The sequence below is a fragment of the Heteronotia binoei genome, chromosome 15 (assembly GCF_032191835.1).
Source record: "Heteronotia binoei isolate CCM8104 ecotype False Entrance Well chromosome 15, APGP_CSIRO_Hbin_v1, whole genome shotgun sequence".
Lineage (NCBI taxonomy): Eukaryota > Metazoa > Chordata > Lepidosauria > Squamata > Gekkonidae > Heteronotia > Heteronotia binoei.
In genome coordinates, this window is record NC_083237.1 from 20,690,115 (window position 1) to 20,762,203 (window position 72,089).

The window sequence follows — 72,089 nt, forward strand, 5'->3', positions numbered from 1 at the left end:
GTTTTCATGACACCGCTATAGATGCCTTCAAGGGGATCAGTGTGCACTGTGGAGAACAGCAGGTATGGTGATACTGTGGATATTGCTGTTGCTGCTTCTGCCTCCACTAGTATGTCAGGCACATGCTGTTAAATGCAAGACATGGCATCCCCATGAGATTGCGCACAAGTATCTTCATCCAGGTGATCTCATTTTGGGCGGTCTTCTTTATCACACCTTCTTCACCTCCACACCAAAAAACTTCACCAGTGAACCTCCACGACCACAAGCTGAGCCTATTGTGTAAGAAATTATACTTTTTCACATACTATATTCTGTTTAGATTGTATTATGCAGAAAACCAATACTTGAAGAGGGTTCAGCAGCTGCAATAAATGGAGGAGTTTCCATTATGCTATCTTAAATGTACATCTCTGTGCAGAGTTATTCTGACTTAAAGCCACTGGTTTTCAATTTAAAGTATCTCCTTTCCCTTCAACTGAGTCCCTTCTGAAGTGCAGAGAGAGCTCCTTCACAACAGTTGAAGCTTGGCAATTCTATTTTGCACTGTATGTGCTAGAGTGACATGTTTAATGCAGGGAATCAAAATTACAGAAGGAATTTGAAATGTGGGAGCCAGAAGAATCAAACTAGGAGCAGGTATGATTGATTCTCCAGCAGAAATTGTTTTAAGATAAAACAGGATGACTTCCTGAAACAAATGTTGGTAAATATACATATATAGTCAAGGTTGAAAACATTATTAGGCACCATACAGGATATATTTTCAGTTTGATTATTTTCATTTCTACTCCAATTCCCATTCTCCATTAAACCTCAGCAACCATACAAGACATATTCATAGCATAAAGACTTGTCTCTGGTCAGTCTAACACATAAATACTTCATGGAAGGAAAGAGCTCGAAGATGGGTTAACATGCAATTGTTCTCCAAATTTCCAAAGGCCTTCTTCCAAATTTCCAAAGGCCTTCTTCAAAACCACCCTCTGTCAACTTGCATTTAAGACGGAACCCGGAAATGACACCTAGCCATCTTATACATATACTGAGTTATGGAACCTTAATTTGTAGCTGTTAATAATTTTAATTGTTTATTTAATTTAATTGAATGTATTTAAATATTTTAATTGTTTTTTACTGTAATGATTGGATTTTAGTGTAATCATGGTATAAACCATGTCATGTGAGCCGCCCTGAGCCCGCTTTGGCGGGGGAGGGCGGGATATAAGAATAAATTTATTATTATTATTTGAAAACAAAGATATTTGGGTCTTGTTCTTTCAAACCAGTTTCATTAGATTTTTTTCTTTATTACTTATATTAAGTGTCAGCTTATAGCCAGATATAAATTCAGTCTTGTCTCAACAGAGGTATGCAGCCATCCCCAGCTACAATTTGCTGGCAAACATAGCAGTAATTTTTCCTTAATTTTAATTCAAATGAGAAAGTTCAGTTGATTTGTATTTCTTAAGTGGTTCTGGGGATTCACATTATGCAGATAAGAATATTCTTAATAAAATTTTGTGAAACGTTTAAAAAGAATATTTTCATTTTGTTTGCATTTCTCTTGCTTACAGCTTTATCATTTGATGTCTTTACCCTGACCTATTGTAAATTTATACTTTATTGATATAGTATATTCAGCATCACATTCTGAAGAGAAATATGCTATTAGACATTAATACATCTTGCCGTGCGCAAACCATGTTGGTTCAGGGGTTGACTGACTTGTAAACTATCATACAAAATTATCATAAATATCGCAGGGAAATACACAAAATGGCAATAATTTTCCAAATCCACAATAAGATAGTAAAAAAAAATATTCCAAATGTCTTCACAGTACAATGACTCAGAACTACCAGCATGTTTTGGCCATGGTTTTTGCAGTAAAGGAGATCAATGAAAATCCCAAGCTCTTGCCCAATGTCACCTTGGGTTTCCGCATCTATGACAGCTACTTGAATGCAAGGTGGACCTATCAAGCCACACTGCAACTTCTTTCTCCCTGGAACAGGCTGGCCCCCAACTACAGGTGCAACATCAAAGACAACTTATTTGCGGTAATTGAAGGACTTGCTGCAACAACATCATATTTGATTCCGAGTGTTTTGAGCATGTACAAAATTCCTCAGGTAGGATATATGTGTGGAGTATGAACATTTCAAGGGATTCATACATTTTCCAAATGAGACTTTGTGCTGTGAAGAGAGGAAACAGTGTCTTTGATGTTGAAGGGTAGATCTTGCATTTTATGACAATAGAAAATGTAAGCAGCTAATAGATTTTCATTGTATTTCTTTACCCAACTGTAATGTCATAGTTGACTGTAACTTTATTATACTTCATGTCCGCTAATCTGTGAAAAAGAACATGATCTGTATCAGCTCTTTGATCCTGATAATACATAGTATAGATTAATTTTTTCAGTGTAATCTTTTCCATCCCCTTTCACATCTTCATAACTGCATTCCTCACTACTCTGGTAAAATTGCCCTGACCTGGAATGCCTAGGCAAGCCCAATCTCATCATATCTCAAAAATAAAGCAGGGGCCAACCCTCACAAGTACTTGGATGGGAAACCCTCCAAGGAATACCAGAGCCAGAATTCAGAGGCCAGCACTAGCAAGCCATCTCTCTAAACATCCAAGCACCACTTGGGGTGGCCAGAAGTCAATCATGACTTCTAGGTATACACACACACACTCTCAAACACAGACAATACTCACCATTTTTAAAAAAAACCTATTCAAATAAAAGTTTTGAGGAAATAATTTTGTTGGCCTGCTAAATTATATTGTTCTATTCAGTATCCACGTCAACCTTCCATGGAGACAAGTTGGTTTTTGTAAGAGGCGTCACAGAATGGCCCCAGTGACCCATAAGCTTTGTTCTGTTTTGGTTCTCTGAGATATCTAGACACTCAGTGGTCATCCACAGTCTCTGTCTTGTCATCTTCTAAGTTCACTCCACATATATGGGTTTCTTAACCATCTCAGTTTATAGAAGATCCTTCTTTTTATCCATAGTTAATATACTACTCACTGCTGTTTTGAGTGGGTGCTACTGTAAAAAGTCCTACTCTGAGCATTTGTGTGGATGTGGAACTATCTGGTGCTATTTATGGATCAAGTTTTATTCTTTTGTAAAAGATATAAACATTTAAGAACACAGCTGATTGATCCTCTAGTTCCTGATATTGACATGCCTGCAGCAAATTAGTTCCAATTTTTTGCTTGGTGGTTTTGACCCGGCTATTACACTTCCAGTAGTGAAATTTATGTTGGGCTTCTTTGAATATAAAGACATGAGGAAAATCTAAAGAATTTATGTATCTTCCAATAAATAAAGTCTAGAAAATAAAATGAAAAAAAAAGTCTACTTTACATTTCAGTGTGTTTGTTGTTGTTCAGTCGCACAGTTGAGTCCAACTCTTTGCGACCCCATGGACAAAGTCACATCAGGCCCTCCTGTCTTCCACCATCCTCCGAAGTCTGCTCAAATTTGTGTTTGTTACATCAGTAATGATGTCCAGCCATCTCATCTGTTGCCGTCCCCTTCTTCTTTTGTCTTCTGTCTTTCCCAGCATCAGGATCTTCTCCAATGAGTGCTCCCTTCTCATTTGGTGGCCAAACTATTTGAGCTTCAGCTTCAGCATCTGACCTTCCAGGGAACAGTCAGGGTTGATTTCCCTTAGGACTGACTGATTTGATCTTCTTGCAGTCCAGGAACTCTCAAGATTCTTCTCCAGCACCACACCTCAAAAGCATCTATTCTTCTGCGCTCGGCCTTCCTTATGGTCCAGCTCTCACAGCCATACATTACTTCTGGGAATACCATTGCTTTGACTATAGGGACTTTTGTTGGCAGGCTGATGTCTCTACATTTTGTTATACTGCCCAGGTTCACCATAGCTGTCCTCCCAAGGAGCAAACGTATTTTAATTTCATGGCTACAATAAATCTGCAGTGATCTTGGATCCCAGAAATGTGGAGTCTGTCACTACTTTCATGTCTTCCCCTTCTATTTGCAATGGTGTGATAGGGCCGGATGCCATGATCTTAGTTTTTTGAGGTTGAGTTTCAAGCCTACTTTTGAGTTCTCCTCTTTCACCCTCAACAAGAGGTTCTTTAGGTCCTCCTCACTTTCTGCCATTAGAGTGGTATCTGCATATCTGAGGTTGTTGATGTTTCCCCCTGCAATCTTAATTCCTGCTTCTGCTTCATCCAGGCCAGCATTCCGTATGACTTACTCTGCATATAAATTAAATAAGCAGGGTGACAATATACATTCTTGTCAAACTCCTTTTCCTATTCTAAACCAATCAGTTGTTCCATATCCCATTCTGACAGTTGCTTCTTAACCCTTATACAGGTTTCTCAGGAGACATGTGAGGCGGTCTGGTACTCCCATCTCTTTAAGGACTTGCCACAGTTTGTTGTGATCCACACAATCAAAGGCTTTAGCATTGTCAACAAAACAGAAATAGACATTTTTTTTATACTCCCGTGCTTTCTCCATAATCCAGCGAATGTTGGCAATTTGATCTCTAGTTCCTTTACCTCTCCGAAACCCAGCTTGAACTTCTGGTAGTTCCTGATCTACATACTGCTGAAGCCCAGCTTGTAGGATCTTTAACATGACTTTGCTGACATGTGAAATGAGTGCAATGGTGCGATAGTTTTGAACATTCCTTGGCATTACCCTTCTTTGGGATTGGAATATAAACTGACCTTTTCCAATCCTGTGGCCCTGTTGCATTTTCCAAATTTGTTAACATAATGCGTGCATCGCTTTAACAGCATCATCCTTTAGGACTCTGAATAGCTCAACTGGGATACTGTCATCTCGCTTGCTTTGTTGTTAGTAATGCTTTCTACGGCCCATTTGACTTCACAATCCAGGACGTCTAGCTCAAGGTCAGCGATTTCACTGTCATGGTTGTCAAGTACATTGAGATTCTTCTGTGTATTCTTGCCACCTCTTCCTGATCTCTTCTGCTTCTGTTAGGTCCCTACCATTTTTGTCCTTTATCATGGCCATCTTTGCACAAAACGTTCCCTTGATTTCTCCAATTTTTTGAAGAGGTCTCTTGTCCTTCCCATTCTATTATTTTCCTCTATTGCTTTGCATTGTTCTTTCAAGGAGGCCTTATCTCTCCTTGCTGTTCTCTGAAAATCTGCATTCAGTTGGGTGAATTTTTTCCTTTTCACCTTGGCCTTTCGCTTTCTTTCTTTCCTCAGCTATTTGTAAAGCCTCATCAGACAGTCACTTTGCTTTCTTGCATTTCTTTTTCTTTGAAATGGTATTGATTGCTGCCTTCGGTACAAAGTCACGAACCTCTGTCCATAGTTCTTCTGGCACTCTGTCTATCAATTCTAGTTCCTTAAACCTATTCTTCACCTCCACTGTATATTCATAAGGGATGTGATCAACGTCAAACATGAATGGTCTAATGGCTTGCCCAGTTTTCTTCGGGTTAAGCCTGAATTTTGCAATGAGTAGCTCATGATCTGAGTCGCAGTCAGCTCCAGGTCTTGTTTTTGCAGACTGTAAGCAGTTTCTCCATCTTTGACTGCAGAGTATATAATCAATCTGATTTCTGTGTTGCCCATCTGCTGATGTCCATGTGTAGAGTCACCTTTTAGGTTGTTGGAAGAGGGTGTTTGCTATGACCAGTTTGTTCTCTTGACAAAACTCTACTAGCCTTTGTCTGGCTTCATTTTGTTCTCCAAGGCCAAACTTGTCAGTTGTTCTGGTTACCTTTTGACTTCCTACTGTGGCATTCCAGTTCCCTATGATGAGGAGGACATCTTTTTTTGCTGTTAATTCTAGAAGGTGTTGTAGCTCTTCATAGAACTGGTCCACTTCAGCCTCTTCTGCATAAGTGGTTGGGGCATAGACTTGGATTACTGTGATATTGAATGGTTAGCCTTGGAAGCGGACCGAGATCATTCTGTCATTTTTGAGATTGTATCTCATTACTGCCTTCCTCACTCTCTTGTTAACTATAAAGGCCACACCATTTCTTCTACGGGACTCTTGCCCACAATAATAGATGTAGTGATCCTCTGAGTTAAATTCACCCATTCCCGTCTATTTTAGTTCACTGATTCCTAGGATGTCAATGTTCAGTCTTGCCATCTCTTGTTTGACTACATCCAGCTTACCTTGATTCATAGATCTTACATTCCACATTCCAATGCAGTATTGTTCTTTGCAACATCGGACTGTTCTTTCACCATCAGACACATCCACAACTAAGCATCCTTTCAGCTTTGGCCCAGCCGCTTCACTCTTTCTGTGGTTACTTGGACTTGCTCTCTGTTCTTTCCCAGAAGCATATTGGGCACCTTCAGACCTGAGGGGCTCATCCTCCAGCGCCATATCTTTTAGCCTTTTGTTACTGTCCATGGGGATTTCTTGGCAAGGATACTGGAGTGGTTTGCCATTTCCTTCTCCAGTGGATTACATTTTGTCTGGGTTCTCAGCTGTGGCCTGTCCATCTTGGGTGGCCCTGCATGGCATAGCCCACAGCCTCATTGAACCGCATAAGCCCTCTCGCCACGTCAAGGCAGCAATCCATGAGAGGGTCAATGTGTCTAGCGCACTGCTTATAGGCTAAGAGCTGTGCCATTAGAGAAAGCGAAGGAGTTTTCCCAATCTTCTCCTTCAGTCCACTGAATCTTCTCCTTCAGTCAATGTCAGAAATTCCTACCAGAGGGCCAGCAATTTTCCTCTAATTTTTACCTGCAGTATGAAAAAAAAATCAAATGCAGAAAATAATCCACTGAGAGAATTCCAAAACACAGAGACTGGAGTGGATAGAATGAGCTGGGTATAGGTACAAGGTGATTACTTCACAATTGGGCACAATGTGAGAGACTGTAGAATGTGATTACTGCTTACACAACACAGAACCTGGTAGGACATCTTACTGTCTGGTATACATGTTGGTTGGGGCATTTGTGAATTTGCAAATGCCAGCACATTGGTCTTATTCTGAAGGTCTTTTGATCCCAGAATGGACCAATCATTATGGTATCTACAGCAAAGGACTTTAGAATCATAGAATCATACTTCACAGAACAATATTGTACAAAACAATCTATGAACACATAGAAATTCACTGTAGGAATATAGGACTTAATAGCCATAACAAAATCTCAAGAAAACTTTGATTTAATGCCAAGGAACAATTATTGCTGTTCTTTTCTTTTGAAAAGAGAAAAATCAAGGACCTACATACCTCCACATCTCCATATTTCATTCTGAAAATATTTCTGTTCCTGTTATATCACAGCAAATTGTGAATTTGGTGAAGTTTCCTTACTGAACTGTTTAGTTCTTTTCCCCTGGTCTCTTAGGGCCAAAAAAGGCTCTGCTATACTTGTGTTTCACTTTCCTTTGTTGTTTGTTGGCTGTTCATTTTTATTCAAGCAGAGGCCAGAAAAGGCCCTGCTTTTGTCCCCAAAAAATTTCAATCCTTTTGGTATTGTGTGCTTGTGGAATTATTACAGTCTGCACAACTCATTTTTTTTTCTTAGTTCTCTTACGGGCCAGCTCCATTGATGACAGAAATCACACAGATCCTGTCGTTATACCAAATGGTCCCAAATGAAGCTCTCCAGTTCAAGGGGGTACTGCAACTGCTTCTCCATTTCAACTGGAAATGGGTAGGATTCTTTGGTGGACTTGGTGTGAATTTAGAATGGTTCACAGAGAACATGGTTCCTGAATTTTCCAAAAATGGCATCTGTTTTGAGTTTGAAGAAACAATCTACAATTTAGGTATGGATAATCAGTTCAAAGAATTTGATAAATGGTCAGAAGAGATATACAAAACACTCATGAACAGCAGAGCCAATGTTGTGATATTATATGGAGATGCTCAGTCCATGCTTCTTTTCAGGTATCTGCTAAGTACACCAATATTTAAAGATATGCTACAAAAGCCAAGAGGAGAAGTTTGGGTTCTTACTGCCCAAATGGAAATTAAATCACAGCCTACCCAAACATACTGGGATATAGAATTCTTCCATGGTGCGTTATCACTTGCCATTCACTCTAATGAAATCCAAGGTTTCCGACAATTTCTTCAGAGCAGAAGACTTTCAGACAGTACAGAAGATGGTTTCATCAAGGATTTCTGGGCACTGGCATTTGGATGTCTGCTCCCAGATTCTTATCTTATAGGTCACCGGCAATTTAAGTACACAGGTAACTGCACAGGAGAGGAGAGGCTGGAAAATCTTCTTCTGCCTTATTTGGAAATGAGTATGACAGGATACAGCTACAGCATCTACAATGCTGTCTATGTTGTGGCTCATGCGTTACATGCTATGTTTTTGTCTAACAGAGAAAGAACAACAAAGAAGTTTCAGAATCTTCAACCTTGGCAGGTAATGACAAGAATGCTGTATTGTGAGAGTTAGTTAATGCAGCACTGTTAGAGCTGCTAATATATAGGTAATTTTAATCTATTGCTGTTGGTTTTTCAATGGTTTTATTCCAGATATCCGTTTTTATGGGAACAGGTTTCTCTTATGAGTGTGCTGATTACCTCTCTGTGTATTTGCCTATTATATTGCCTGAGAAGAATATGTGTATATGGCCTTGGCACATACAGACCAGCCCAACCATGGTTTTGGATTCTAAATGCACAAAACAACAATCTTAAAGTGTTATTTTTGGTAATCTATGAAGGTGTCACCCAGTGTCTCAGGGGAAGGGCACATGTATGACAATTCACTTATGCACCCTGAACTCTGACCTCCTGGGACCTAAACCTTTGTTTATACATATTGTATTTCCCCCCTGATAAAGTGAGATCAAAAAGTGAAATGTTATTAACTGCAAATGGATAGATTGAAAGAAAAACAAGAAATAAATTGACTAGTCATGACTAACAATTTTGAAATTTTTGCTAATTAGAAGGCCAGTTGGTCCCTGGAAATGGCCCCGTGGTGCAGACTGGTAAAGCAGCAGTACTGCAATCGGAGCCCACTGCTCACGACCTGAGTTCTATCCCAGCGAAAGCTGGTTCAGGTAGCCAGCTCAGGTTGACTCAGCCTTCCATCCTTCCGAGGTCGGTAAAATGAGTACCCAGTAGGGAAGGGAAACTATTCCAGATAAAATAAGTTTTACATGCATTTTCATAATGCTCTAAAATTACAGTCCAACTCCCATTATAGGTCATGTTTGCTATTGCTTCCCTTCACTACCAGTTCCAGTAGTTCTTATGTCCAGGTGTCAAAATGTGGTGGTTATGGTTTTCTCACCTTCCTGAACACCATAGGATGATGCTATATGAAGCAGGAGGAGGCTTTGGGAAGAGATCGTTACATAGGAGCATCTACAGACGAGATTATGAAATTTTCAGAACCTCCCTTCCTGCACTTCATATCTTGGCAGTTCTGTTTTAATCAAAAGGGAACTGATTTGAAACAGATTTCCCCAGGGAGGAAAAGAATCAGATGTTCAGATTTCAGTGAGGAAACTGGGTAAAGGTGAATCAAGAGAGTTTCTCTTAGAATGGTGCTAATCTTCATAGAAACCTAAAGCGATCTAAGAATGACAATGCATTGAAACTTTTTATATCTTCATATCTTTTCTGTGGACAGTGTTAAGTTGGATCCAGCTTCTTTACTCAGTTCTTCTTACAATAGCCCCTGCTCTACATAGCTTTGATTTATATAGGTTCTATGAACCCCAGCACAATATTTTTGAGTGGTCAAAGGAGACCCTTATTCTCTTTTTCACCATCAGAAATTATAACTGGATCCAACCCAGTGCCATTCATATCTTATTAAACTCAGGAGCAACACTGAAATATGATCAGAGTTTCTCTCCCATGCTTCACAGAATAAGAATTTTGACTGAAAGAACAAGGGAAAGTATAATACTAAGTGGTAAGAAAGCATAGGATACTGCCAATGGCACAGAAATCAGCTATAGCCTTATTATTTCCATGCATTTTGAGCACAAACAAATCCCCCCTTTATTTTAATGTCAAAATTGCATAGGAAAGTTAAGAAGTCAGAGTCATAAAGTTTGTTCCCCCACCCTCCAGCATTCCAAGCTAAAACATTTAATTGTCAAGTGTCCTTATTGATTTTCTCCAAGTCTCCGTTTGATGCATAGAGCCATTTTGGGTGCCCTCTTAGTGTTTGGGTTGTTGATTGAATTCTTGTCCTGTTGTGGTAGCTCACAGGCATCAGGATCAACTGTTTTGTACTTCTCTAAATTGGAGAAGGCCACTTCCATGGGCAATTCCTCCACAGAAGTCCAACAGCACGTAGCTATCTTGGATTTTTTAAATGCCTGTAATTTTGTTTCATATAGTCCATCCTTTCAATGATTGCTTGCTGTTCATGTTGGTAGGTTTCCAAAGGAGTGCAAAAGTTCAGTCTCTATAGAGTTTTCTAAGTAATTGTGTGTTAGGTTGGCAGAATGTTGTTGCATATGGTCCCTTTTAAAATTCAGATGAGGAAAGTTCAGCTTTGAGATTGCTGCAGGCTCTGTCCAATTAATCAAGTCTTTGTGTGGGGGAGCAGAGGTTTTTTCATTGTTGTCTCTGCTTGTTTGGCAGTTTACCCTCATGGGGTAAAGTTCTTGCACTATAATATCTTTAAAAAACCATGCTGTAAAAACACCTCTTAGATTCAGTCTTGATTTTTGCCTATGAAGCAATGAGGAGTGTTTGGAGGAAGAGAATGAGAGTAAGACTTTCTTTACTTGATTCCAATGCCAAGAGGCTCAACTGCTATTAAATCAATTGCAGATGGATTGATCCCAAGTAGTTCACTGAGACATCTCTTGGCCTGGAATTTATTCTCCCAAATTGGCAACAATACCTTGTAAATTGTCATACAGATTTTATATGGCTGGAGATTCAATTGTCATATTTTCCTACAGTACCTTGGATGCTTCCAGTCTGAAATTTAGCTTCCCCAACCCTCTATTGATTGAAGGTATTTTGAGTTGTTGATGCTCTAACAGAGAATTATTGATATTTATTAACAGTGGAGGTCAGCCCTGCAATGGCTGCCGTGAGAGATTTAAGTTGAGTTTTAATTCCTTCAGTGCCCTTATTCGGCCCCGCTCAAGCCGCGCCACAAAGCGGCTGCGCGCCGCGGGGCCGCTCTTTGCCTCCCTGGAAGGATGGGAGGCTGTGAGAGAGCTTCCCGCCCATCTGGGGGTTGTGGGCGGAGCGTCGGGGCTATTTGTAGCCTCGGCCCTGCCCTCCCAACGCAGTTTAGATGCTGCTCTCAGCCAGGACGGAGGCTTCATCCAGGGTCCGAAGCCGAGAGCAAAGGAGGGCCTCGTTGGGTCAGGTTGGCGTGCCGCGGCAGACTGTGAAGCGGGATTTCAGCGCCGAGCCCCACTGACAAGAAGAGGGAGCAGCATTGCTGCCTGAGGGCCGGGGGCCTCTGTGGGAGCGGGAAGGATCCTTTATGGGACAGTCCTTTGTTTATGGGGGCCAGGAAAGGTTTAAGCTGCTCATCCTCCCCCTCGCACCACATACATGTAGCTACAGCTGTGTGTACGGTGGCTTGTTGGAAAGGGTTTACCCCCCCACCTCCCTCCTTTAAGAGGTACATATCTCAGTGAAAAGGTTTATCGGAGGAGGAGGCTGCACTCTCCGAGGTCATTTGGCAGGTTGGGGAAATGCATTAGGAAGGGCTGGGTCTCCCCAGCTGCGACGAAGTTCTGGATGTGCTGACCTGTATGGCAAAGGCTACTCTGATCTCGTCGGGTCTTGGTAGCTAGGCAGGGCTGGCCATGGTTAGTACTTGGATGGGAGACCTCCAAGGAAAACCAAGGTCACTGTGAAGAGGTAGGCAGTGGCAAACCTCTTCTGTTTGGTACTTCTGGAACGGTTAGTCTGGGGAGCGCTAGGGAGGGTGGCTGCGGTCTCTTGTCCACCCAGGCAAAGGGTGCCAGTGCCAGGCTGGCGGTTTGTTTGAGATTGGTGACAGCGTTACTTGCTGGCCGTCCGCCTGGTTTCCGCTTCTTTTTCCCTAACCGTTCCGGGCTTGGAAGTGTAAGCTGATGATACATAGGGATAATTCAAAACTTTGACGGCACGGTACAATAGGATGAAACGTTTCGTAGGAGGGTAGCGATAAATTTAGCTTTATCTGCGGTCCAAATCAATTATACAACTATGGTTACAGCTGATAGCGCCAGCAACCCAATTTGGCGGATAGGGCTGACAGTGGTACCTGGCACGCAGTAAAGCGGCTGTCTCAGTTACCCGCTCATCAGCGAGCGGGTCGGTTCAGCCCCGGTTGCTGTGGGGCAGTTCTCTTTACAGGGGGTTTTCTACCGAAAAGCTTGTAAATTCAGGCATGAATGCCCGTTACGCGGCGGCCCCCACACATTTTCGGCATGCAGCAAAACATAGTCAAAAAGGGAGGGCATAGTGCCCCGGGGGCTGGGGCAATCTGCAGATGCCTAAAAGTGGGTTTCAGTCCCATCTACCTGAGTGTGCTTGAGTGTTTCCTGGAGGGTTACCCCAAGGAGATGGCTAGGGCCTGATTATGAGGAGGGGTTCACCCCGGGGTTCAGGATACCTTTTCAAGGGCTTTGGGCACCTTGAAGGGTTCCCAGCCTTCCGTCTATTGTTGGGCTCGAACAGGTCATTCGGGCAAAGATAGTAAAAGAGGTCTGGAGGGGCGGGTCATCGGTCCCCCTCCCAGTTCTATGTTTACGGGTTTCCCCTTTTGGTAGGCGCCCAGGTAGGCAGCTGGTGAATATAGGCTTGTGCATCATCGTCTTATCCTGGCGGAGGATTTGTGAAGGATGGAATTCTTGACCACCTGTATTCAGTTAGGTTCACCTCCTTTGACCAAGCGGTTAAAGTGGTGCGGGTGCTAGAGCTGGGTGCAGAAATGGCAAAATGCGACAGTAAGTTGGCGTTTCGCCTGTTATTAGTACACCCTTAAGACTTTGAGTTGTCAGGGTTTTGGTTTAGGAAAATATTACATGGATAGAGCCCTACCCAGGGGGTGCTCGGTTTCCTGCGCAGCCTTTGAGAGATTCAGTTCTTATCTTGTAAAGGCATGTTCCTTTAGCATACGACAAGACTGAGGGTCTGGTACATGCTTGACATTTGGGGATTGAACAGGACACGGTTTAGCAGGCCTCGCGAGTCCCGGAGGTGGGCTCGACAACTTAGGGAGCGGCTCGCAGCCAGTAAACCTAAGCACATGGTGTGCAGCTGGAGTTTCATAAGCTTGTCGGGAGCTCAATTTTGCCTGTAGAGCGGTGGCTCCAGGGAGAGCATGTCTGTGGCATCTTTGTGACGCCATGCAGACCCTCTGGTTCCCCCATCATTGTGCGCTTTAATGGCTGGTTTGTGCAGTGATTGGAGGTATGGGACACCTTCTTGGAGTTGTTTGATGCTGTTTTGTTTGGAGCGAGGACATGAAAGTGGAGGCTGTCCTTCCGATACCCTCAGAATCGGCCGGGTCGTCTGGTTTTGGGGTTTTTTCCAGGGCCTCCGGTGTGCTGGTCGGTGACACCGGCATTAGCAGGTCAGTGGACTTTGTAGGAACCCAACAATATTGAATTTTTTCCTATTGTTGTGGCAGTAGGGATCTGGGGCGAGCAGCTGGCTAATAAGTCGTACACTTTGGTGTGATAACGGCCGGTGGTGCACGTTGTTAACTCATTGATATCTAAGTCCATGACAGTAATGAACGTGGTAAGGCTTTTACTCTACGGTGCCTTCAATTAAATGTGTTGTTTTTGGATAAGCGCATACCTCGTGTTTGTAACACCGTGTTGGACGTCCTATCTAGACGACGGATGAGCGTTTCATCTGCTGGCCTCGGAGGCAGACTTTCTGCTGGAACAAATGCTCTCGGACTTGTTGCAGCTTGGTAGGCTGTAGCGGCAGGGCAATTATGTTAGCTTTGTCCCCGAGCACACAGAAAGTGTATGAGCGTGTCGCTCGACAATTTAGGCTATGTGGACATATGCTGCTTTGGGGATAGCCGGCCCATTCTGCGGTTGCATGGATGCTGTTCTGTGTGCATCTGAGAGATAGGGGGCCTAAGGATTAAGCCTATTTGTGTGCAGTTGGCTGCCTTAGCTTCTGTAGCAAGGCACTTGGCTTTTCAGCTGCAGTTGGGGATTTAGAGTTCTAAGATGCTGGAAGGTCGGTCGCGTGAGCGGAGTGCGCTGGAGGACGCACGGCAAACCATCTCGCTGTCCATACTTAGGGGGTTGGCCGTGTTTTGCCTGAGGTGTGCGGCTCTGACTAGGAGATGGCACTATTTCATGCAGACGCACTGACTCCTTTTTTTGGCACCCTTCAGGTAGGAACAGATTTTGCTGTCACGGAACGATCAGTCGGATAGGGCGTTGCAGCATCGCGACATCAAATTTATGGGAGCGTAGGGCTGCATGTATGATGATCCAAACGGATCAGTGGTGTAGTGGCACTTGTATCGCATTCGGTCCCTGAGCAGTGGCTGGTTTTTGCCGGTGCAAGCGTTCAGCACTACGTGGCAGTAAGGGGGAGTGTCCACGGACCCCTGTGGGGCCACAAGGAGGCCCCCCCTCACTAAGTATCAATTTTGGGCAGTTATGGCTTTGGCCCTTGATAAGCGGGGATGGACTGGGTTCAAGTTCGGCAACCATTCTTTTGAATTGGGGCCGCGTCCACTGCTACACCAGTGGGCTATCCAGGTCCGACCATCCAAAGGTGCTGGGTCTCGCCAAGGGAGGCTGCGTACTCGTCTGCGGGCACAGCATGATATTATGGGCGGTCCACTATGCATGGAGATCACCAGTCGGCACCCTTGGGGCCGAGTGAGTGGGCTGTGGCGGAATGGCAGGGGCGCCGGGGGCTATGGTGGCTAGAGCGCCTGCCATTGTTGTTTCCAGTAGGGCCAGTTCCCCTGTCCCATTGTTGTCATTCACCTTGGTGGGAATGATTGGGGCTGTGTATAGGAAGGCCCTTTCATTGCAGGCGGTAGCGGAGCTCCGGGCCATCGTGCAGGGGTGGCCTGGAGTCCGACTAATCTTGTCCGCCATTCTATCGTGAAGAGTCCGGCTGGCTGCTTGGGAACCGGCTTCGGTCGAGAGGGCCAGATAAAAGGCTAATCTAGCCCTGCGGTGGCCTTGGCGGATGGTCTGGGTACCTTCCTTCTTCATCATTCACCTTGGTGGGAATGATTGCGGCTGTGTAGGGGAAGGCCCCCCCCTTTCATTACAGGCGGTGATGGAGATCTGGGCCATCGTGCGGGGGTGGACTGGAGTTCGACTAATCTGGCCTGCCATCCTATCGGAAGGTCTGGCTGGCTGCTTGGGACCTGGATTGGGTCGAGTGGGCCAGATGAAAAGCGAATCTGGCCCTGCGGTGTCCTTGGCAGATGGTCTGGGTATCTTCCTTCTTCATCCTGGAATTAGGGGGGACATGGGGGAGCAGTACCGGCCAGATGTGATTCATCTGCCGATGGGGGTGATCGGGCCTTCTTCCACAACATTTGGCAAGGGCTTCAGGTTGCCTAGGCAGCTCGGTGGGGCGCGAATGCCTAAGCAGAGGCTTGGCATTGGCCGTGGCAGAAGGAGCAAGAAGTTTGTACCTTGCAGGTGAGCACCCAGGCATCTGCACCTGTTAGTGTAGTCGATATGCAGGAGCGGCAGATGGGCTTTACGGCTCAATGCTGTATAATGCGGATCGTAGTCATGCCTCCTCCTAAATTCGCCTCCTTCTGGGTATCGGGGCAGAAGTTTAGGGGAGGGTTTTGGCCCGGCCGGCCCGGCATTAGCCATAATCTTATGGCTCGTGCTGGGGGCAGGGTGACTCGCCCTTTGTGGGACTTGGCGGGGTTTGAGGAAGACCCCAGGGCTTGTCCTACTGCAGGTTGCCCTTGCCGTGTTAGTTGTGTCAATTAAATAAACTGCCCATTTCCCAATATTCTGCGTCAGCCTCTTTATTCCAACTGGGGGGGGGCAATTCGACCCCGCTCAGGCCGCGCCGCAAAGCAGCTGTGCACCGCAGGGATGCTCTTTGCCTCCCTGGAAGGATAGGAGGCTGTGAGAGAGCTTCCTGCCCATCCGGGGGTTGCAGGTGGGCGGAGCGTTGGGGCTATTTGTAGCCTCGGCCCCGCCCTCCCAACGCAGTTTAGATGCTGCTCTCGGCCCACCCACACTGTGTAGTACAAGTTTGACTGGTCATCTTATTAGGGGCCAGGTAGGAATTTTTCATCTCACCTGACTGGCCTGAGGTGGGGTGGTTTTTTGCCTACCTTGTACTGCTGACAGTGGTGTGGAAGTTAGGTAGGGGGATTTTAGTTTGGTCACTTGGCAGAAGGAGCAAGGGGTTTGTACCTTGCAGGTGAGCACCCAGGCATCTGCACCTGTTAGTGCAGTCGATACGCAGGAGCGGCAGATGGGCTTTACGGCTCAATGCTGTGTAATGCGGATCGTAGTCATGCCTCCTCCTAAATTCGCCTCCTTCTGGGTATCGGGGCAGAAGTTTAGGGGAGGGTTTTGGCCTGGCCGGCCCGGCATTAGCCATAATCTTATGGCTCGTGCTGGGGGCAGGATGACTCACCCTTTGTGGGACTTAGCGGGGTTTGAGGAAGACCCCAGGGCTTGTCCTACTGCAGGTTGCCCTTGCCGTGTTAGTTGTGTTAATTAAATAAAGTGGCCCGTTTCCCAATATTCTGTGTCAGCCTCTTTATTCCAACTGGGGGGCAAATAATGCACTCAACAGTTCTTGCAATTAGGTCAAATTGGTTACAGCTCGTTTGCATCAGAACTTCCCTTTCAGTTTGCAGGCTCAGCTGCTGCCTCTCTGCCTGCAAGAGCTGCCCCAGGCCAGCTACAACATTGCTTTCTATCTGAGGAGGTAATCTCCTTTTCCTCTGATAATTCAGATAGTTCCAGAAGGGGAAGGAAGCAATTTGACTTTTCAATGGTGTATTCCATATCTTGTCTGTCAAGCTTTGTCTTTGGAGCAAAAAATTCTATTTTAGTCTGCTTACACTCTGGCAATAAGCCAAGCTTTTCGAGGTCTCTTGGTCACTTGCCAGAGGCCATGAGGTAGTTTTCAAATTCCAAGGACTCGTGTTTACTGCTGACTAAGCATCAAAATATACCAAAGCATACATTTAAACTTGAGAACCTCCCATCATCTCATTCAAGGAAGAAAAAAAAGAAATATTGAGTAAAGAGATAAAAGGATAAAATCTCAAAAAGCACTCAAACAAGCAGCCATCTCCGTTAGCAGGAAACCGGAAGCTCTTTATTTTAATGCAGGGGTGTCAAACATGTGGCCTGCGGGCCGGACGAGGCCTGCAGAGGGCTCCAATCAGGCCCTCCAGCAACTGGCTGTCGTCTGCTTCATTTTCCCTTGCTTGCTTTTTTCGGTCGCCATTTTGTGTTTCTCCTCTTATAAGCCACAGCAGCAAAGCAGCCTTCCCTCTCCCCCCTCCTTTTTCCCAAAGGGAGGAGGAGGGAGGAGCAGCCTCAGCCAACGAGGGAGCTTGGCTCTATAGCTCTGCTGGGTGATTAAGTTTGCCATGCTCAATTAAACACCCTGCAGAGCTACTGAGACAAGCCTCTCTTCCTTCTAATGAATGGCTGAGGTTCCTCCCCCTCCTCCTGCCCTGGGGAAGGAAAGAAAGAGCCAGAGCTTCCTTTGCAGTCCCCACCATCAGGAGAGCTACAAAGAGTACTTTTAAGACTAGCAACGTTTTAGTGAAGGTATGAGCTTTTTGGCTTGCTACAGAGAGAGAGAGAGAGAGAGAGAAAGTTTTGCTGGGCTTGTTGTGGGTGTAACAGGGTTCCCCTTCTCTTTTTCACTGTACTCATGCCCTCCAGTCTATCTCAATAGGAAAGCATGTGAACTATTTAGAAGAGAAATATCAGCATTAGGCTGAGAGTGTGTTCCACCCCAGGTTTATCCAGCAAATTTCCTTAATTTTTCTTTCACATTTTCCTTTGATTGGGGGTCTTGAATTTCGACTTTCCAATAGTAGGCTGACACTGACCACTGCACATGGCCATCTCTCTGTTCTTGTAGTTGTTTTTTGCAGGGAAGTTGTATTTTTTTTAGCTATAGTCATTTTTCTGGGGAAAATTATAGTTTTGTAGGCAAGCACATAACCCTCAGTCTGTACCATGGTGCTTTCACATGTTCTTGACTAGTACGTGAAGCAACTTCTGTACAAAAGCTCACAATGCCCAACTGCTTCATGTTCCTCTGGGTCTTAGGCTCAAAGCACTGACCATGAGATGTCTGTAATGAATGTCAATGAATCAAAAGTAGTTTGCAACTTACAGATGTGCACACCTGAGCAGCACATATTCAAGACTGGTACAGCACAGACATTGTCTTCAGTTTTTGATGCAAAAATTCATAGCAAGAGGTGACATTTATCAGAGACTGTAAAACAAAATATTGCAAGCGTGCTAATATTTCAAGCATGTTTTATTTTAAGTAAAAAACCCTTTGTCTATGCCCTTTATAAAATTTATATGTCCACTACCTGGCATTATATTATATTGTCGGTCCATTATATTATATTGTCGGCCCTGCCCGACAAGGTCTCATTTATGTCAAATCTGGCCCTCATAACAAATGAGTTTGTCACCCCAGTTTTAATGTGTCTGCCTATCTGGGACATTCAACTGCCTATTTATTTGTCTACTTTTCTGTTTAGCTCCACCACTTTCTGAAAGGTGTGTCCTTCAACAACAGTGCTGGTGACAAAGTTTCCTTTAATGAGAATGGGGAATTAGTTGCAGAATTTGATGTCATCAATTGTGTCACTTTCCCAAACAAATCTTTCATTCAAACTAAAGTGGGAAGGGTGGATCCCCAGGCGCCTCTGGACCAAGGAGTCATCATGAATAAGGATGCCATTGTGTGGCACCGCTGGTTCAACCAGGTAGGACTTGAATTTTGGGAACATTCAGTTTTAATAAGAGATATTGGGAAGGGTCAGTTGTCTCCCACAATAGCTGATATGTTTCACACTGTGAAAAGAGACAACTATATATGTTTTTCTCCATTATATATTTCCATTTTCTCCAATTGAACTTTTCATAATCTTTAGATCATTTCTTCAGCAGCAAAGATACAAAATTAATTTCCCCAGTGATGTAAAAGTTTCTTGCATCTGTATTCCAATCATATTACTTTTAACTCTCTGACAGTGCAATTAAAAATTGTACCAGGTCAGTTAAAAATGAATTTAAAAGATGCGGGGCCAGCACACAACCTTGTTTAATCCCCTTTAACACTGGGATTTTGCTAGTCAAGTCACCACTAGAAAAAAATTTGACTTGGCAAAAAGTATTAGAATGAAGTTTCTTCAAGAAGGTGGTTGGGCTCTATCTATTAAATCAAATGCGCCCTTCAAGTCGATGAAGGCAGCATATAATTTTTTTGTCCCGGTATGCATATATTTTTCAGCAAGGAAGGCCAGAGTGCAGCAACGGTCCATAGCAGATTTGCCTTTGGAGAAGCCGATTTGTTCAGAACCTATGATGTTGCCTAGGTGCATCTAGTCAGTTAATCGGAGTTCTAAATGTTTAGCATACAATTTGCCCACTATAGATAATAAACTAATGGGGTGGAAATTTTCTGGTAACTCCAGCCAGGGATAATTATAGAATCAAGCCAAGAGTCTGGGATGGAGCCATGCAGATCAATGAAAGAGAACAATTATATGAAGTGTTACTCCAGTATGAATGCATTGAATTTTACAGAGTAGAGTAACTCTTCAAAGGATAGCATTATACATATTTAGTTGTTCTCAGGTATCACATTTATCATCAAAATTATTCTTTATAGAATATGGCTAATTTCTCATGTCATCCTTTGTGTAAGACACTGCATGCTATATTATTTTATTTATTTTATTGGATTTATATCCCGCCCTCCCTGCCGAAGCAGGCTCAGGGAGGCTCACATCAATAGAAATTTACAATACTAACTATATCATTAAAACATTGAATAATATAGATAATTAGAACATATTAAAACATTTTGGTGCTAGTGTTAACATCCAGTATCTTCAGCCCTCGGTTAGAGGGAGCATTGCTCGTGGCTAGTAGCCATTGTGACTACAACCATGGATACTCCCATCCTCCATGAATTTGTCCACACTCCCTTTATAAGCCTTACAGGTTTAAGGCCTGTAAAGACCATTACCATATCATGTGGCAGCAGCAAGTTCCACAATTTAACTGTTCGTCCAGCTAAATAGCAGCTCACTGAAAACCAGCTTTTATTCTTATCTTGAAGGATTCCAAACAAGTTCTGAACATTGACACTCCTCTTCCTTGATTGATGGGTTAGGTCCAGCCTCTTTCTCTGTGTAATGGCAACTGTCATCCTGGAAACAGCAAAAGAAGGAAGGAGGGGGAGCCCTTCTGTTGCTATGATTGCATTCGATGCCCAGAAGGGAAAATATCGGACAAGAATGGTGAGAGTTCATCAGACAGGCTGGCTGCAGTACAAAGCAACAGGCATGCAAGATTAGCATTTAAATTGGTGTGTAGGGGATGTCTTCCTCGTTATCATTTAGTTATTTGGGACAGAGTGGTGACATCAAGCATTCTCTCTATCACTCTCGCTCAATCTAAAATTATCTATCGTATACATCTGTCTGTCTATCGGTCTAATATCTCTCTACATATCTAGCACTACTCATGCAGCTATCACCTTAAACAAAAATTAGAAAAGAATCAAAATAAAAGACCTTAGTATTATTCCCCTGCTTTTTAATTATTGCTTCTATAACTTTTGCCAGTAAAAGAGTAACAAAATCATTTGTATCTAATAATAGCCACGGCCCTGAGCTCTCATATTAAACAATTCCACATTTTTAAATAAAGGAATTATTGAATTTGCACACAACTTATTAAATTTAGTCACTCCATAACCATGTTTTCAATGGTTTCAATCTGACATACAAAGAACTGCATGTTCTGCAAACACATGATACTTTATTGTACCTACCCTCTAAGGGAAGACCATTAAAAGGAATCCATTAGGCACTTATAGTACTGGCTTCTCACATACAGCTGTTGGTGAACTAGGTTCATTGCACATATGTACGATAACAGGAATGACGCTAAAAGAAGCTATGAAAGCCAGTTATTACATTGGATTGTCATGTGATTGATGTGGCAAATGTTCTTTTTCAGACATGAGTGACTGTTTTACATGCCCAAGTGAACAGTATCCAAATAAGAACCAGAATGCCTGCATTCCCAAGGTGGTCATTTTTTTGTCTTATGAAGAACCATTGGGGATTGGCTTAGCTCTTAGTACTCTTTCTTTTTCACTCATCACACTCCTCATCCTAGGACTGTTTACAAAGCACCATGATACTCCCATTGTCAAAGCCAACAACAGAAGTCTCACCTACACTCTTCTCATCTCGCTTCTTCTCTGCTTCCTTTGTGCCTTATTATTCATTGGCCGACCTAAAATGGTGACCTGTCTCCTACGACAAACTGCTTTTGGCATTATTTTCTCAGTGGCTGTTTCCTCCGTCTTGGCTAAAACGATCACTGTGGTTCTGGCTTTCCTGGCCACTAAGCCAGGATCCAGCATGAGGAAGTGGGTGGGGAAAAGGCTGGCCACCTCCATTGTCCTTTCTTGTACCCTTATTCAGGCAGGCATTTGTGTTGCATGGCTGATAGCCACTCCCCCATTTCCAGACATTGATACAGAGTCAGTGGCTGAAGAAATTATACTGGAATGTAATGAGGGCTCCACCACCATGTTCTATTGTGTCCTGGGCTACATGGGCCTCCTGGCCATTGCCAGCTTTGCTGTTGCTTTCTCAGCTAGGAAGTTACCGGACAGTTTCAATGAAGCCAAGTTCATTACGTTCAGCATGCTGGTCTTTGGCAGTGTTTGGCTGTCCTTTGTTCCAACCTACTCGAGCACTAAAGGGAAATACATGGTGGCTGTGGAGATCTTCTCCATCTTAGCCTCCAGTGCTGGGCTGTTGGGCTGCATCTTTCTCCCCAAATGCTACATTATTGTTTTGAAGCCAGAGTTCAACAACAGAGAACAACTTATAAGAAGGAAACACTAAGCATATTGATTGTCTCATGCAGATTTTTTCCTAGATTCCAGTTCTACAGTTTCCAGTTTTAATTGTTTGTTGTATGGCTTTAATTGAGAGAGAATGATAATATCTTCTTGTTATAAGATCCAGTTCTAGATCCAGTTGCAAATAAAATCTCTTAAATCCCATGCACATAAGTTTATTTAATTTGACTACAATATTCTGTGCTTTTATTTGGCTTTGTTAGTCTCACTGCACCCTTTACATTAGACACTAAGCTTAATTTTAAAAGCAGGGCTGAGTTTTCTGAGCACGTTACATATTCATATACTCAGGCCTCAGATTCAGCAAGAGCTCACAGGAATGCAACTCCTGATCCTTTCTGAGGGATTTCCCTTCTCCTCCCCTATTTGTCCATTGAATAGTAGGTGCAGCTGCATAACAATCCCTGGATGAGCTTCACCACCTATTTTTTTACAAAGCAACCCCTGCATATACTAGATATTTGTATGCCACCTTTCCAGGTGACCACATTGGCTCAAACAACCCTACAGTATTCTGATGCAGATAAAGGAGAGGAAAAGACAGTTGGGTAGGGGGAAAAACAGCAATATAACTTGCCCTTCATAAGGTACTCCTTATAAATTAGCTGATGAATGCTGCCACAAGATATTAACCTTGCAACTGCTGTGGACCTTGGGCAGCATAGGAGCTCTTAGCGTCCTTCAGAGCAGAAGGAAGGAAGGCAAGCAGGAAGGAAGGAATGACATTTTAATAGACAGTGAAAAGAAAAAGATATTTGGTATATCAGATACAGTATTTCACATATCTACATTGTCTAGTCATGATTTAAAAGCTGTAATCCGTTTAACATTTCAAGTGATGAGATGCCTCCCACCAGCTATATGCCCTGGCTAGTTGCTTTTCTTCTCCCTCCTCATTCTTACATGGTATGTGTGTGGTGGGGGAGGGGAGGGGTCCTTTAATTTAAAGTTAGGATTGTTATACAAAGTATGCTTTTGAGTGTTGGAATTCCAGAGTCTCAAACATACCAAATGATGCTAAAATGATAATATCCCCCACAATATTCTAGCACAATAAAAAAAATTTAGATTCCAGTAAGGAAACTGAGCAAAGATGAAGAGAGTTTCACTTAACAATAATACTATTTCATAGAAACTTAATGGAATCAAAGAATAAGAATGCAGTGGATTTCCACATTGAAATGGTTCATATCTCCTTATTTTCTTGTGGACATGCTATGGGCTGGATTATTCTGAAGGCTAGATTGTTTTTCTTCTCTATCTAGCTGCTATTATTGAGGGGACTATATAGATAAGAATCAGCTATCACCATATCCCACAGATTGAAAGTCATTGCTCTGGAGGATAATTTGTGGGATCTGACAGTTAGAGTGTGTGCAGAATGTAGTCAGACCACAACGTGAAGTCTCCTTTGTAGTAGGAACGTCGACAAGAAGAGTCAACACACCAGTTGCTTTTATAACAAACGGTGTATTATTCAAACTATTTACAGAAGTGAAGATATATACAATCACAGTCCTGAGTAACAGAATGCTTCGCCAGTACTTCAACCACATTGAGAGAAAAAACATCCTGAGCACTCAGCTGTTAATATAGTCCAGTCTACCAATCAGCTAATTCTGCTGACGCACTGTGACTTCCTTAGAAATGTCCAGCTATTACCAGTTCTGATTGCATCAACCACAGCAGTCCTGTGACTCCTGTCATGTGACACCTGTCATTCTGACAGCTCATGATCTAACATGCTTCACAACAGACTTAAATACACTAACACACCTCCTATGCTGGCAGTGAACGCATGCCTAATAATTCAGTTAGTTTTACATGCCTTTCATTATACAGACATTTGGTAAACAGATCAGCAATGTTGTCTTCTGTGGAACATTTTTGCAATATCACAAGTCCCTGAGAAACCGACGCCTTTACATTGTAATACTTGATCAGGATATGTTTACTCCTCCCTCTGGCACATAAATTTTCAGCTAACTGCTTTGCAGCAGAACTATCACTTAACACTGTAATCGGTAAATCACATATTCCATTCAGATCTTTTAACAATTGTATAATCCATTCCAGATTCAACACACATTCATTTAATGCATTGAATTCTGCTTCACATGTGCTACAAACAACTAAAGTTTGCTTCACAGCCTTGCACAAACCCATCGGCTCGCAAGTATATTTTTCTCTTTCGGCCTCCCTGTGGGAGAAAACACTCCATTTTTATACAGAGAGAAATACTCCCTATCCATGGCTTCCAGCCAAGCTTTCTTCTCTGCCTCTGCCAGAGTTAATACTTCCTGATAACTCTCCGGTTCAGTCACATATACATGGTTTACACTGTTTTCAAAACCATACCGTACAGGAGGAACACCTTGGAGGGTTCCTGAGGCTCTTGCCTAGCACTTTGCTCACTCCCAGACACCTCCTGTTCCACCTCCTGTTCCACCACAATAGGCAATGGTGAAGAACTTTGTTCATGACTGTCATCAGTGAGTGGTAACAATACATGTGTATTACCTTCAGTACCATGAAGAAAGTATCCTTTCTTACATCTGAGGAATAACTTGTTGCCCCCAAAGGTCGGAATGAAGAGACTGACAACATGAGTTTGGTAAAATGGGCCCTTTATTGAAATAAACAACTGTAGCAAGCATGGCAAGGGTTACCAGAAACCGGACAAGCCCCGGGGTCATCCCATGACCCTTCCTTGCCCATGTCTGAGCGAGCCACCCTGCTCCCGACATGAGCCACAGATTTGGCTCAGGTCAGGCCAGCCAGGCCAGATCCTCCTGCCCCACACCGGCATAATCACCCAGGAAGAGCCGGTCTTGTGGGAAGGGATCACACAATCGGCATTCTGCAACATTGAGCTGTAGAGCCCATCTGCCGCTCCTGCCGATCGCTTGCCCCCATCAGGAGCAGTGCCCTGGGTGCTCCCCTGTGTTTCTGTAACCCCTTGCTCCTACTGCCAATGCCAACGCCTCCGCTTAGGCATTAGCGCCCCACCGGGCAGCCCAGAGCTGCCCGAAGGCCCACTTTAAGCTCACCCAAAAAGGCTCTATTCCCTGCATCAGACAGATGCACTCGGTCAGATCTATATAACTCACCGCAACCCACCTGAATTGCTGGGTGTGGTAAAAAACTCCCTAAACCACCCTCCAAAGCTATCTGAAGGGCTCGATTGGCCTTCCTCCTGGCCCTTTCAATGCCCGCTGGGCACCAAGCCCCTCGCCAAACCTGCCGCGGCAGAATGGCAGACCAAACTATGCGGATCCCAGGCCACCTCCTCAGGATGACCTGCAGATCCGCCACGGCCTGTAAAGAAAGGGCCTTACCCTTCATCCACCCCAGGTCATTCCCACTCAGGTGAATGACCAGAATGTCGGGCTGAACTCCCTTCCGTTCATAAAACAATAGTGGCAACAGGCCAAGCCAACGTAGCCCGCGGCGCCCCTGCCACTCAACCGTAGCCCACTCACTGAGGCCCAACTGTGAACCAATGGACGACCTCCAAGCAAAGTGGGCTGCCCAGAACACAAAACTGTGCCCGCAGACGAGGATATGCAGCCTCTCCTGACGAGCCACCGAACCTGGAAGGAAAAAACAGTCAACCAAGAACACACCGGTTTATCACGGCCAACTAGATTAAGAAAAAGGTTAATCCAGCCTACACTGCCGAAAGTAACGGCCGCACATATGAGCAGTAGGCAGTAGAACGCCATCTACCTACCCTCTGAATCTCAGGGCCTGGATACCCCAACATCGCTGCGGTGGAAGCCACCCCAATTCTGAAAGAATGGGTGCCAAATTTAACCCCTTTGAGCCCGAGCCTATCCAAGGCCTGTGCTGTTACCGCCCAGAACTGAAATTTGGTAAGCGGTGACCCGTCCCGATGACTAAATAATGGCCCTACCGCTTCACCCCTTAATGCAACATACTGCCGAAGCGCTCTAACAAGGCATAACTCGGCTTCACTACACGGGCCGAGGATTACATTGGCTCCCTTACCTGACTGGTCCGTCTTGGACCGTCAAACCCTAATCACAACCTTCTCGCCTCTAAAGGAAATGTCACTGTTCCTAAGAGCGCGATAAGCCTGATCCCTGCGGGATCGGGCCACCAGCTCGCTAACTCTCAAGGCCCCCAAAAAGGCTGTTAGCGCTGCCGCATTGAACAAAGCAACCTCAAAGGGGGATGAACATACCTTAGGCCAAACCTGGCCCAACCCTCTCAGCACCGCTGGAGAAAAAGGTTGACGTGGGTCAGCCCGGGCACCTCTCTCCCTAGACCACCCCTCCAACATCTTCCTAACCCTAAAGTCTCCAGTGTTTTCCGCTATGCCCTGGGCTTTGCTCACAAAAGCAATTGCCGCCAGCTGCCCCCTAATGGATTTGACTGCCAAACCTCGCTCTTTTTGAAATACCAAACTGCATGAGCTGGGGAACAGGCACTGGCCAATCGTCATGCAACCCGGCGTCCATTCTGAGACGCCAGTTTGGTGTAGTGGTTAAGTGTGTGGACTCTTATCTGGGAGAACCGGGTTTGATTCCCCACTCCTCCACTTGCACCTGCTGGCATGGCCTTGGGTCAGCCATAGCCCTGGCAGAGGTTGTCCTTGAAAGGGCAGCTGCTGTAAGAGCTCTCTTAGCCCCACCCACCTCACAGGGTGTCTGTTGTGGGGGAGGAAGGTAAAGGAGATTGTGAGCCGCTCTGAGACTCTTCGGAGTGGAGGGCGGGATATAAATCCAATATCTTCTTCTTCTGAACCCCCGAAATTGCTGCACAGCACGCTCATATGCCTTCTGCGTACTTGGCGCCAGGGCTAAATTGATGGCCCTACCCGCTTCGACCCTCCAAGCTGCCAAAGCTCCTGAGGCATCCTGACCAGGAAAGGGTCGGCATCCGGCGCCAGCTGGCGAAATCGCTCCATCTGTTGGCGAGACAGAGCATCCGCCACCCCATTACTAACACCCAGAACATGCCTCGCCATAAACAACAAATTCAACTGAAGGCAGCGCAGCGTAAAGGCCCTAACTAGGTTCATCACTGGCGCAGATCTGGATGACAATGAGTTGATCACCTGAACCACAGCCAAATTGTCACACCAGAAATGCACTACATGGTTGGCCAGTTCATCCCCCCAGAGCCACAACGCCACCACAATAGGAAAAAACTCCAGGAACGTCAAGTCTCTGCTGAGACGACCGGCCAACCATTCCCTGGGCCACCTTTCAGCGCACCAATGCCCTCTAAAAAACACACAGAATCCAATGGAACCGGCAGCATCAGAATTTATCTGGAGGTCGGCTTCAATGTGCATGTCATCCCTCCAGAAAGAGACCCCATTGAACGATTCCAAAAATCGTTCCCAAACCTCGAGGTCCTTAACCATCCCCACAGTTAACCTCATTCTGTGATGGGGGAGGCGAAGGTGGCGCATTGCATCACATAATCGCCTAAGAAATGCCCTCCCTGGGGCAACAACCCTACATGCAAAATTCAAATGCCCTACAAGCTTCTGTAGCTCAAGCAAAGAGACTCTCTTTTGACCCTTAACGGCAGCAATTCGCGACCTCAAGCCAAGGACCTTGTCCTCTGGAAGCCGTGACGTTTGCTGGCAAGTGTCCAACTCAATGCCCAGGAACGTTAAAACCGAGGACGGGCCCTCAGTCTTTTCGTGCACCAGCGGGACCCCTAATTCCTCAGCCAGTTGCATGAAGGTCTCCATTAGCCTAGCGCACTGACCAGATCCCGCTGGACCCACGAAAAGAAAGTCATCAAGGTAGTGCACCGTCGCTGTCAACCCCGATCTGACCTGAAGCGCCCATTCCAAAAAGGAACTAAAGCGCTCGAAGGCAGCGCAAGAAATGGAACAACCCATCAGTAGGGCACGGTCCATAAAATATTTCCCCTCAGACATAAACCCTAATAATTCAAAATCCCTGGGGTGAACAGGAAGCAGACGAAATGCAGACTTAATGTCGCATTTTGCCATTTCAGCGCCAACACCACACTCCCGCGCAACTTTGACCGCCTGGTCAAAGGAGGTGTACCGCAGCGAACAGAGTTGCTCGGGGATAGCATCATTCACTGACCCCCCTTTCGGGTATGACAGGTGGTGAATGAGGCGAAACTCCCCGGGTGCCTTTTTTGGCACCACTCCGAGGGGAGAAACTTTCAAATTAGGGACCGGAGGTGCATCGAAGGGGCAAATTACTCGTCCCTCCCTGCACTCCTTGGCAATTTTTTCCCGGACAACCTGTTCCATCCCTCTAACCAAACTTAAATTAGAGGCCCTACTGGGTGCTCTGGTGCCTTGAAAAGGGATTCGAAACCCGTGGATGAAACCCTCTAACAAATAGGCACCATCCACCACTGAAGGGTATCCCTTCAACAATTCCCTAAGCACTTTCACCCGAATGGGGCTGGGACCCTTTGCCAGGTTGAGAGGTGGTACCCCCGACCCCGGCCCGCTTGGCCCCACTCCTGGTTTTGACCTTTGTGCATGCAAAAAACGCATGCGACCCCCCACATAATGGCCACTCGTGCTTAAATTTGCACGCTTTCCTGGAACACACCCCTTGGGAGGTATACTCCCAACACAACAGTCGGGGTTGAACCGACTGGCCCGCTGGCATGCAGGCACCCGGAGTACTGAATGACTTGTGCACAATGTGCCCGCTGTCAGCCCGGTCACCCGCATTGGGTTTCGCCAGGGACATTAACTGAAGCCAGAGCTGTTGATTTATCTGATTCCAGGGCAACGTGGGATTAATAGCAGCCCTCATCCTGAAGGCTTCATCATACTGCAATCATGCAGCGCCCACAAAATCCGTGTACGCCCGATATATAATGTCGCAGTACTGAAAGAGGGGGGCGGCCCTAAATGGCTGAGCCCTCGCTATCACCCCTGCATAGATCAAAAACCCGGGTAACCAATTGGCCCAGGTCCTATCAACTCTCCTGCGCTTCAGTTTTTCTTTCTCCTTGTCATCAAGCTCATCTTTTTCTTTCTTTTCCAATTCCCGAAAAAGCAAACTGAATACGTCCACGTATTCTCCCTGTAAATTTTTTTCTCTGGTAGCGGGGGTCAAATGGTCCCCCAATGGCATAGCCGTATCCCCAAAGGGGATGGCATGAAAAGGGACAGACCCATAAGGATTGGGCAAATAACCCCAAGTACTCCATTGACCCCCAGGCCAACCACCTACCTGAGGCGTCATCATCTGCCCCCCCCATGGAAGGACCCCTGACACCGTGTGCCCCATAGCATCTTGCGGGCCTACAGGCGCCATGATCCCCCCCCCGAGGGCATAGGGCTGCCTACCAAACTCCCCTGACCCATGCTCTGGTGGGAGGTAGCTGGCACAGCCCACGAAGGCCCCGGTTGTACAAGCTGAGGCCATTGTGCTCCCATTCCAAATGAGGGGGCAACCCCGCCAACCGGGCAAACACCAGGAGATGTTGGCAGGGGGCCCCATGGCCATGTAAGCCCTTGTTGTGCTTGCAAACACTTACCTTCTACACCAGGTGGCGCTACCACCACCGCTACTGGAGGCGACTGCACCGGCAGATCTTGCTCTCCCGAAGGATCCGGCACTTCCACTCCACTGTCCACTCCGTCACCAACCGGGTCCAAATCGGAGGGTTGCGCCCCTGCTAGCTAACCGCCGCCTCCGCATTCCTGCAAGGCAGACAGCCATGCGAGCACCTCACGCTCAAAAGTGGTAGAGCCCACCCCTACTGGGACCACAGGCCTCACGCTCCTTCCAGCAGACTCCCCGCCAGCGCCCCTCTGCTGCTCTAGGGCCCCAAGCTTGGCAATAATTGCCAACCGGAGTCACTTTGCCTCTTCCCCTGCAGCCTCTGAAGGGGTTCCCCGTCTCTTCTTTCCTTGTGCCCTGGCAGGCTGCTGTCGGTGCGGACGCTAGCAGAGGGAGCGATGTGATGAGCCCGACACAGAGCTCCAGGAAAGAAATCAGCCAGACACCTGCAGCTAGTGCCAAAGTAGTGTATTTACAGTATATACAATACGTGCTCACTAGTGCAGTCCAATATATTGATCACAGGAACAGAATGCTCCGCCAGCATGTCAATTCTCAGAAAGAGACCTGTGCATTACAGACACAGTCAACTTATAGTTCAGTCAGCCAATCCTGGCAGTCCACTCTCATGCTGACTCAGCAGGTTCCTTCTCTTGTCCTCAGCCGGCTCAAACCAGCCTGCTGATAAGGTCACTGTGACCTAGCATGCCGGCTAGATCACCAGCTGTCATTACAGAGCTGTCAACCTGGGTTGAGATAGATTCTTTCACCAACAGCTGCTTCCCTTTTGCTTTACCCTGCCCTTTCTTGGACCCCATCATAAAGTGGCAATGGGCAGCAGTAACAAAGATACAGGCTGAAAAATGATGTGGGGGGGGTGTAAAATACCCCGCTGAAAAGAGGCCTCACCCTCCCTGCTGAACACTTGACCCCTTAAACTGAAGGGGGGGGCACAAGCTACCCACTCTTCCCCCAACCGTCACCTGAAAACAACAACACAATGCCTGTGAGGAAAAATATATGCCCGGCAACCCACGCCTGTCACAGCCTTCAAAAAAAAAAACCCAGGACAAGCCTGATAACACCGCCAGCCTCCGATCCGACGAAGAGGGCAATAATCGGCACGACGCCTTCTCCGCACGCCGCCAGCCAATAGCCCGCCAATCAGGCCTCCAGACCCGCCGCGACGGCCCGCGCCTCCTCAGCACGCCGCCAGCCAAGGGCCCACCAGTCAGGCCTCCAGACCCGCCGCACCGGCTGGACGTCTCCTCAGCATGCCGCCAGCTACGAGCCTGCCAATCAGGCCTACAGACCCGCCGCGACTGCTCCGGACCGCCGACAAGGCCCCCAGCCCAGCACCGACGCGATACGACGCCCTGCCTGCCGAGAGCCGCAAAACAAGTGCATGCTCAAGGGCGGAGCCCGAGCTATATAGCTCCGGTGCTCCGCCCCCGTTAAAGCCCCGGATGCCCGGGAAAGCAACGCAGTCTCCCCCTCCTTCCATGGTGCAACTGCGACCTCCCCGCCTATAGCCGCTGTTGCGGCACGGCGGTATAGAGGCCGAATTACCATCCCAGCAAAGCTAGGCAGCTAAGACAATGCATATTGTCCAATAGGGGAGCAAGCAGGGGGACTGCATAGGATTCATACAAAAACATTAGTTTTTCTCAAGAGGCTGAATCAAGAAATAAATATTTTCCTGCCAAGAGTAGATTATGGCCAAAGTCTTCCTTTAATGGCCAAAGATTATGGCCAAAGTCTTCCTTTTTGTTAGTGTTTTTTAAATTCTGCTGGCAGAAGAGCTCTAGTGCAAACAGAAATGTTGCTTTGGATCCAACCCATTCTGTTCTGCCCTTAACTTACTTGAACTGGTGCAGGCTTCTGGCAGGATAGTGCAGGAGTTACTAATGGCAGGAGCAACTATAGCAAGATCATGGGTGATCAATGACATTGCTGAGCAATTGGGTTAAAATGTTTAAAAGCATGTACTTCTTCACCCAAAGGGTGATTAACACATGGAATTCACTGACACAGGAGGTGGTGGCAGCAACATGCATAGATGGCTTCAAGATACGATTGGATAAACGTATGGAGCAGAGGTATATCAGTGGCTATTAGCCACAAGGTGTAGATTGAAGTCTCTACATGGGGCAATGATGCTTTTTATTCTTGGTGTCAACAATGAGAGGGCTTCTAGTGTCCTGGCCCCAATGGTGGATCTCCTGATGGCACCTGGTTTTTTTGTTTTGTTTTTAGGGGTGTTTTGCCACTGTCTGACAGGTGCTGGACTGGATGGGCTATTGGCCTAATCCAACATGGCTTCTCTTATGTTCTTATCCCAACAGAAGCCCCACTCAAGAGCAGAGAACAGGGCAGAACTCTACCTAAAAGTTAAAAGATGGATGTGGAGAGAAGGAGAAATGGACTAGTGTGAGACAGACTCTCTCTTCCCCAGTGACTGAGAATTTGTCTGCAACCCATGGCTAAGAATGCTGGAGGGCATACAACTCCTGGGGCTTCATCAGGCAATGAAGTCTATAACTTAGCGGAGACTGGAGAGGGAGTAGACAAAGATAAAAGCTTCTTCTACTTCTTTTGCCAGTGGAAAGCTGGTTGAATCCAACCCATAAACTTTTCTTCAAATGAGATAAACATGTTATTCAGGAAAACTTCTAAGAATACCCAATTTTAACTACAAAACCCTGTAACTAACAAATAAGACTGCAATTAAGTCTTCTATTTACTAAATTCACTGGAGAGATCAAGTAGCCCATAAGAAAGTGAGTAAAAATACATTGAAATCAGGAATAAATATATCCCCATATAATTCAGAACTATGGTAGGATCATAGAGAGTGCTGATCTCAGAGAGTTGTGATCACTTAGGTTTTCATGCCAACAATGAGATGTGTGTTTAGTGGGGAAACAAACACCAAATATGGTGCTATTATTGATATTGCTACTGCTTCTGCCTCCACTAGTATGTCAGGCTCCTGCTGTTAAATGCAAGATCTGGCATCCCCATGAGATACTTCACAAGTATCTTCATCCAGGCGATCTAATCTTGGGTGGTCTTCTTTATCACAGCTTCTTCACCTCCATACCAAAAAACTTCACCAGAGAACCTCCACGGCCACAAGCTGAACCTTTTGTGTAAGAAATTATTCTTTTTCATATACTATATACTGTGTAGATTATATTATCTAGAAAACCAGTACATGGTTTCAGCAGCAGCAATGAATGGAGGATTTTCCATTATGCAGACTTAAATGTACATTTCTATGCAAAGTTATTCTGACTTAAAATTTAAAGTGTTTCAATTTACAGTATATCCTTTGCTTCAATGGAATCACTTCTGAAGTGCAAATAGAGGTCCTTCACAACCTGAATTGGTGCTCTTTTACAATATATGCACCAGGGTAACATGTTAAATGCAGGGAATCAAAATTACAGAAGGAACTTGAACCCTGAGTGAGGCCAGATGAATCAAACCCAAAAGCAGGCATGTTTGATTCTCCTGCAGACGTAGATCTAAAATAAGAAAGGATAACTTCCAGAAACAAATGTTTGTAAATGTACATATAAATAGAATGCAATCAAGGTTCAAAATATTATTAAGCACTCTTGTAAGAGATATTTAATTTCTTCCCTAATTCTCATTCTCCATCCAGTCTCAGTAGCCATACCAAGCATATCCATATAAATAAATCGCTATCTGATCAGCCCAACACACAAATACTTCATTGAAGGAGAAAGCTCAGGAACAGGTTAAGAAGTCCAGATTGTCAAAGGTCTTCCTCTGCATATGAAAACAGGGCTATTTGGATCTTGTTTTAAACTGGTTTCATTAGATTAAAATCTTCACCTATATTCAATATCTATTGCAAGATATAAATTTAGTCCAGTCTTGGCAAAGCTATGGGGCTATCCACAGCTACAATCTGCTGGCAAGAACAGCAGTCATTTTTGAAATTTTAATTCACATAAGAAACTTCAATTCATCTGTATTTCTCAAGTGGTTCTGGAGATGCACGTTATGCAAATAAGAATATTTTCACTCTGCTTTTCTCTTGCTTACAGTTTTATCTTTAGATGTCTTTATTCTGCCCGATTGTACATATACACCTTATTGCTTTTCCAGCATCACATTCTGAAGAGCAATATTCTATTACACTTCAATATATTTATGTTGTTATGTTGACTCATGGATTCTGACATAAACTATGGTATAAAAATATTGGAAATAATGGGGGAAAGTACACAAAACGGCAATAATCTTCCAAAACCACAATAAAATAGTAAGAAGTATTCCAAATGTCTTCACAGTGCAATGACTCAGAACTACCAGCATGTTTTGGCCATGGCTTTTGCAATAAAGGAGATCAATGAAAATCCCAGGCTCTTGCCCAATGTCACCTTGGGTTTCTGCATCTACGACAGCTACTTGAATGCAAGGTGGACCTATCAAGCCACACTGCAACTTCTTTCTCCCTGGAACAGACTGGCCCCCAACTACAAGTGCAACATCAAAGACAACTTACTTGGGGTAATTGAGGGACTTGCTGCAGCATCGTCCTACTTGATTCCAAGTGTTTTTGGCATATACAAGATTCCTCAGGTAGGCTATGTGTGTGGAGTATGAGCATTTCAAGGCATTCATAAATTCCTTACCTTCCCAAATGTGACTTTGTGCTGCAGGGAGAGAAAACAGTGTATTTCATGTGGAAGGGTAGATCTTGCATTTTATGACAACAGAAAATGTAAGGAGAAAATAGTTTTTCAATACATTTCCTTACCCAACTGTAACTTCATTGTTGACTGTAACTTTTTTGTACTTGATGCCCACTGATCTGTGAAAGGAGAACATGATCTGTATCAGTTCTTTGATCCTGATCATATATAGTGTCGATTTAGTTTTCAATGTAATCTTTTCCATTCTCTTTCAGATTTTTATTTTTCTTACCTTACTGGAGCTGCATCCCTCACTACTCTGGTAAAATAGCCCTGACCTAGAAAGCTCAGGCAAGCCCAATTTCATAAGATCTTGGAAGATGAGCAGGACGTACCCTGCCAAGTACTTGGATGGGAGCTAGAGCCAGAATGCAGAGGCAGGCAATAGTAAGCCACCTTTCTGAATGTCCAAGTCCCATTAGGGATGGCCATGACTTCTACACACACACACACAAACACAAACACACACAAAATACTCATCAAAAAGGATTTTTAAAAAAACTACTCAGGTAACATTTTAGGGGAAATAATTTTGTTGGCCTGTTTTGTTTTGTTTTTTTGTTCTGCATCCATGTCAATTCTCCATCATCGGAAGTGTCACAGAATGGCCCCACTGACCTATAAGCTTTGTTCTGTTTTGGTCTTCTGAGATATCTAGGCACTTAGTGGTCATCTAGAGTCTCCACCTAGTGACGTGACACCAGGTTCACCCCAATCTTGAAGACATTTTCCGAAGCTTTTCCTTTTTGCCAACTCATCGGTTTCAGAAATCTGTGCAAAGACGTCCAGTGGTTTTTCTCTAATTCTTACCTACAGCATGGGGAAAAAATTGAATGCACATGACAATCCAATCTACTGAGACAATACCAGAACACACCAATTAGAATAGAAAGAATGAGCTGAAAGAATGAGTAGAAAGAATTGCAAATGAGCAAATTCTTGGAGAATGATTAAGTTTGCAAATGCCATATCCCCGAGCTTATTCTGAAGGTCTTTTGATTTCAGAATGTAACAATCATATGGTATCTACAACAAAAGTCTTCACAGAACAATATTGTACGTAACAAACAATGAACACATAAAAATATGAGGAAATTATATACAATTTGTTGTAAGAATGTAAGGCTTAAAAACAGTATCAGAATCTCAAGAAAACTTTGATTTAGTGTCAGGGAACAATTTTTACAATTCTTTTCTTCTGAAAAGAGAACAATTGATGACCTACATGCCTCCACATCTCCTTATTGCATTCTGAAAATATTTCTGTTCCTGTTATGTCACAGTAAATTGTGAATTTGGTGAAGTTTCCTTACTGAACTGTTTAGTTCTTTTCCCCTGGTCTCTTAGGGACAAAAAAGTCTCTGCTATAGTTGTGTTTCACTTTCCTTTGTTGTTTGTTGGCTGTTCATTTTTATTCAAGCAGAGGCCAGAAAAGGCCCTGCTTTTGTCCCCAAAAAAATTCAATCCTTTTGGCATTGTGTGCTTGTGCAATTATTACAGTCTGCACAACTCATTTTTTTTTCTTAGTTCTCTTACGGGCCAGCTCCATTGATGACAGAAATCACACAGATCCTGTCGTTATACCAAATGGTCCCAAATGAAGCTCTCCAGTTCAAGGGGGTTCTGCAATTGCTTCTCCATTTCAACTGGAAATGGGTAGGATTCTTTGGTGGACTTGGTGTGAATTTAGAATGGTTCACAGAGAACATGGTTCCTGAATTTTCCAACAATGGCATCTGTTTTGAGTTTGAAAAAACAATCTACAATTTAGGTATGGATAATCAGTTCAAAGAATTTGATAAATGGTCAGAAGAGGTATACAAAACACTCATGAACAGCAGAGCCAATGTTGTGATATTATATGGAGATGCTCAGTCCATGGTTCTTTTCAGGCATCTGCTAAGTACGCCAATATTTAAAGATATGCTACAAAAGCCAAGAGGAGAAGTTTGGGTTCTTACTGCCCAGATGGAAATTAAATCACAGCCTACCCAAACGTATTGGGATATAGAATTCTTCCATGGTGCATTATCACTTGCCATTCACTCAAATGAAATCCAAGGTTTCCGACAATTTCTTCAGAGCAGAAGACTTTCAGACAGTACAGAAGATGGTTTCATCAAGGATTTCTGGGCACTGGCATTTGGATGTCTGCTCCCAGATTCTTATCTTATAGGTCACTGGCAATTTAAGTACACAGGTAACTGCACAGGAGAGGAGAGGCTGGAAAATCTTCTTCTGCCTTATTTGGAAATGAGTATGACAGGCTACAGCTACAGCATCTACAATGCTGTCTATGTTGTGGCTCATGCGTTACATGCTATGTTTTTGTCTAACAGAGAAAGAAAGACAAAGAAGTTTCAGAATCTTCAACCTTGGCAGGTAATGACAAGAATGCTGTATTGTGAGAGTTAGTTAATGCAGTTAGAGCTGCTCATATATAGGTGATTTTAATCTATTGCTGTTGGTTTTTCAATGGTTTTATTCCAGATATCCGTTTTTATGGGAACAGGTTTCCCTTATGAGTGTGCTGATTACCTCTCTGTGTATTTGCCTATTATATTGCCTGAGAAGAATATGTGTATATGGCCTTGGCACATACAGACCAGCCCAACCATGGTTTTGGATTCTAAACGCACAAAACAACAATCTTGAAGTGTTATTTTTGGTAATCTATGAAGGTGTCACCCAGTGTCTCAGGGGAAGGGCACATGTATGACAATTCACTTATGCACCCTGAACTCTGACCTCCTGGGACCTAAACCTTTGTTTATACATATTGTATTTTCCCCCTGATAAAGTGAGATCAAAAAGTGAAATGTTATTAACTGCAAATGGATGGATTGAAAGAAAAACAAGAAATAAATTGACTAGTCATGACTAACAATTTTGAAATTTTTGCTAATTAGAAGGCCAGTTGGTCCCTGGAAATGGCCCCGTGGTGCAGAGTGGTAAAGCAGCAGTACTACAATCGGAGCCCTCTGCTCACGACCTGAGTTCTATCCCAGCGAAAGCTGGTTCAGGTAGCCAGCTCAGGTTGACTCAGCCTTCCATCCTTCCGAGGTCGGTAAAATGAGTACCCAGCTTGCTGGGGGGGAAGTGTAAAAGACTGGGGAAGGCAATGGCAAACTACCCCGTAAAAAGTCTGCCATGAAAACATTGTGAAAGCAACATCACCCCAGAGTCAGAAACGACTGGTGCTTGCACAGGGGACCTTTCCTTTCCAGGTCCCTGGAACAGGTACATAGATGTGTGTGTGTGTCTGAAGAACATGGGAAGAAAGGCTGGAGAAGAGAAGGAAAGATGGTCCAAGGAGTAAGCTTGGGCATCTGAGAGGAAGAATTACACTAAGCACTTGGATAAATAGCATAGAGGGGCTGGCAGAATCCAAAAACTAGGGGATCTGTCCTAATGGGGCTTTGGGAAAGGTCAAGGGAATCTCTATGGCAGGAACCTGGAGCTTCATCAAATCAATACAGACGAGCTGCATGGGGATCTACAAATATAAACACAATATATTTTTCCACTGCACCTTATTTTTCCTTCTTTCCTTCTCTTTCTCAGTGCTGCATTGGTTTCCCACCATTTTTCTCTTCTAAAAATAGATTACCCGATCATTCGTTTCAGTTGAGTAGACTTATGCGCCTCAAATCTCCCCATGGATGTTGTGCTCTCAAACCGAATAGATCATCTGAGAGATCTCCAAGAATCAATGGTTGCCTCTCAGTGACAAGTGATTCTTTGATAGCACTGACCCTTCTTATTTTCCCATTTGCATGATGCAGGAGGAAGTATTAAGCCTCTGTCTGTATTCTCCTCCATTCTGCAGGTGGGATGGGCTGCATGTCACTGGAAAGACCAAGAGTTTCTTCATTGGTTGGCCCACCTTGGCAGTCTTTCTTGCTAGATTGTGGAACCAAACACTTTAATTTAACCAAACATATAATTTTCTGTTATACTACATGGCAGTAGTCTGTTCCTGTTTTTGTAAATCATTCCTTGCAGGGTTTGTTTTTACAGTAAAGTATATTGGCTTTAACATACAATATAATATTCAGTGTTTATTATCAAAGAACCTAGTGGACAGCCCTGTTGGTCTGAAGCAGTAGAACAAAGTAGGAGACGAGTCCACCTTTAAAACCAACAAAATTTTATTTACACAAAAGCTTATGTTCTGAATAAAACTTTGTTGGTCTTAAAGGCTCACTTGACTCCTACTTTTTTCTATCAAAGAACCTGTTTCCTTCCATAAATCAGCTTCTCTAGAGACAAAAACAGGAGGAAGATGGGAGGAGAGAAGAATAAAGTTGAATGTGGAAAAAATGGAAAAAGTAGGGAAGTGAAACTATTCCAGATAAAATAAGTTTTACATGCATTTTCATCCGTGAATAAACAATTTTATTAGTAACATATGGTAGTAGAACTATAACTACAACTTATAAAAAGCTTAATATATATTAAGAAAAAGACCATCATTCTACCCCACATCTTACTTTCTCCCACCCCTCCCCCAATTACTTGACCCCCGCCAGTGTTATTTTCTTTAAAAAAACAGATATTAAAGGTACCCTTAACTATCAAGAAAAAAAACGAAACAAAAAAGAAACATAGGGAAGAAGAACCCCCTTCAAGAGTTATATTGTTATCTTAAAAATCTTAATCCTCAAAAATTGTCCAATGTCCTTTTATTTTCCACTCTTTCTCTACATATCTTCTGAATTTCTTCCACTCTTGGTTAAAAAGTTCTAAATCACAGTCTCTTAATTTTCTTGTTAATTTGTCCATTTCACTCCATGACATAACTTTCATAATCCAGTCCCATTTTTCTGGTATTTTTTCTTGCTTCCACAACTGCGCATACAATGTCCTAGCAGCTGAGAGCAAGTACCATATTAATGTTCTATCTTCTTTTGGAAATTTTTCCATTTGTAATCCCAGCAGAAAAGTCTCTGCCTCTTTATTGAATTCATATCCCAGGATCTTAGATATCTCTTGTTGAATCATTTGCCAAAACATTTTAGCTCTTTCACAAGTCCACCACATATGGTAGAAAGAACCTTCATGCTTTTTACATTTCCAGCACCTATCTGGCATCTTATTGTTCATCTTTGCTAAATTTTTTGGAGTCATATACCATCTATACATCATCTTAAAACAGTTCTCTTTAATACTATGACATGTTGCGAGTTTCATGGAATTTTTCCACAGATATTCCCAAGATTCCATCTTTATTTCTTTATTTACATTAATTGCCCATTTTATCATTTGAGATTTCACTACTTCATCTTCTGTAGCCCATTGTAAAAGTAATTTGTACACTTTTGAAATTAATTTCTCATTATCTCCAAGCAGAACTCTTTCCATTTCTGTTTGTTCTTTCCTTATTCCTTCAGCTTTGATATCATTCTCCATCAAACTTTTTATTTGTTGCATTTGAAACCAATCATATTTATAGTTTAGTTCTTCTGCAGTTTTCAATTCTATTTTCCCGCTTTGTATTTTTAGTAACTGGTTGTATGATAGTTGTTTTTCCTTGACTGTTTTGGCCGTTAACTTTATCACTTCAGCCGGCACTATCCATAAAGGTCTCCTCTCATCACCATATTTCTTGTACTTTATCCACACATTTAATAAGCTACTCCTTATATAATGGTGAGAGAAAAGACCGTCCATCTTCTTTTTTTCATAGTACAAATATGCATGCCAGCCGAATTTTTTTCCATGGCCTTCTAACATTAGAAGTTTTTTATTTAATAACGTTATCCATTCTTTTAACCATACTAAACAAATTGCTTCATGATACAGTTTCAAATCTGGTAATTGGAATCCACCTCTCTCTTTCGCATCTATCAGGACTTTCATTTTAATTCTAGGTTTCCTCCCGGCCCACACGAATTCCGAAATTTTTCTTCGCCATTTATCAAATTGCTTAGCATCTTTCACAATGGGGATGGTTTGAAACAGATACATAATCCTTGGTAAAATATTCATTTTTACTGCAGCTATTCTACCCAACAGTGACAAATTGAGCTTGTTCCACTTTAGCATATCTTCTTCTATTTTACGCCATAGCTTTTCATAATTGTTCTTAAACAAATCAATATTTTTCATTGTTATCTCTACCCCTAGGTATTTTACCTTAGAGGTAACTTCACAACCCGTTAGTCTTTGTAGTTCTTGTTGTCTATTTTTCTGCATATTCTTACATAAGATTTTTGATTTTTCTTTGTTTATATAAAGTCCCGCCAACTCCCCAAACTCTTGTATTCTCATTAACAACAAAGGTGTAACTTGTAAAGGATTTTCATTTATAAACATTATATCATCTGCAAATGCTCTGTATTTATAGGTAAATCCTTTTATTTGTAGTCCTTCTAAATCTTTTTCTTCTTGAATCTGCATCATGTTTTACATGCATTTTCATAATGCTCTAAAATTACAGTCCAACTCCCATTATAGGTCATGTTTGCTATTGCTTCCCTTCACTACCAGTTCCAGTAGTTCTTATGTCCAGGTGTCAAAATGTGGTGGAGTTATGGTTTTCTCACCTTCCTGAACACCATAGGATGATGCTATAAGAAGCAGGAGGAGGCTTTGGGAAGAGATCGTTACATAGGAGCATCTACAGACGAGATTATGAATTTTTCAGAACCTCCCTTCCTGCACTTCATATCTTGGCAGTTCTGTTTTAATCAAAAGGGAACTGATTTGAAACAGATTTCCCCAGGGAGGAAAAGAATCAGATGTTCAGATTTCAGTGAGGAAACTGGGTAAAGGTGAATCAAGAGAGTTTCTCTTAGAATGGTGCTAATCTTCATAGAAACCTAAAGCGATCTAAGAATGACAATGCATTGAAACTTTTTATATCTTCATATCTTTCTTGTGGACAGTGTTGAGTTGGATCCAGCAAACTATTTTGCTCTTTGTCACTCAGTTCTTCTTACAATAGCCCCTGCTCTACATAGCTTTGATTTATAAAGGTTCTATGAACCCCAGCACAATATTTTTGAGTGGTCAAAGGAGACCCTTATTCTCTTTTTCACCAGCAGAAATTATAACTGGATCCAACCCAGTGCCATGCAAATCTTATTAAACTCAGGAGCAACACTGAAATATGATCAGAGTTTCTCTCCCATGCTTCACAGAATAAGAATTTTGACTGAAAGAAGAAGGGAAAGTATAACACTAAGTGGTAAGAAAGCATAGGATGCTGCCAGTGGCACAGAAATCAGCTATAGCCTTATTATTTCCATGCATTTTGAGCACAAACAAATCCCCCCCTTTATTTTAATGTCAAAATTGCATAGGAAAGTTAAGAAGTCAGAGTCATAAAGTTTGTTCCCCCACCCTCCAGCATTCCAAGCTAAAACATTTAATTGTCAAGTGTCCTTATTGATTTTCTCCAAGTCTCCGTTTGAGTCATAGAGCCATTTTGGGTGCCCTCTTAGTGTTTGGGTTGTTGATTGAATTCTTGTCCTGTTGTGGTAGCTCACAGGCATCAGGATCCACTGTTTTGTACTTCTCTAAATTGGAGAAGGCCACTTCCATGGGCAATTCCTCCACAGAAGTCCAACAGCAGGTAGCTATCTTGGATTTTTTAGATGCCTGTAATTTTGTTTCATATAGTCCATCCTTTCAATGATTGCTTGCTGTTCATCTTGGTAGGTTTCCAAAGGTGTGGAAAAGTTCAGTCTCTATAGAGTTTTCTAAGTAATTGTTTGTTAGGTTGGCAGAATGTTGTTGCATATGGTCCCTTTTAAAATTCAGATGAGGAAAGTTCAGCTTTGAGATTGCTGCAGGCTCTGTCCAATTAATCAAGTCTTTGTGTGGGGGAGCAGAGGTTTTTTCATTGTTGTCTCTGCTTGTTTGGCAGTTTACCCTCATGGGGTAAAGTTCTTGCACTATAATATCTTTAAAAACCCATACTGTAAAAACACCTCTTAGATTCAGTCTTGATTTTTGCCTATGAAGCAATGAGGAGCGTTTGGAGGAAGAGAATGAGAGTAAGACTTTCTTTACCTGATTCCAATGCTAAGAAGCTCAATTGCTATTAAATCAATTGCAGATGGATTGATCCCAAGTAGTTCACTGAGACATCTCTTGGCCTGGAATTTATTCTCCCAAATTGGCAACAATACCATGTAAATAGTCATACAGATACTATATGGCTGGAGATTCAGGGGCTGTTGGTTCTCACAATTGTCATATTTTCCTACAGTCCCTTGGATGCTTCCAGTCTGAAATTTAGCTTCCCCAACCCTCTATTGATTGAAGGTATTTTGAGTTGTTGATGCTCTAACAGAGAATTATTGATATTTATTAACAGTGGAGGTCAGCCCTGCAATGGCTGCCGTGAGAGATTTAAGTTGAGTTTTAATTCCTTCAGTGCCCTTATTCGGCCCCGCTCAAGCCGCGCCACAAAGCGGCTGCGCGCCGCGGGGCCGCTCTTTGCCTCCCTGGAAGGATGGGAGGCTGTGAGAGAGCTTCCCGCCCATCTGGGGGTTGTGGGCGGAGCGTCGGGGCTATTTGTAGCCTCGGCCCTGCCCTCCCAACGCAGTTTAGATGCTGCTCTCAGCCAGGACGGAGGCTTCATCCAGGGTCCGAAGCCGAGAGCAAAGGAGGGCCTCGTTGGGTCAGGTTGGCGTGCCGCGGCAGACTGTGAAGCGGGATTTCAGCGCCGAGCCCCACTGACAAGAAGAGGGAGCAGCGTTGCTGCCTGAGGGCCGGGGGCCTCTGTGGGAGCGGGAAGGATCCTTTATGGGACAGTCCTTTGTTTATGGGGGCCAGGAAGGGTTTAAGCTGCTCATCCTCCCCCTCGCACCATATACATGTAGCTACAGCGGTGTGTACGGTGGCTTGTTGGAAAGGGTTTACCCCCCCACCTCCCTCCTTTAAGAGGTAGGTATCTCGGTGAAAAGGTTTATCGGAGGAGGGGGCTGAAATCTCCGAGGTCATTTGGCTGGTTGGGGAAATGCATTAGGAAGGGCTGGGTCTCCCCAGCTGCGACGAAGTTCTGGATGTGCTGACCTGTATGGCAAAGGCTACTCTGATCTCGTCGGGTCTTGGTACTAGGCAGGGCTGGCCATGGTTAGTACTTGGATGAGAGACCTCCAAGGAAAACCAAGGTCACTATGAAGAGGTAGGCAGTGGCAAACCTCTTCTGTTTGGTACTTCTGGAACGGTTAGTCTGGGGAGCGCTAGGGAGGGTGGCTGCGGTCTCTTGTCCACCCAGGCAAAGGGTGCCAGTGCCAGGCTGGCGGTTTGTTTGAGATTGGTGACAGCGTTACTTGCTGGCCGTCCGCCTGGTTTCCGCTTCTTTTTCCCTAACCGTTCCGGGCTTGGAAGTGTAAGCTGATGATACATAGGGATAATTCAAAACTTTGACGGCACGGTACAATAGGATGAAACGTTTCGTAGGAGGGTAGCGATAAATTTAGCTTTATCTGCGGTCCAAATCAATTATACAACTATGGTTACAGCTGATAGCGCCAGCAACCCAATTTGGCGGATAGGGCTGACAGTGGTACCTGGCACGCAGTAAAGCGGCTGTCTCAGTTACCCGCTCATCAGCGAGCGGGTCGGTTCAGCCCCGGTTGCTGTGGGGCAGTTCTCTTTACAGGGGGTTTTCTACCGAAAAGCTTGTAAATTCAGGCATGAATGCCCGTTACGCGGCGGCCCCCACACATTTTCGGCATGCAGCAAAACATAGTCAAAAAGGGAGGGCATAGTGCCCCGGGGGCTGGGGCAATCTGCAGATGCCTAAAAGTGGGTTCCAGTCCCATCTACCTGAGTGTGCTTGAGCGTTTCCTGGAGGGTTACCCCAAGGAGATGGCTAGGGCCTGATTATGAGGAGGGGTTCACCCCGGGGTTCAGGATACCTTTTCAAGGGCTTTGGGCACCTTGAAGGGTTCCCAGCCTTCCGTCTATTGTTGGGCTCGAACAGGTCATTCGGGCAAAGATAGTAAAAGAGGTCTGGAGGGGCGGGTCATCGGTCCCCCTCCCAGTTCTATGTTTATGGGTTTCCCCTTTGGTAGGCGCCCAGGTAGGCAGCTGGTGAATATAGGCTTGTGCATCATCGTCTTATCCTGGCGGAGGATTTGTGAAGGATGGAATTCTTGACCACCTGTATTCAGTTAGGTTCACTTCCTTTGACCAAGCGGTTAAAGTGGTGCGGGTGCTCAAGCTGGGTGCAGAAATGGCAAAATGCGACAGTAAGTTGGCGTTTCACCTGTTATTAGTACACCCTTAAGACTTTGAGTTGTCAGGGTTTTGGTTTAGGAAAATATTACATGGATAGAGCCCTACCCAGGGGGTGCTCGGTTTCCTGCACAGCCTTTGAGAGATTCAGTTCTTATCTTGTAAAGGCATGTTCCTTTAGCATACGACAAGACTGAGGGTCTGGTACATGCTTGACATTTGGGGATTGAACAGGACACGGTTTAGCAGGCCTCGCGAGTCCCGGAGGTGGGCTCGACAACTTAGGGAGCGGCTCGCAGCCAGTAAACCTAAGCACATGGTGTGCAGCTGGAGTTTCATAAGTTTGCCGGGAGCTCAATTTTGCCTGTAGAGCGGTGGCTCCAGGGAGAGCATGTCTGTGGCATCTTTGTGACGCCATGCAGTCCCTCCGGTTCCCCCATCATTGTGCGCTTTAATGGCTGGTTTGTGCAGTGATTGGAGGTATGGGACACCTTCTTGGAGTTGTTTGATGCTGTTTTGTTTGGAGCGAGGACATGAAAGTGGAGGCTGTCCTTCTGATACCCTCAGAATCGGCCGGGTCGTCTGGTTTTGGGGTTCTTTTCCAGGGGCTCCGGTGTGCTGGTCGGTGGCACCGGCATTAGCAGGTCAGTGGACTTTGTAGGAACCCAACAATATTGAATTTTTTCCTATTGTTGTGGCAGTAGGGATCTGGGGCGAGCAGCTGGCTAATAAGTCACACACTTTGGTGTGATAACGGCCGGTGGTGCACGTTGTTAACTCATTGATATCTAAGTCCATGACAGTAATGAACGTGGTAAGGCTTTTACTCTACGGTGCCTTCAATTAAATGTGTTGTTTTTGGATAAGCGCATACCTCGTGTTTGTAACACGGTGTTGGACGTCCTATCTAGACGACGGATGAGCGTTTCATCTGCTGGCCTCGGAGGCAGACTTTCTGCTGGAACAAATGCTCTTGGACTTGTTGCAGCTTGGTAGGCTGTAGCGGCAGGGCAATTATGTTAGCTTTGTCCCCGAGCACACAGAAAGTGTATGAGCGTGTCGCTCGACAATTTAGTATATGTGGACATATGCTGCTTTGGGGATAGCCGGCCCATTCTGCAGTTGCATGGATGCTGTTCTGTGTGCATCTGAGAGATAGGGGGCCTAAGGATTAAGCCTATTCATGTGCAGTTGGCTGCCTTAGCTTCTGTAGCAAGGCACTTGGCTTTTCAGCTGCAGTTGGGGATTTAGAGTTCTAAGATGCTGGAAGGTCGGTCGCGTGAGCGGGGTGCGCTGGAGGACGCACGGCAAACCATCTCACTGTCCATACTTAGGGGGTTGGCCGTGTTTTGCCTGAGGTGTGCGGCTCTGACTAGGAGATGGCACTATTTCATGCAGACGCACTGACTCCTTTTTTGGCACCCTTCAGGTAGGAACAGATTTGGCTGTCACGGAACGATCAGTCGGATAGAGCGTTGCAGCATCGCGACATCAAATTTATGGGAGCGTAGGGCTGCATGTATGATGATCCAAACGGATCAGTGGTGTAGTGGCACTTGTATCGCAATCGGTCCCTGAGCAGTGGCTGGTTTTTGCCGGTGCAAGCGTTCAGCGCTACGTGGCAGTAAGGGGGAGTGTCCACGGACCCCTGTGGGGCCACAAGGAGGCCCCCCCTCACTAAGTATCAATTTTGGGCAGTTATGGCTTTGGCCCTTGATAAGCGGGGATGGACTGGGTTCAAGTTCGGCAACCATTCTTTTGAATTGGGGCCGCGTCCACTGCTACACCAGTGGGCTATCAAGGTCCAAACATCCAAAGGTGCTGGGTCTCGCCAAGGGAGGCTGCGTACTCGTCTGCGGGCACAGTATGATATTATAGGTGGTCCACTATGCATGGAGATCACCAGTCGGCACCCTTGGGGCTGAGTGAGTGGGCTGTGGTGGAATGGCAGGGGCGCCGGGGGCTATGGTGGCTAGGGCTCCTGCCATTGTTTTTTCCAGTAGAGCCAGTTCCCCGTCTCATTGTTGTCATTCACCTTGGTGGGAATGATTGGGGCTGTGTATAGGAAGGCCCTTTCATTGCAGGCGGTAGCGGAGCTCCGGGCCATCGTGCAGGGGTGGCCTGGAGTCCGACTAATCTTGTCCGCCATTCTATCGTGAAGAGTCCGGCTGGCTGCTTGGGAACCGGCTTCGGTCGAGAGGGCCAGATAAAAGGCTAATCTAGCCCTGCGGTGGCCTTGGCGGATGGTCTGGGTACCTTCCTTCTTCATCATTCACCTTGGTGGGAATGATTGCGGCTGTGTAGGGGAAGGCCCCCCCCTTTCATTACAGGCGGTGATGGAGATCTGGGCCATCGTGCGGGGGTGGACTGGAGTTCGACTAATCTGGCCTGCCATCCTATCGGAAGGTCTGGCTGGCTGCTTGGGACCTGGATTGGGTCGAGTGGGCCAGATGAAAAGCGAATCTGGCCCTGCGGTGTCCTTGGCAGATGGTCTGGGTATCTTCCTTCTTCATCCTGGAATTAGGGGGGACATGGGGGAGCAGTACCGGCCAGATGTGATTCATCTGCCGATGGGGGTGATCGGGCCTTCTTCCACAACATTTGGCAAGGGCTTCAGGTTGCCTAGGCAGCTCGGTGGGGCGCGAATGCCTAAGCAGAGGCTTGGCATTGGCCGTGGCAGAAGGAGCAAGAAGTTTGTACCTTGCAGGTGAGCACCCAGGCATCTGCACCTGTTAGTGTAGTCGATATGCAGGAGCGGCAGATGGGCTTTACGGCTCAATGCTGTATAATGCGGATCGTAGTCATGCCTCCTCCTAAATTCGCCTCCTTCTGGGTATCGGGGCAGAAGTTTAGGGGAGGGTTTTGGCCCGGCCGGCCCGGCATTAGCCATAATCTTATGGCTCGTGCTGGGGGCAGGGTGACTCGCCCTTTGTGGGACTTGGCGGGGTTTGAGGAAGACCCCAGGGCTTGTCCTACTGCAGGTTGCCCTTGCCGTGTTAGTTGTGTTAATTAAATAAACTTCCCATTTCCCAATATTCTGTGTCAGCCTCTTTATTTCAACTGGGGAGGCAATTCGGCCCCGCTCAGGCCACGCCGCAAAGCAGCTGCACGCCGCGGGGACGCTCTTTGCCTCCCTGGAAGGATGGGAGGCTGTGAGAGAGCTTCCTGCCCATCTGGGGGTTGCGGGTGGGCGGAGCGTTGGGGCTATTTGTAGCCTCGGCCCCGCCCTCCCAACGCATTTTAGATGATGCTCTCGGCCCACCCACCCACCCTGTGTAGTAAAGGTTTGACCGGTCATCTTATTAGGGGCCAGGTAGGAATTTTTCATCTCACCTGATTGGCCTGAGGTGGGGTGGTTTTTTGCCTACCTTGTACTGCTGACAGTGGTGTGGAAGTTAGGTGGGGGGATTTTAGTTTGGTCACTTGGCAGAAGGAGCAAGGGGTTTGTACCTTGCAGGTGAGCACCCAGGCATCTGCACCTGTTAGTGCAGTCGATACGCAGGAGCAGCAGATGGGCTTTAATAATAATAATAATAATAATATTTTATTTTTATATCCCGCCCTCCCCGCTAGGCGGGCTCAGGGCGGCTAACAGACATGGGAGTTCCATGATTCACATTAAACAATATAACAGACATGGGAGTCCCATGATTCACATAAAACATAGCAGTTTAAGCATTAATTACAAATAAGTTATTTAAAATACATAAAAACATATAAAATAGGTGCTAAAATGATATAGTCCTGATGTATATAAGATGGCTGAATGTCCGTTCGTTAGTCAGGTTCTGTCTCAAATACCACAAGATGTCTCAAATGCCAGCTGAAAAAGAAATGTTTTGCAAGCCCTGCGGAATTGGTTCAGGTCCCGCAGGGCTCGCACCATCTCTGGAAGGTCATTCCACCAACGAGGGGCTATCACCGAGAAGGCCTGCTCCCTAGTGGCCTTCAACCTGTCTTCTCTTGGCCCAGGGATTGTTAATAAATTCTGGGAACCAGACCTCAGTGCTCTCCGGGGTACATATGGGGAGAGGCGGTCCTTTAGGTAGGCAGGTCCTCGGCCATATAGGGCTTTAAAGGTAATAACCAGCACCTTATAGCGAACACGGTAGACAACCGGCAGCCAGTGCAGATTGCGCAGCCCAGGCCGTGCAGGCTCCCACCGTGGTAGTCCCTCCAACAGCCTGGCCGCCGCGTTCTGGACTACCTGGAGTCTCCGTGTTCGGTACAAGGGCAGCCCCATGTAGAGGGCATTGCAGTAGTCTAACCTCGAAGTGACCGTTGCGTGGATCACAGTTGCTAGGTCGACGCGCTCCAGCTCAGTGCTGTGTAATGCGGATCGTAGTCATGACTCCTCCTAAATTCGCCTCCTTCTGGGTATCAGGGCGGAGGTTTAGGGGAGGCCTTTGGCCTGGCCGGCCCGGCATTAGCCATAATCTTATGGCTCATGCTGGGGGCAGGATGACTCACCCTTTGTGGGACTGGGCAGGGTTTGAGGAAGACCCCAGGGCTTGTCCTACTGCTGGTTGCCCTTGCCGTGTTAGTTGTGTTAATTAAATAAAGTGGCCCTGTAATGTACTGGGAGACAAGCCGTGGTGGAAGCGTATTCTTTATTCGCTGGTACATTACAGAACAGACAGACGCGGCCGGGTCCGCTAATTTATACATGCATCCCGGAACATCCCCTTCGCTGGCCAGCCCAATCCTGGCCAGTTAAACTTCCCGCCCTTGGTCTGGATTGGCGGGGCTTTTCCCGCGCAGCGCACGGCGACCTGAGTGCGCCCTCAGGTCGCGCGGCGCTTGCGCTGAGTCCGATACTCTACACTCCTCCCCTCCTAGTTTAAACGACATAGTCCTTTAGGTACCCTGGTGTCCGGCGCTCCCGTGTTGATCTCCTCGGGGTTGCCGTCGGTGGGGGGCCCGATCCTGATGTGGGAGGCGCCGTTTCTGGCTGTTGCCCGCCCGCGTCGGGTACTGGCTCCGGTTCTGGTTCCGCGGCTCCGGGGGCATCATACGTTGGTAGCTCCTGTATTGGCGGCGCCTCTTCTGGCGGTACCGTGACCGGCGGTTCCCTGCTTTCTCCCTCTGCTGACTCCTCGGGTGGGGTGCGGCGGCGCAGCTGGTCGATGTGCCGTCTCAGCACCTGGCCTCCGGCGGTGGTTACCTCGTAGGACCGGGAGCCTGTCACCCTCAAAACCCTTCCCGCTAACCACTCGGGGCCGCTTGAAAAGTTTTTCGCATACACTGGATCGCCCGGGAAGAACCCTCTCACTGCCTCCCTGACCTCGGGGGTCCCGCGGACCTCTGGCGCCCTGTCCGGATGTAGCCTATCTAAACGAGTGGTCAGTTTCCTCCCCATGAGCAGTTCTGCGGGGCTGAAACCGGTTATGGGGTTTGGGGTGATCCTGTTGTGGAACAGGAAGGCTGAGAGGCGGTAGTCCCATTCCCCTTGTACTATACGGCCCAGGGCTTCCTTGGTGGTCCGCACCATCCTCTCCGCCTGGCCGTTGGTGGCTGGATGGAATGGGGCGGACCTTATGTGCCTTATAAGGTACCTGTCGGTGAACTCCCGGAATTCCCGGGAGGTGAATGCCGTGCCATTGTCCGTTACTAGTGTGTCGGGGATCCCGTGTGTGCAGAGGACCCTTCTGAGCGCCCTGACTGCTGCTGCGGTGGAGGTCGAGGCCACCGGGATTACCTCCAACCATTTCGTGTATGCGTCCACCAGTATAAAGAAGATCTGGCCCTGATGCGGCCCCGCGAAATCCACATGGAGGCGGGACCATGGCCGCCCGTTCGATTCCCACCTGTGGGTCGGGGCGGACGGCGGGTTGGGTCTGGACTCCTGGCATGGTTGGCACCTTCTTACCCACCCTTCTATTTCCTCATCCATGCCTGGCCACCACACGTAGCTCCATGCCAGGGCTTTCATTCTCACGATGCCCGGGTGGGTCTCGTGGAGATCCTCCAATACCTGCCTGCGCAAGGGGGGGGGGACCACCACCCTGCTACCCCAGAGTATGCACCCCTTGTGTGTCGATAGCTCGTCCTTCCTGGACGCGAACGGCCGGAAGGCTTCTTCCGCTTTGCCCGAGGGCCACCCCCTTCCCACCCAGTCCCTGACCCGTGCGAGGACGCGGTCTCTCCCGGTCGCCCGAGCCACCTCGCTCGCGTGCAGGGGGCGCTCGGGGAGCGACTCTATGAGCATCACTCCGTGTGCCGGGGCGGGATCTGGGTCCGTCGCGGGTAGCGGGAGGCGGCTGAGGGCGTCTGCGTGACCCATTGCTTTACCGGGGCGGTGTATCAGCGTATACGTGTAAGAATTCAGGAACAGGTTCCACCTTAAAACCCTTTGAGACAGAATTTGGGGGGTCTGACGATCGGGGGCTAGGAGGCCGAGGAGCGGCTTGTGGTCAGTAGCGATGGTGAAGCGCCTACCGTAGAGGTAGTCGTTGAACTTATGCACCCCCGCCACGATCGCCAGGGCCTCCTTATCGATCTGGGCGTAGTTCCTCTCTGCCGGGGACAGAGTCCTGGAGTAGTAAGCGATTGGCACCTCTCCCCCGCCCGGGAGTTGGTGCCCTAAGACCGCTCCCACTCCGTAGGGAGAGGCGTCGCAAGCCAGGATCAGGGGTAAGTTTTCATCGTAGTGATGAAGTACCGCGTTAGAGACCAGGAGGTCTTTCACCGCCTGGAACGCCGCTGCTTGGTGTTTACCCCAGACCCACGGGGCTTGTTTATCTAACAAACGGTGTAACGGCTCCGCCACGGCGGCCTTGTGGGGCAAGAATGCGTGGTAAAAGTTCAATAAACCTAAAAAACTCTGTAGTTCTGCTTTGCATTTGGGGGCAGGGGCTTGAACTATGGCCCTGGTCTTGTCTGCCGTTGGGTGAATTCCAGCCGCGTCCACGGCGAACCCCAGGAACTCCACCCGCGGAACTCCCAACAAACATTTCTCCTTTTTGACTTTCAGCCCCGCCGCTTGGAACCGTCTGAGGACCTCTCGCAGGCGGCAGCCGAATTCTCCCTCGGTGGGGGCGGCGATTAAAACGTCGTCAAAGAAGGGTTGAACTCCGGGGATCCCTTTGAGAAGAGAGTCCATTATGCTCTGGAATATCCCCGGAGCTACGCTAACCCCGAACTGCAGCCGTTTAACCCTGAACGCACCCCTGTGGGTCACTATCATCTGTGCCTCCGCTGTCTTAGCGTCGACCGGCAGTTGCTGGTATGCTTGTGCTAAGTCCAGCTTCCCAAAAACCCTCGCCCCGGCTAGTGCTGCCAGGACATGGCTGACTACCGGGACTGGATAGGGGTTGTCTTGCAGTGCCTTATTTATCGTGCACTTGTAGTCAGTGCAGATCCTTACTTCCCCGTTGGGCTTGACCGGCGTTACTATGGGGGTCTCCCATTCTGCATACGTTACCGGTTCTAGGACGCCCTGGGCTGTGAGGCGGTCCAGCTCTGCCTCTATTTTTTGTTTGAGGGCGAACGGAACGCGCCTCGCTTTGAGCCTTATGGGCCTGACCATAGGGTCGATCGGTAGGGTGATGGGCGGGCCCTTGTAGCTCCCCAGGGACCCGTCGAAAACCTCTGGGAACTCCCGGCAGACCCCGTCGAAATGGCTGGTCTGCACGTGGTCCACCCCCACCAGCTGGATCCCCAGTGGTTTGAACCAAGCCAACCCGAGGAGTGTGGTCAGTTGGCGCTTGACCACTAGGATGTCTAGGGGCCCCTTAAACCCCCCTCTTTCTACATGCACCCGGGCCCACCCCACGATGTGTACTGGGTTCTTCTGAAAATCCCTCAGTACGAAGTCCACTGGCCTCGTTTGGAGGCGGCGGCTGGGACATAGTCTCTTGAGGGTTTCCTCCGAAATGATAGAGATGGAGGACCCCGAGTCTACTTCCATGATGCAGGGGGCGCCCTCGATTAGGACTGACATTTTGACCTTGTCTGGGGCCAAGAGGGGCAAGCTCAATACCTGCAGACTGGTGGATGCCGTCGTGTGTGTGTCCATGGAGTCGTGATGCGCTGACGGTTGGCGGCGGCTGTTCTTGGCCCGGCAAGCCCGGGCGATGTGGCCTGTCTTTCCGCAGCTGCGGCAGTCCAGGTTTCGGTACGGGCAGTCCCTCCGCTCGTGGGGGTCGCCGCAGCTGGCGCACCGGGAACCGGTGGTGGCGGTGGCCCTCTCCGTCGCTCGTTGTCTCGCGGGGGCCCGTGTGTCCGCTCTTTGAGGCCGCCGGAGCTGGAACGCTTCTTCCTCTGCTCGGTCCTCCGGCTCCGTTTCTCCCTGGTGGACTGCCTCCCCACGTGGCTGGCCGTACGCCTTGGTGGCCCTTTCGAACGCCGTCGCCTCGTTGAAGGCTTGTTGTAGGGTGAGCTCCTCTTTTGCGAAGAGCTTCTGCTGTAGTCGCTCGTCCCGGAGGCCCCAGACAAATCGGTCCCTCAGGGCTTCGTCCCTCTTGTCGAAACTGCAGTTTCCGGCGATCTGCCGAAGGGCCGCCAGGTAGACCGCCGCTGTCTCCCCCGCCTTCTGGTCCCTCTTGTGGAAGAGGAACCGGCGGGCGACGATGGACGGTTGGGGCGAAAAGTGGCCCGTGAGGAGCCTCACGACCTCTCCGTAGGTCCTCTCGGTCAGCTTCGCCGGAGCGGAGAGACCGCGTGCGATCTCGAAAGTTTCTTCTCCACAGACGCTCAGCAGGACGTCTCTCTTTCGGTCGTCGTCGTCGATCAGGTTCGCCCGCAGGTAGCACGCGACTCGTTCCGTATAGGTCTCCCATCTCTCGGGGTGCTCCGGGTTGAATTCCGCAAGATGGCCCGTCGTTACACTCGGGTTCGCCATGGTGGCGGCGGGCTGTGCGGTCCTGCGGTCCCCACCTTCCTCGTCTCCGGCCAGGTCTGGTTCCCCTCGGGCGGCCGGACCTAGCTAGATCCCATCCTCGTCGCCAGTGTAATGTACTGGGAGACGAGCCGTGGTGGAAGCGTATTCTTTATTCGCTGGTACATTACAGAACAGACAGACGCGGCCGGGTCCGCTAATTTATACATGCATCCCGGAACATCCCCTTCGCTGGCCAGCCCAATCCTGGCCAGTTAAACTTCCCGCCCTTGGTCTGGATTGGCGGGGCTTTTCCCGCGCAGCGCACGGCGACCTGAGTGCGCCCTCAGGTCGCGCGGCGCTTGCGCTGAGTCCGATACTCTACAGGCCCGTTTCCCAATATTCTGTGTCAGACTCTTTATTCCAACTGGGAGGCAAATAATGCACTCAACAGTTCTTGCAATTAGGTCAAATTGGTTACAGCTCGTTTGCATCAGAACTTCCCTTTTAGTTTGCAGGCTCAGCTGCTGCCTCTCTGCCTGCGAGAGCTGCCCCAGGCCAGCTACAGCATTGCTTTCTATCTGAGGAGGTAATCTCCTTTTCCTCTGATAATTCAGACAGTTCCAGAAGGGGAAGGAAGCAATTTGACTTTTCAATGGTGTATTCCATATCTTGTCTGTCAAGCCCTGTCTTTGAAGCAAAAAATTCTATTTTAGTCTGCTTACACTCTGGCAATAAGCCAAGCTTTTCGAGGTCTCTTGGTCGCTTGCCAGAGGCCATGAGGTAGTTTTCAAATTCCAAGGACTCGTGTTTACTGCTGCCTAAACATCAAAATATACCAAAGCATACATTTAAACTTGAGAACCTCCCATCATCTCATTCAAGGAAAAAAAAAAGAAATATTGAGTAAAGAGATAAAAGGATAAAATCTCAAAAAGCGCTCAAACAAGCAGCCATCTCCGTTAGCAGGAAACCGGAAGCTCTTTATTTTAATGCAGGGGTGTCAAACATGTGGCCTGCGGGCCGGATGAGGCCCGCAGAGGGCTCCAATCAGGCCCTCCAGCAACTGGCTGTCATCTGCTTCATTTTCCCTTGCCTGCTTTTTTCGGTCGCCATTTTGTGTTTCTCCTCGTATAAGCCACAGCAGCAAAACAGCCTTCCCTCTCCCCCCTCCTTTTTCCCAAAGGGAGGAGGAGGGAGGAGCAGCCTCAGCCAATGAGGGAGCTTGGCTCTATAACTCTGCTGAGTGATTAAGTTTGCCAGGCTCAATTAATCACCCTGCAGAGCTACTGAGACAAGCCTCTCTTCCTCTAATGAATGGCTGAGGTTCCTCCCCCTCCTCCTGACCTGGGGAAGGAAAGAAAGAGCCAGAGCTTCCTTTGCAATCCCCACCATCAGGAGAGCTACAAAGAGTACTTTTAAGACTAGCAACGTTTTAGTGAAGGTATGAGCTTTTCGCCTTGCTACAGAGAGAGAAAGTTTTGCTGGGCTTGTTATGGGTGTAACTGGGTTCCCCTTCTCTTTTTCACTGTACTCATGCCCTCCAGTCTTTCTCAATAGGAAAGCATGTGAACTATTTAGAAGAGGAATATCAGCATTAGGCTGAGAGTGTGTTCCACCCCAGGTTTATCCAGCAAATTTCCTTAATTTTTCTTTCACATTTTCCTTTGATTGGGGGGTCTTGAATTTAGACTTTCCAGATAGTAGGCTGACACTGACCACAGTACATGGCCGTATCTCTGTTCTTGTAGTTGTTTTTTGCGGGGAAGTTGTATTTTTTTAGCTATAGTCATTTTTCTGGGGGAAATTATAGTTTTGTAGGCACGCACATAACCCTCAGTCTGTGCCATGGTGCCTTCACATGTCCTTGACTAGTACGTGAAGCAACTTCTGTACAAAAGCTCACAATGCCCAACTGCTTCATATTCCTCTGGGTCTTAGGCTCAAAGCACTGACCATGAGATGTCTGTAATGAATGTCAATGAATCAAAAGTAGTTTGCAACTTACAGATGTGCACACCTGAGCAGCACATATTCAAGACTGGTACAGCACAGACATTGTCTTCAGTTTTTGATGCAAAAATTCATAGCAAGAGGTGACATTTATCAGAGACTGTAAAACAAAATATTGCAAGCGTGCTAATATTTTAGGCATGTTTTATTTTAAGTAAAAAACCCTTTGTTTGTCTATGCCCTTTATAAAGTTTATATGTCCGCTACCTGGCATTACATTTTATGATACACATGGCCCTGCCCTAAAAGGTCTCATTTATGTCAAATCTGGCCCTCATAACAAATGAGTTTGTCACCCCAGTTTTAATGTGTCTGCCTATCTGGGACATTCAATTGCCTATTTATTTCTCTACTTTTCCGTTTAGCTCCACCACTTTCTGAAAGGTGTGTCCTTCAACAACAGTGTTGGTGACAAAGTTTCCTTTAATGAGAATGGGGAATTAGTTGCAGAATTTGATGTCATCAATTGTGTCACTTTCCCAAACAAATCTGTCATTCAAACAAAAGTGGGAAGGGTGGATCCCCAGGCGCCTCTGGACCAAGGAGTCATCATGAATAAGGATGCCATTGTGTGGCACCGCTGGTTCAACCAGGTAGGACTTGAATTTTGGGAACGTTCAGTTTTAATAAGAGATATTGGGAAGGGTCTGTTGTCTCCCACAATAGCTGATATGTTTCACACTGTGAAAAGAGACAACTGTATATGTTTTTCTCCATTATATATTTCCATTTTCTCCAGTTGAACTTTTCATAATCTTTGGATCATTTCTTCAGCAGCAAAGATACAAAATTAATTTCCCCAGTGATGTAAAAGTTTCTTGCATCTGTATTCCAACCATATTACTTTTAACTCTCTGACAGTGCAATTAAAAATTGTACCAGGTCAGTTAAAAATGAATTTAAAAGATGCAAGGCCAGCACACAACCTTGTTTAATCCCCTTTAACACTGGGATTTTGCTAGTCAAGTCACCACTAGAAAAAAATTTGACTTGGCAAAAAGTATTAGAATGAAGTTTCTTCAAGAAGGTGGTTGGGCTCTATCTATTAAATCAAATGCGCCCTTCAAGTCGATGAAGGCAGCATATAATTTTTTTGTCCTGGTATGCATATATTTTTCAGCAAGGAAGGCCAGAGTGCAGCAATGGTCCATAGCAGATCTGCCTTTGGAGAAGCCAATTTGTTCAGGACCTATGATGTTGCCTAGGTGCATCCAGTCAGTTAATCGGAATTCTAAATGTTTAGCATACAATTTGCCCACTATAGATAATAAACTAATGGGGTGGAAATTTTCTGGTAACTCCAGCCAGGGATAATTATAGAATCAAGCCAAGAGTCTGGGATGGAGCCATGCAGATCAATGAAAGAGAACAATTATATGTAGAGTTACTCCAGTATGAATGCATTGAATTTTACAGAGTAGAGTAACTATTCAAAGGATAGCATTATACATATTTAGTTGTTCTCAGGTATCACATTTATCATCAAAATTATTCTTTATAGAACATAGTTAATCTCTCATGTCATCCTTTGTGTAAGACACTACATGCTATATTATTTTATTTATTTTATTGGATTTATATCCCGCCCTCCCTGCCGAAGCAGGCTCAGGGAGGCTCACATCAATAGAAATTTACAATACTAACTATATCATTAAAACATTGAATAATATAGATAATTAGAACATATTTAAACATGTTGGTGCTAGTGTTAACATCCAGTATCTTTAGCCCTCGGTTAGGGGGAGCATTGCTCGTGGCTAGTAGCCATTGTGACTACAACCATGGATAGTCCTATCCTCCATGAATTTGTCCACACTCCCTTTTTAAGCCTTACAGGTTTAAGGCCTGTAATGACCATTACCATATCATGTGGCAGCAGCAGGTTCCACAATTTAACTATTCGTCCAGCTAAATAGCAGCTCACTATTATTCTTATCTTGAAGGATTCCAAACAAGTTCTGAACATTGACACTCCTCTTTCTTGATTGATGGGTTAGGTCCAGCCCCTTTCTCTGTGTAATGGCAACTGTCATCCTGGAAACAGCAAAAGAAGGAAGGAGGGGGAGCCCTTCTGTTGCTATGATTGCATTCGATGCCCAGAAGGGAAGATATCGGACAAGAATGGTGAGAGTTGATCAGACAGGCTGGCTGCAGTACAAAGCAACACGCATGCAAGATTAGCATTTAAATTGGTGTGTAGGGGATGTCTTCCTCGTTATCATTTAGTTATTTGGGACAGAGTGGTGACATCAAGCATTCTCTCTATCACTCTCGCTCAGTCTAAAATTATCTATCGTATACATCTGTCTGCCTGTCTACTGGTCTAATATCTCTCTATGTATCTAGCATCTAGTACTGCTCATGCAGCTATCACCTTAAGCAAAAATTAGAAAAGAATCAAAATAAAAGACCTTAGTATTATTCCCCTGCTTTTTAATTATTGCTTCTATAACTTTTGCCAGTAAAAGAGCAACAAAATCATTTGTATCTAATAATAGCCATGGCCCTGAGCTCTCATATTAAACAATTTCACATTGTTAAATAAAGGAATTATTAAATTTGCACACAATTTATTAAATTTGGTCACTCTATAACCATGTTTTCAATGGTTTCAATCTGACATACAAAGAACTGCATGTTCTGCAAACACATGATACTTTATTGTACCTACCCTCTAAGGGAAAAACATTAAAAGGAATCCAATAGGCACTTGTAGTACTGGCTTCTCACATACAGCTGTTTGTGAACTAGGTTCATTGCACATATGTATGATAACAGGAATGACGCTAAAAGAAGCTATGAAAGCCAGTTATTGCATTGGATTGTCATGTGGTTGATGTGGCAAATGTTCTTTTTCAGACATGAGTGACTGTTTTACATGCCCAAGTGAACAGTATCCAAATAAGAACCAGAATGCCTGCATTCCCAAGGTGGTCATTTTTTTGTCTTATGAAGAACCATTGGGGATTGGCTTAGCTCTTAGTACTCTTTCTTTTTCACTCATCACACTCCTCATCTTAGGACTGTTTACAAAGCACCATGATACTCCCATTGTCAAAGCCAACAACAGAAGTCTCACCTACACTCTTCTCATCTCGCTCCTTCTCTGCTTCCTTTGTGCCTTATTATTCATTGGCCGACCTAAAATGGTGACCTGTCTCCTACGACAAACTGCTTTTGGCATTATTTTCTCAGTGGCTGTTTCCTCCGTCTTGGCTAAAACGATTACTGTGGTTCTGGCTTTCCTGGCCACTAAGCCAGGATCCAGCATGAGGAAGTGGGTGGGGAAAAGGCTGGCCACCTCCATTGTCCTTTCTTGTACCCTTATTCAGGCAGGCATTTGTGTTGCATGGCTGATAGCCACTCCCCCATTTCCAGACATTGATACAGAGTCAGTGGCTGAAGAAATTATACTGGAATGTAATGAGGGCTCCACCACCATGTTTTATTGTGTCCTGGGCTACATGGGCCTCCTGGCCATTGCCAGCTTTGCTGTTGCTTTCTCAGCTAGGAAGTTACCTGACAGTTTCAATGAAGCCAAGTTCATCACGTTCAGCATGCTGGTCTTTGGCAGTGTTTGGCTGTCCTTTGTTCCAACCTACTCGAGCACTAAAGGGAAATACATGGTGGCTGTGGAGATCTTCTCCATCTTAGCCTCCAGTGCTGGGCTGTTGGGCTGCATCTTTCTCCCCAAATGCTACATTATTGTTCTGAAGCCAGAGTTCAACAACAGAGAACAACTTATAAGAAGGAAACACTAAGCATATTGATTTTCTCATGCAGATTTTTTCCTAGATTCCAGTTCTACAGTTTCCAGTTTTAATTGTTTGTTGTATGGCTTTAATTGAGAGAGAATGATAATATCTTCTTGTTATAAGATCCAGTTCTAGATCCAGTTGCAAATAAAATCTCTTAAATCCCATGCACATAAGTTTATTAAATTTGACTACAATATTCTGTGCTTTTATTTGGCTTTGTTAGTCTCACTGCACCCTTTACATTAGACACTGAGCTTAAATTTAAAAGCAGGGCTGAGTTTTTTGAGCACGTTACATATTCATATACTCAGGCCTCAGATTCAGCAAGAGCTCACAGGAATGCAACTCCTGATCCTTTCTGAGGGATTTCCCTCCTCCTCCCCTACTTGTCTATTGAATAGTAGGTGCAGCTGCATAACAATCCCTGGATGAGCTTCACCACATATTTTTCTACAAAGCAACCCCTGCATATACTAGATATTTGTATGCCACCTTTACAGGTGACCACATTGGCTCAAACAACCTTACAGTATTCTGATGCGGATAAAGAAGAGGAAAAGACAGTTGGGTAGTGGGAAAAACAGCAATATAACTTGCCCTTCATTAGGTACTCCTTATAAATTAGCTGATGAATGCTGCCACGAGATATTAACCTTGCAACTGCTGTGGACCTTGGGCAGCATAGGAGCTCTTAGCGTCCTTCAGAGCAGAAGGAAGGCAGGAAGGAAGGAAGGACATTTTAATAGACTGTGAAAAGAAAAAGATATTTGGTATATCAGATACAGTATTTCAAATATCTACATTGTCTAGTCATGATTAAAAATCTGCAATCCGTTTAACATTTCAAGGGATGAGATGCCTCCCATCAGCTATATGCCCTGGCTAGTTGCTTTTCTCCTCCCTCCTCATTCTTACATGGTATGTGTGTGGTGGGGGAGGGGAGGGGTCCTTTAATTTAAAGTTAGGATTGTTATACAAAGTATGCTTTTGAGTGTTAGAATTCCAGAGTCTCAAACATACCAAAAGATGCTAAAATGATAATATCCCCCACAATATTCTAGCACAATAAAAAAAACATTTAGATTCCAGTAAGGAAACTGAGCAAAGATGAAGAGAGTTTCACTTAACAATAATACTATTTCATAGAAACTTAATGGAATCAAAGAATAAGAATGCAGTGGATTTCCACATTGAAATGGTTCATATCTCCTTATTTTCTTGTGGACATGCTATGGGTTGGATTATTCTGAAGGCTAGATTGTTTTTCTTCTCTATCTAGCTGCTATTATTGAGGGGACTATATAGATAAGAATCAGCTATCACCATATCCCACAGATTGAAAGTCATTGCTCTGGAGGATAATTTGTGGGATCTGACAGTTAGAGTGTGTGCAGAGTGTAGTCAGACCACAACGTGAAGTCTCCTTTGTAGTAGGAACGTCGACAAGAAGAGTCAACACACCAGTTGCTTTTATAACAAACGGTTTATTATACAAACTATTTACAGAAGTGAAGATATATACAATCACAGTCCTGAGTAACAGACTGCTTCACCACTACTTCAACCACATCGAGAGAAAAACATCCTGAGCACTCAGCTGTTAATATAGTCCACTCTACCAATCAGCTAATTCTGCTGACGCACTGTGACTCCCTTAGAAATGTCCAGCTATTACCAGTTCTGATTGCATCAGCCACAGCAGTCCTGTGCCACCTGTCATGTGATGCCTGTCATTCTGACAGCTCATGATCTAACATGCTTCACAACAGACTTAAATACACTAACACACCTCCTAGGCTGGCAGTGAACGCATGCCTAGTAATTCAGTTAGTTTTACATGCCTTTCATGTAAGCCGAAATGCCCTCAAAACGAGGTTGGGGAATTAGTCAGGTGGGCACCTGGCTCACTAGGGATCGTTTTCCCAATGTATACAAGATTAACTAACCAGAGAGTAATGCTTAAAATAATAGGGACTCTAATTTAGTAAAACAATTACAATTTATTCTAGAAAATATAGGCATACATACAAGATAGAATACTCATACAATCATACACACAGTCCTAGGAAATATAGAGAGACAGATAGAGGAACACATGGGTAGACAAACAGGGTGATATTTACCTATCGTAGTCTTCAAGAAAGGCACCAATGGCGACAAAAGAGGACAGGGGGAATGGATCCAAAACTGTGCCCAGAATTGGGGATGAATCTAGACAGCGGAACTGGGGTACTGCTAGATGCACACATGAGTGGAGTTGGGTCAGAGGTTAAATAGACTACCTTAGACCCTCAGGGGCTGGGAGGTATAGGGGAGGAGAAAGGGGAGGCTCTGCAGTGACCATAAGGCTGGACTTCTGCAGTAGCCAATAGAAAGTGCATTGGTGACATCTAATTGGGTGCTTGCTCTTGACCAATGGACTTGCCTGGATCCTGGATACCTGAGAGAACTTTCAGATTGAAACGGACCAGGGGGAGGCTCCAAAGTGACAGTTGGGAAGAAGAATAGAAGTGATTATTGGGGGGGAACACTTAAAATTAAATGGACTTATCTAAAAAAGTGACAATAGAGAATCAAATGTTGGCCTAGGTAACACCCGGTTTTCAATGGAACTTGGCTTTTGGCTGAAGATGGTCTTCCTCTTCCTTAGTCTTCTTCCTGGCACCAGTCTTTGTCCTGGGTTTCGTTAGACAAAGGCCTGGATAAGCTTGATTGCCTTATGCAGAAATTGAAGCAGCTGTTGGATATGGAATCAGGAAAACAAGATAGATTCTGGTGGTGTTAGCCTTTGGATCATGGAAACAGGCTGGAAACATGGTGGCATGGCTTCTTCCACTGCAGCGGCCAAGACTGGGCACACAAGGAGAAGCTGGAAGCTCGTCTGTAGTTCTGGCTAACACCCATCCAGAGATGTAGAATGCTGCTGCAAAGCTGAGGCTTATAGTATCCACATAAGCCTTAGAAACTGTGGGCAAAGTCCACTTCTTAGAGCAGATGTGTGCGAGTGAAAACTCCAGGCACCCTGGCAAACATACTGGTGAGCACGATGTCCATATGTATGAAAAGTAGAGGGCTTTTCCTTACATTCATTATACAGACATTTGGTAAACAGATCAGCAATGTTGTCTTCCATGGAACATTTTTGCAATATCACAAGTCCCTGAGAAACCGACGCTACGGATGTGCAAAAAAAAAAATCGGTATTACACAGATTTGGAAGTATACGGGGGGAGAAAATTCAGAATCCTCGTATACTGTCGAATACCGCATTCGGAATAGCCACATATACGGTAGATGCGCGGCTATTTCCGAATATACGGCCCTATTATACCCTATGGGCCATTGAAATCAATGGCAAATAGGGTATATTTGAGGCCACCTGGAGGGAAGGAGGTTTGAGGGAGAGCCCCCAAATTTGCAGGGGACCTGCAGGGGACACTCCCCTCCAACCCCCCCAAGTCCCAAAAAGATTGGGCCAGGGGATCCCATTCCAGGGGCACCCAAAGAGGGTGCCCCTATTCCATCATTATACCCTATGGGGCATTGAAATCAATGGCCACATAGGGCATAATTAGAGGCTACTGAGGGGCAGGGGGTTTGAAGGAGAGCCCCCAAAACTGCAGGGAACCCGCAGAGGACTCTCCTCTACAAAACCCCCAAGTCCCAAAAATATTGGGCCAGGGGATCCCATTCCAGGGGCACTCAAAGAGGGTGCCCCTATTCCATCATTATACCCTATGGGCCATTGAAATCAATGGCAACATAGGGCATAATTAGAGGCTACTGAAGGGCAGGGGGTTTGAGGGAGAGCCCCCAAAACTGCAGGGAACCCGCAGGGGACTCTCCCCTACAAAACCTCCAAGTCCCAAAAAGATTGCACCAGGGGGTCTCTGTCTTTGGGCTCCCCAAAAGGCCTATTCGGTCTTCCACCAGTCGCGGATTAGCGGGCGGGGGGGCGGGGTGGCGATATTCATACGGGAGGCTTACTCCTTCAGGGCCCTCCCGGCCCCAAAGATCGATGGTGTTGAATGTGTCGGCCTTGCGTTGGATGTCGGGGAGAGGTTGGCGATCTGGCTGGTGTACCGTCCGCCTAACGCACCGGCCAGCGCCTTACCATCCCTGATGGAGGCGGTGTCCGGCTGGGCGTTGGAGTGCCCGGGGCTTCTGGTCCTGGGCGACTTCAATGTCCACGCCGATGACGCGGCTTCCACTCAGGCGATGGACCTAGTGTCTTCCATGGCGACACTAGGACTCTCCCAATTTGTTACGACTCCCACGCATCAGGCGGGGCACACATTAGATCTGATCTTTGCGGCCGGGATTAAAGTGAACGAAATCGCAACGGAGGCGATACCATGGTCGGATCACTTAGCCCTCAAGGCTCGTATGGAGACGCTACCACAACCCTGTAAGGGCGGAGAGCCTATTTTGGCTCGCCCGCGGAGCCTGATGGACCCGGAACGGTTCCAAACGGCTCTTCGGGATCCTTGGCCCCCTTGTGATTCCCTTGACGCCCTGGTTGATGCCTGGCAAGACCGGCTATCTGGGGCAATCAACGAGATCGCACCCCGACGTCCTCTGCGCCCTCGTTCAAGGCTGGCTCCTTGGTATACCCTGGAGCTACGCCGGTTGAAACAAGGACTCCGACGACTAGAGAGGCAGTGGCGGCGCACTCGTGGCGAAGCGGCGAGAACATCCTACAGAACGCTTATGAGGTCGTATGAGATGGCAGTCAAGGCCGCAAAGAAGAAGTACTTTGCGGCCAAGATTGTGTCTGCAAATTCGCGCCCGGCACAATTATTCAAAATAATTGGACACTTAACTACTCTGCCCCAAGGCAGACCAAACGTAAGAGAATTAGAAATAGGCTGTGAGGCTTTTGCGAAATTTTTTGCAGACAAAATCACGTCGCTCCGCCAGGACCTGCCCATCACCTTAGATACAGTACATGAGCCCGAGGCCCCTTGCCTGTCTTCTGATTTAACTCTGGATCATTTCGACCCGCTCAGCCTGGAGGAAGTTGACGGAATCCTCTCCTCTGCGCGCCCTACAACTTGCGATCTGGACCCATGCCCCTCCTGGCTAATTAAATCTTGCCTGAGGGAGCTTGAATGTCCTTTACGGGACATCATAAATAGATCCCTCTCAGAGGGGCGTTTTCCATCATCCCTGAAAGAGGCTTTGGTCCGACCCCTCCTGAAAAAAACTACAGCAGATCCGGCCGAATTGGCAAACTACCGACCGGTCTCTAATTTACCGTTTTTAGGTAAAATAATTGAGAGGGCAGTGGCGTCGCAGTTGCAGAGCTTTCTGGATGACGCTTCCATCCTAGACCCTTGCCAGTCCGGCTTTCGCCCGGGCTATGGGACGGAGACAGTACTGGTCGCCCTGGTAGACGATCTCCAACGGCATCTGGATCGGGGCGGTGTGGCGGTGCTGATGTTGTTAGACCTGTCGGCCGCGTTCGACACGGTCGACCATCGGCTACTGACCCGCCGCCTCGCCGATATAGGGGTGAGGGGGTCTGCCTTACAATGGCTCTCCTCCTTCCTCGAGGATCGGGGACAAAGGGTGGCAATTGGTGGCGAGCGGTCCCGGAGGCGCACACTGGACTGTGGAGTGCCTCAGGGGGCAGTTCTCTCACCAATATTATTCAATATCTACATGCGCCCTCTTGCCCAGATTGCCAGGAGATACGGACTTGGGTGCCATCAATATGCAGATGACACCCAACTCTATCTGCTAATGGACGGCCGGCCTGACTGCGTCCCTGAGAATCTAGACCGGGCCCTGCAGGATATGGCAATGTGGTTGAGGAGGAGCGGGCTGAAATTGAACCCAGCGAAGACAGAAGTCCTTTGTCTGGGTCGGGGCGCCCGGGAAGGGGAAACACCTCTTCCGGTCTTCGACGGGGCGCCGCTGAAAGCGGCGCACCGGGTTAGGAGTCTGGGAGTTTTACTGGAGCCTTCATTATCAATGGAGGCCCAGATTGCAGCCACTGCCAAGTCAGCCTTCTTCCACCTGAGGCGGGCAAGGCAGTTGGCTCCCTTCCTAGAGCGCCAAGATCTGGCAACGGTACTTCACGCAACGGTCACCTCGAGACTGGATTACTGTAATGCCCTCTACATGGGGCTGCCTCTGTACCGAACCCGGAAGCTGCAGCTGGTGCAGAACGCAGCGGCCAGGCTACTGTTGGGGCTCCCTAAATGGGAGCACATACAGCCTGGGCTGCGCGAGCTGCACTGGCTGCCAGTTATATACCGGGTTCGTTACAAAGTGCTGGTCATTACCTTTAAAGCCCTATATGGTCGAGGACCTGTCTACCTCAGGGACCGTCTCTCCCTATATGAACCCCAGAGAGCACTGAGGTCAGCTGGAAAAAACTTGCTGACTATCCCCGGACCAAGAGAGGTGAAGTTGCAATGCACCCGCAATCGGGCCTTCTCCTCTGTGGCCCCGAGCTTATGGAACCAACTTCCAGAGGAAATGCGGGCCCTGCGGGATCTTGCACAATTCCGCAGGGCCTGCAAGACTTTCCTCTTCCGACTGGCTTTCGATGATGTAGAAAATTAAGTACTAATGATACCGCCATCATAATAAAGAACAAATAGCAATAGCATTAGCACTTTTATAACTGTAATTAATTTTAAATCTATTAGAATTTTAATGTTGAATGTAACCTTGTTTTTATACAATGGAATGTTACTGTTACTGTTAGCCGCCCTGAGCCTGCCCCGGCGGGGAGGGCGGGATATAAATAAAATTATCTAATCTAATCTAATCTAATCTATTTCCAACAATGATGGGGAAAGCCCAATTAGCCACTTCCTCACTGTAATTGTCGTGGGAAAAGTGGCTCTGGGGAGCAGGGGGTTTTGAGGAGAGCCCCCCAAACTGCTGTGCAGCTTCAGGGCACTGTCCCACACAAAACCCACAAGGCCAAAAAAAAATTGGACCAGGGGGTCCAATTCCTGGGGCACCCAAAGCCAAACCTAACTTCACACCAGAGAATCTCTATAGGACCCAAATGCACTACATCCCTCTATCTACTCTATGAACCCTGCAGGCCTGGAACCAATATAAACTCAGTTGCCAACATCACTGCCACAGAAAACACAATCAGCTCAAGGTCTGCTCTGCAGACCTGGATGCAGCAAACCCAGATGCCAGCTCTCCAGCCCTGCCCCAAACAACACGGGGAGAGATGGCCAACCACAACAAGCCTGCTGGTTCTGGGTCTCTCACCCAGGTGCCAGCTTCCCTGCCACAGAACACGCAATCTACAGATGCCAGCTCTCCAGCCATGCACGGGGAGAGCCGGCCAACCACAACAAGTCTGCTGGTTCTGGGTCTCTCACCCAGGTACCAGCTTCCCTGCCACAGAGCACACAATCTACTCTATAAAAACAAGAAAGTGACCCAGCCCACACACACCCTCGCCAACCCCCACACCAACCAAATCAAACAGTAAACAAATCAAACAGTACTTTTAAAACAGTAAAAAAAATAACTTTTAACAATACAGGAACTTAGGAAATTAGGCCAAACAGCACCCCCCCCCCCCCAAGAACCAGAAGAGAAGAGTAACAGCAGCAGCACAACACAGCAGCAACAAAGCAAACACTGAATACTTTTAAAACAGTAAAAAAACCTTAACTTTTAACAATACAGAAACTTTGCCAAACCCTCCCCCCCCCAAAAAAAAACCCTTCATCCTAACCCCAAGAAATCCAAGCCACCCAAATCAGGAGAAGTAAAAGGACACTGTGTCACGGGCTGGGGCCAGGTCAGGCAAAGTCCAGGGGCAGTCCAAGGTCTGTAGCCAGTGAGCAAAGAGGGTCCAAAGCGCCAAAACCAAATCACAGTCCAGGTATCGCAGGTCAGAGGTTCAGAAGCCAAAGTCAGGGGGTCCAGGAGTCAAAGCCAAAGTCAGGGGGTCCAGAAGCCAAAGTCAAAAGCCGGAGTGGATGCTAGAACGTCAGGTAAGTGACTAGTTGCTCCACAAAGCCTCCTCCCAAAGCCCACAGCTATATAGCCCTCTGCTGTCTGTTGCCCATTTGGGCTAATTGCTGGCTCAGAGAGGCAGCCAGGATCCTGCTGAGACTCAAGCATCCTCACTCCTAGAATGGCCAGAATTCTTTCAAAACTCAGGGCTCAGGGAGCGTCTTGCTCGTGAGCGTGCCGCCCTCCTCCGGTCCCTGAGGTCCTGACGAAGGCGGTCACGCACACAAGCCACCCGAGAGGGCAAGGCAGGGGGGCTTGGATCTTCTCCAGCAGGAGGCAGGGCCACTGGTGCAGGTGGCAGGGGCACAGTTTCTTCTGCAGGCTCAGCTTCTTCTGCAGGGTCCCCAGCACCCATGACACTATCCCCCCCCAGGGCCCCCCTCCGTTGAGAGGCCTGGGAGGTCGGGATGGTCATTGTGGAACCGTTGTACCAAGTCCGGGGCATGAAGATTGTCCACGGACTCCCAAGACCGGTCTTCCGGGCCATATCCCTCCCAGTCCACAAGGTACTGGAGGCCTCCACGATGGTACCGGGAGTCCAGGATCTGGCGCACCTCATATTCTTCTTCGTTATCCACCAGCACTTGTGGTGGCGACAGTGGGGAAGGAGGCCGAGCTGGGTCAGGGGGTGCAGCCGGAACAAGGAGGGAGCGATGAAACACAGGGAGGTGGGGTGGCAACTGGAGCCTGAAGGCGACGGGGTTTATTTGTTCCATGACGGGGTAGAGTCCAATGAACCATGCATCCAGCTTGTGAGACCAACCAGGCTGGCGCAGGTAGCGAGTCGAGAGCCACACCTGATCACCCGGCTGCACTGGAGGGCCTTCTTGCCTCTTCTGGTCCGCAGCCAGTTTATATGCCTCCTTGGCCCGCTGTAGCTGCTCTCGGAGCAAGTCTTGGCTGGCGCGGAGTTCTTGCAGGTAGGCATTGACGGCGGGGACATTCGTGGGTGGCAGGATCGCCGGGAAGAACCGAGGGTGGTACTCGTAGGTTGCAGCAAACGGGGTCATTTGGGTGGATGAATGGACCGCGTTGTTGTATGCAAACTCCGCTAGGGGCAACAGAGTGGTCCAGTCATCCTGCTGGTAACAGGTGTAATAGCGGAGATATTGCTCTAGCGTGGCATTGGTGCGCTCTGTCTGACCATCTGTCTGTGGGTGGTAGGCTGAGGACAGGTGCACTTGAGTACCCAGGCTGGAATGGAGGGCTTGCCAGAACCGAGAGGAGAACTGGGGGCCCCGATCTGAGATCAGGTGGGCTGGGAGTCCGTGCAGACGAAAGATGTGTTGCAGGTAGAGCTGGGCCGTCTCCTGAGCTGTGGGAAGTTTCGGGCACGGAATGAAGTGAGCCATCTTGGTAAATAGGTCGACGACCACCAAGATACAAGTCTGACCCTTGGATCGCGGAAGTTCTGTGATGAAGTCCATCGAGATGGTATCCCAGGGTCCTGAGGGTGTGTGCAAGGGCTGTAACAACCCTGAGGGTTTGGCTGGGATACCTTTGGCCCATCGGCAGACGTCACAGGAGCTGACGTAACGGGCAACATCGGAGCGAACTCGTGGCCACCAGAATTCTCGTGTCAGCAAGTGGGTGGTCTTATGCTGTCCAAAGTGCCCAGTGGGTAACGAGTCGTAGGTCAGGCTTAGCACTTCTGTCCGCAAGGGCCCGAGCGGCACATAGAGGGGTTCGCGGTGTAGCAAGAGGCCGCCTCAAGTCGTGAACTCACCTGTTGAGTCATCTTGGAGTGCCTGGAGGTGTTGCTGGACCCAGGGATCATTGGCCTGGCTAGCTCGAATGTCCTCCACGAGTGCTGGTGAAGTGGAGGTGGCTGCAAACACTGAGGGCAGCAGGATGGGAGCAGCGGGCGCGGTCTCAGTTGAAGCAGGGGCATATTCCAGTTTCCGGGAGAGCGCGTCTGCTTTTCGGTTCTGGGTATGGGGGATATAGGAGACCCGGAAGTCGAAGTGGGAGAAGAATAGGGACCACCGGATCTGGCGCTGGTTGAGGCGGCGGGTGGTCTGGAGGTGCTCCAAGTTCCAGTGGTCGGTGAGCACTTGAACAGGGTGGCAAGCCCCTTCGAGGTAATGTCTCCGAACCTCAAAAGCCGCCTTGATTGCGAGCAACTCCCTCTCCCAGATGGTATAGTTCCTCTCTGCAGCAGTGAGCTGGCGCGAGTAATAGGCACAGAGCTGGAGTGGCTGGGACGGCTCCTCGCACTGGGACAGCACTGCTCCCAGGGCCACGTTGGAGGCATCAGCTTCCACCGTAAAGGGAAGCTGGGGGTCGGGGTATCTCAGCAGTGGCCCGGTGGCAAAGCGGGTCTTCAGGGTGGAGAAGGCGTTATCGACCTCTGGGGACCAGCGGAAGGGTTCTTTGGGGCGGAGTAGTTGAGTCAGGGGTGTGGTCAGGGATGCATAGGCCGGGATGAATTGCCGATAGTAGTTGGCAAAACCAAGGAACCGCTGCAGGTCTTTGCGATTCTGAGGAGCCTGCCAGGTCAGAACTGCTTCCACTTTTTTCGGGTCCATGAGGATTCCCTGCGGTGACACAATGTGACCAAGGAACTCGATGAGCCCAGGTCAAAGTCGCACTTCTCCAGCTTGGCGTAGAGGCCATGGGCTCGTAGGCGCTGCAGGATTTGGCGGACGTGCTCGGCGTGCTGGGCAGGATTGCGGGAGTAAATTAGGTTGTCATCCAGGTATATGATCGCGAAGCGGTCGAGCAGGTCCTGGAATATGTCATTCATGAACCTCTGGAAGACAGCGGGGGCGTTGGTCAATCCGAAGGGCATCACCAGGTGCTCGTACTGCCTGTATCGGGTCCCAAACGCGGTCTTCCATTCGTCTCCGGGCCGTATGCGCACCAAATTGTACGCTCCACGAAGGTCCAGCTTGGTGTAGATTTGGGCCCCCTTTAAGCGATCCAAGAGTTCAGGGATCAGTGGTAGAGGGTACCGGTCGCGGATGGTGATCTTGTTCAGGGCCCGGTAGTCATTGCACAGCCGGAGCTCCCCACTTTTCTTCTTCACTAAGAGGACTGGAGCAGACAGGGGAGAGGTTGAGGGTCGGATGAATCCACGTTTCAGGTTCTTGTCCAGGAAGTCTTGCAGAGCTGCCAACTCAGGCTCCGACATTGGGTACGGACGCCCCACCAGGAGTGGTGCCCCAGGTACCAAATCAATGGCACAGTCATAGGGCCGGTGAGGGGGAAGCTGATCCGCTCCTGTCTCTTCAAAGACATCGGCGAAATCTGCATACTTCTGAGGGAGCTGAGGACCACCACTCGGGATGCCGGCTGCTAGAGTGGTGGGAGGAGTCAGATGGGGGCATGGGTCTCGGAAGCGTAGTTCCTGCTGGGCCCAGTCCACGATGGGGTTGTGCAGCTTCAGCCAGGAAAGGCCTAGAATCAGCGGGAAGCGAGGCATGCGGGCGACATCAAACTGCAGCTGTTCTTGGTGCTGCTGGACGTGGAAGGTGATGGGACAGGTCTCCTGAGTGACGGGGCCAGAACGGAGGAGGCACCCATCAATAGCCTCCACCAGAGTCGGAATCTCCTTTGTCTGCACTGGGATCTGGTGCTGCTTTACAAAGGCGGCATTTACAAAACAGTGGGCCGCTCCCGATTCCAGCATGGCATACACGAGCAGCCAGCGTCCATCGGGCAGACGGAGTTTGACTGGTAGCAGAAACGGGCCCGGGGTATCAGCCTGCTGTTCGGAGGACCCAGCTAGTCGCCCCAGGCTGGAGGGTCCACTTACGCCTGGGGCTGCCCTTTTGGCGGCAGTGGCAATGAAGGTCCGGGTATCCGACGCTTAGCAGGGCAGCCAGAGGCATAGTGGCCTGCCGTGCCGCAGTAGAGGTACAGATTCTGCGTGCGGCGTCTGGCCTTTTCTCCTGGAGTCAGGCGGGGTCGAGCAGCTCCAAGCTGCGTAGGCTCACCCTCGTCTCTGGTACTAGCTGGGGATGGAAGAGAAGCCAAGTGGCCCGGCGCAGGGAGCTGGCGCCCTCTCGTCTTGGCTTGGCGGTGACTTTCCAGGTGGCCATCGATGCGGAGGCAGAGAGTGATAAGTTCTTGGAGCGTGGGTGGCTGCTCCACCCTGGCCAGTTCATCCAGGACTTCCTCTGCCAACCCCTCGGTAAACTGGTCCATCTGGGCAGCCTCATTCCACGCCAAGTCTTGAGCCAGGAGCTTGAATTCGGTGGCATACCGAGCCACCGAGGATTTGCCTTGTTTCAGGGCCCTGATTTTCCGGTTGGCTGTGGCTGCTTGGACTGGGTTTGAGAAGGCAGCAGACAGGTGGGCCTCAAACCCCTGATAATCAGTCAGTAGGGGAGAGGACGCAACCAGCAAGGGTGTGGCCCATTTGGCCGCCTGCCCCTTTAACAGACTGATGATGAAACACACCTTTGTTTTGTCATTGGGGAAATCCCATGCTCTTAGTTCGAAGTACAGCCAACACTGCACTAGGAAAGCAGGAAATTCTTCCACAGCACCCCCAAATCTGTCAGGTGGAAGAACTGGGCACTTGGCTGGAGCACTTGCCGTAGGTTGTTGCTGCAAGTGCACTACTGCCTGTGTCAGCTGCTGTACCTGGGCTTGGAGCGCAGCCAGTAGTCCTGTGGTTCCACTTGCTTCAGCATCCATCCTGTGGAATGGGTGTTTGTGTCGGTGGAAGCAATCTGTCACGGACTGGGGCCGGGCAGGCAAAGTCCAGGGGCAGTCCAAGGTCTGTAGCCAGTGAGCAAAGAGGGTCCAAGGTGCCAAAACCAAATCACAGTCCAGGTATCGCAGGTCAGAGGTTCAGAAGCCAAAGTCAGGGGGTCCAGGAGTCAAAGTCAAAAGCCGGAGTGGATGCTAGAACGTCAAGTAAGTGACTAGTTCCTTCCACAAAGCCTCCTCCCAAAGCCCACAGCTATATAGCC

At 47.1% G+C, this 72,089-nt stretch overlaps 1 protein-coding gene across 1 annotated transcript; it reads left to right on the top strand.

The window, feature by feature from the left end:
• The first annotated feature begins 33,976 nt into the window (after positions 1-33,976).
• Positions 33,977-59,166, top strand: LOC132583302 (vomeronasal type-2 receptor 116-like). Its single transcript, XM_060254965.1, has 4 exons — positions 33,977-34,264; positions 55,771-55,998; positions 57,403-57,529; positions 58,265-59,166. Exons 1-4 carry the CDS (start codon positions 33,977-33,979, stop codon positions 59,164-59,166), a joined length of 1,545 nt encoding a protein of 514 aa, XP_060110948.1.
• Positions 59,167-72,089: the final 12,923 nt, after the last annotated feature.

Excerpts from the sequence above, each read along its gene's own strand:
- LOC132583302 (XM_060254965.1), top strand. The coding sequence starts at position 33,977 with ATGACTCAGAACTACCAGCATGTTTTGGCCATGGCTTTTGCAATAAAG. Across the intron at positions 34,265-55,770 it reads GCATATACAAGATTCCTCAG|CTCCACCACTTTCTGAAAGG; the intron begins GTAGGCTATGTG and ends TTTTCCGTTTAG. Across the intron at positions 57,530-58,264 it reads GAAGATATCGGACAAGAATG|ACATGAGTGACTGTTTTACA; the intron begins GTGAGAGTTGAT and ends GTTCTTTTTCAG.